A 72,089-nucleotide genomic window follows, 5' to 3' on the forward strand; every position below is an offset into this window, starting at 1 on the left:
TTCTCTTCCTCATCTTCGAACGCTCCCGGACACAATAGGCACAATTCTGTGAATCGTCTTTCATACGTGGTAATATCAAATCCTTGGGTTCGTAACCCTCTAAGTTCTGTCTTGAGCTTATTGACCTCGGTTCTGGGACGGTACTTCTCGTTCATCAAGTGCTTGAATGCTGACCACGGTAGTGCGTAAGCATCGTCTTGTCCCACTTGCTCTAGATAGGTATTCCACCATGTTAACGCAGTACCTTTTGAAGGTATGCGTAGCGTACTTCACTTTGTCCTCTTCAGTACACTTACTTATGGCAAACACCGATTCGACCTTCTCAGTCCACCGTTTCAATCCGATTGCTCCTTCGGTTCCATCAAATTCCAAAGGTTTGCAGGCAGTGAATTCTTTGTAGGTGCATCCTACATGATTTCCTGTACTGCTAGATCCAAGGTTATTGTTGGTATGTAGCGCAGCCTGTACTGCGGCTATGTTTGAAGCAAGAAAGGCACGAAATTCCTCTTTGCTCATATTCAAGGTGTGTCGAGTAGTTGGTGCCATTTCTTCAAAATAGTCAAATGAAACATGTTAATCATACAGAATATTAAGAGTAGTCAATAGTATCTCGTAGCATAATATGAACTCATTTATAAAAGCTTTTTCTTCATATTAGCGTTTTATAAATTTAAATTCGGGTAGTACCTACCCGTTAAGTTCATACTTAGTAGCTAATATACAATTCAACTACTACAATTCTATATGAAAAACTGATTATAATAATATTTCGCGTTCAAACTTTTACACAATATTTTACAAACTTACAATACCGCTTATTTTACATATAGCATGAAATATAGCACACAATAAATTTGATACAAGATGGTTGTGAAGATTATTCTAGCTAGTACACAAGTCGTTCAGCAAAGGCAATAAAGACACGTAATTCATACGTCCAGAAACAAGTCATGCATTCTGGTTTTACTAGGACTACTTCCCATCCTTGGTCTTGTGGAACATAACCGTTATGGCCGTTGATAAGACAGCGTGTTGTAAAGTCGTCAAAGGGACGAGGGTTACGTAATGTCCAACAGTCCTGTAACAATCTAAAAACCTCATTTCTTACCCCAATTACCGACTCCGACACTTGTGGGAACGTTTTGTTTAATAGTTGTAGCCCGATGTTCTTGTTCTCACTTTGGTGAGAATCGAACATTACTAACCCGTAAGCATAACATGCTTCTTTATGTTGCATGTTAGCCGCTTTTTCTAAACCACGAAGTCCTATATTCGGATATATTGAGTCAAAATAATTTCTTAACCCGTTGCGTAAAATAGCATTTGGGTTCTCCGCAATATATGCGTCAAAGTAAACACATCTTAACTTATGGATTTCTCAATGTGATATCCCCCATCTTTCGAACGAAAGCCTTTTATAAACCAACACATTCTTGGAACGTTCTTCGAATGTCTTACAAACTGATCTCACCTTAAATAGTTGTGCCGAGGAATTCTGACCGACTCTAGACAAGATTTCATCAATCATGTCTCCGGGTAGGTCTCTTAAAATATTGGGTTGTCTATCCATTTTGTGTTTTTATACTGTATAATAGACAAGAGTTAGATTCATAAAAAAAAAAATACTTATTAATACAAGCAATTTTTACATATATCATAAAGCATAAGCACACTATATTACATATATTACACCACACGAATACAACTATCTTATTCCGACTCGCTCGTTTCTTCTTCTTCTTCGGTTTTGGTTCGTTTTGCCAAGTTTCTAGGGATATATGATGTTCCCCTAATACGAGCCGTCATTTTCCACATTGGTTTAGAAAAACCTGGTGGTTTAGAGGTTCCCGGGTTATTGTCACAACTTAAGAAATACGGGTGTTGACGATACATATAAAGTTCATCGGGTTTGGAATCAAATTTCTCTATTTTTATGCCCTTTCTCTTATTGTTCTCTTTTGCCTTATTAAATTGTGTTGGGGTAATTTCTATAACATCATCGAAATCCTTGTCGGGATCCGATTCATCGGAGAATTGGTAATCCTCCCAATACTTTGCTTCCTTGGCGGAAACACCATCGACCATAATTAACTTTGGTCGGTTGGTTGAGGATTTTCTTCTACTTAACCGTTTTATTATTTTCCCCACTGGTTCTATTTCTTCTTCCGGTTCCGATTCTTCTTCCGGTTCCGACTCTTCTTCCGGTTCCTCTTCGGGAACTTGTGAATCAGTCCACGAATTATTCCAATTTACATTTGACTCTTCATTATTATTAGGTGAGTCAATGAGACTTGTTCTAGAGGTAGACATCTATCACATAATATCAAACACGTTAAGAGATTAATATATCACATAATATTCACATGTTAAAAATATATAGTTTCCAACAAAATTTGTTAAGCAATCATTTTTCAAGTAAACACGGTCGAAGTCCAGACTCACTAATGCATCCTAACAAACTCAATAAGACACACTAATGCAAAATTCTGGTTCTCTAAGACCAAGGCTCGGATACCAACTGAAATGTCCCGTTCTTATTGATTAAAAACGTTCCATATTAATTGATTTCGTTGCGAGGTTTTGACCTCTATATGAGACGTTTTTCAAAGACTGCATTCATTTTAAAACAAACCATCCCTTTATTTCATCAATAAAGGTTTAAAAAGCTTTACGTAGATTATCAAATAATGATAATCTAAAATATCCTGTTTACACGCGACCATTACATAATGGTTTACAATACAAATATGTTACAACGAAATAAGTTTCTTGAATGCAGTTTTTACACAATATCATACAAGCATGGACTCCATATCTCGTCCTTATTTAAGTATGCGACAGCGGAAGCTCTTAATAATCACCTTAGAATAAACATGCTTAAAACGTCAAAAAAAATGTTGGTGAGTTATAGGTTTAACCTATATATTATCAAATCATAATAATAGACCACAAGATTTCATATTTCAATACACATCCCATACATAGAGATAAAAATCATTCATATGGTGAACACCTGGTAACCGACATTAACAAGATGCATATTTAAGAATATCCCCATCATTCCGGGACACCCTTCGGATATGATATAAATTTCGAAGTACTAAAGCATCCGGTACTTTGGATGGGGTTTGTTAGGCCCAATAGATCTATCTTTAGGATTCGCGTCAATTAGGGTGTCTGTTCCCTAATTCTTAGATTACCAGACTTAATAAAAAGGGGCATATTCGATTTCGATAATTCAACCATAGAATGTAGTTTCACGTACTTGTGTCTATTTTGTAAATCATTTATAAAACCTGCATGTATTCTCATCCCAAAAATATTAGATTTTAAAAGTGGGACTATAACTCACTTTCACAGATTTTTACTTCGTCGGGAAGTAAGACTTGGCCACTGGTCGATTCACGAACCTATAACAAATATGTACATATATATCAAAGTATGTTCAAAATATATTTACAACACTTTTAATACATTTTGATGTTTTAAGTTCATTAAGTCAGCTGTCCTCGTTAGTAACCTACAACTAGTTGTCCACAGTTAGATGTACAGAAATAAATCGATATATATATTATCTTGAATCAATCCACGACCCAGTGTATACATATCTCAGTATTGATAAGAACTCAAACTATATATATTTTGGAATCAACCTCAACCCTGTATAGCTAACTCCAACATTTACATATAGAGTGTCTATGGTTGTTCCGAAATATATATAGATGTGTCGATATGATAGGTCGAAACATTGTATACGTGTCTATGGTATCACAAGATTACATAATATACAATACAAGTTGATTAAGTTATGGTTGGAATAGATTTGTTACCAATTTTTACGTAGCTAAAATGAGTAGTTTTTACCAATTTTGTTTTGCTCGCCATTTCCTCGTTTCTAATCTGTTTTGAGTGATTTAAGCGGCCACGGTTTCGTACTGAACTTGACTTTATGAAAATAAACAGAAAAGGTATAGGTTTGTAGTCGGAAATACAAGTTACAAGTCGTTTTTGAAAGAGGTAGTCATTTCCGTCGAAAGAACGATATCTTGATGACTGTTTTGAAAAACATACTTTCACTTTGAGTTTAACCATGATTTTTGGATATAGTTTCATGTTCATAAAAAAACTCATTTTCCCAGAAGTATAGCTTTTAAATCAAAGTTTTTCATAGTTTTTAATTATCCAAACCAAAACAGCCCCCGGTTGTAACTACGACGGCGTAAATCCAGTTTTATGGTGTTTATCGTGTTTCCGGGTTTTAAATCATTAAGTTAGCATAACATATAGATATAGATCATGTGTATAGTTAATTTTAAAAGTGTAGTTAGAAGGATTAACTTTATTTGCGAACAAGTTTAGAATTAACTAAACTATGTTCTAGTGATTACTAGTTTACCACTTCGAATATGATAGCTTTTTATGTATGAATCGAATGATGTTATGAACATCATTACTACCTTAAGTTCCTTGGATAAACCTACTGGAAAATAGAAAAATGGATCTAGCTTCAATGGATCCTTGGATGGCTCGAAGTTCTTGAAGCAGAATCATGACACGAAAACAAGTTCAAGTAAGATCATCACTTGAAATAAGATTGTTATAGTTATAGAAATTGAACCAAAGTTTGAATATGATTATTACCTTGTATTAGAATGATAACCTACTGTAAGAAACAAAGATTTCATGAGGTTGGATGATCACCTTACAAGATTGGAAGTGAGCTAGCAAACTTGAAAGTATTCTTGATTTTATGTAACTAGAACTTGTAGAATTTATGAAGAACACTTAGAACTTAAAGTTAGAACTTGAGAGAGATCAATTAGATGAAGAAAATTGAAGAATGAAAGTGTTTGTAGGTGTTTTTGGTCGTTGGTGTATGGATTAGATATAAAGGATATGTAATTTTGTTTTCATGTAAATAAGTCATGAATGATTACTCATATTTTTGTAATTTTATGAGATATTTCATGCTAGTTGCCAAATAATGGTTCCCACATGTGTTAGGCGACTCACATGGGCTGCTAAGAGCTGATCATTGGAGTGTATATACTAATAGTACATACATCTAAAAGTTGTGTATTGTACGAGTACGAATACGGGTGCATACGAGTAGAATTGTTGATGAAACTGAACGAGGATGTAATTGTAAGAATTTTTGTTAAGTAGAAGTATTTTGATAAGTGTATTGAAGTCTTTCAAAAGTGTATGAATACATATTAAAATACTACATGTATATACATTTTATCTGAGTCGTTAAGTCATCGTTAGTCGTTACATGTAAGTGTTGTTTTGAGACCTTTAGGTTAACGATCTTGTTAAATGTTGTTAACCCAAAGTTTATAATATCAAATGAGATTTTAAATTATTATATTATCATGATATTATGATATATTAATATATCTTAATATGATATATACATTTAAATGTCGTTACAACGATAATCGTTATATATATGTCTCGTTTCGAAATCCTTAAGTTAGTAGTCTTGTTTTTACTTATGTAGTTCATTGTTAATACACTTAATGATATATTTAATTATCATATTATCATGTTATATATAATATAACAATGTATTAATATGCTTCATATATATTTAGTAAGACGTGGTTATAACGATAATCGTTATATGTATCGTTTCGAGTTTTATACGTCAATAGTCTCCTTTTTAAGTATATAACTTATTGTTACTATTTTTAATGAGATACTTGATGATCATTATATCATGTTAAACATATATATTTATTCATTTATGTATCATCATGTCATATACAACTTATAGCGTTCGTGAATCATTGGTCAAACTGGGTAATCAGACGTTTACAAAATTTCCGTTTCAATTAACCAAGTCTTAACAAGTTTGATTGCTTAACATGTTGGAAATATTTAATCATGTAAATATAGTTTTCATTAAACATATAATCATAGAAAGGTTCGGAAAAGTTCGGGTCACTACACGTCTCACATATGAATGCGTCGATTTGTATTATACTTAATTTCAATATATTCATTTAGAGGAGAGAGAATGAAATCCGTAGTTTAAATGCGGAACTTGCTCGAATTAGGTGTTATGAAGACAATAATGGTAATTCGAGTTTGGAGAAAATAACAATAGTTTCTGATATTGTTGATATGGAGGAAAAGATTTTGGAATCGGAAAAGCAAATTGTGCCTCTAAAAACCAAACTCGAAAGCATGAAAGATACAAAAGGAACGATCGACATAATACGTAGAGAATTTGAAATTGATGATTTATGTTGTGTAGCGTTTCGCGTAAAGATGTGGTAACAGAAGATCACGTTCAAGAAGAAAAGTTTCTTCATACAGTAAGTTGCACAACTCGACCCATATTGGCTAAAGGTGGCATTTTGTTCCATTTACTTTTAATTGGGCGATTTTGGTTACTTTGCATCTGTAATGGGTCACATAGGTCAAATATGTCAATTTAAAAATATGTTTAGATGCTTAAAGACTATATGGGTCAAAAGTTACCCATTGCTTATATTCAGCATATTACATTGTTCCAGTAAAAGGAATAGAACCATCATTGAGTTATTACCCTTTGTGTGTATTATATTCGAACAAAAGGCGTTACTTGTCAAACTAAAACTACTCGGCCCATTTCAAGAATTACCTTTTTAGCCGAACCTATTTTCGTACTCGCCTATTTTGCCATTTTCTCTCTATGTATCACGATTAATATGACAAACAATTATTAACACATGCTTAATATTGCAGGAATCGGAGATCACATAAGAGTTGACAGATAACAAGAAGTTGAAACAACATTCATCTTTACGAGATCAAATGGCAGCCAAAGATGGCGTAGACATATGAATCCTTCTAAATTCTCTCACATTAAAAGAAATCATAAACACTGAAGAAATAAAGGAACCATCTAGATCTTGTTACAACACATGCAACACCTCATACATGGTAAAAAGTGTTTTACGTCGGTCTCTGCCTATTGTAGTTTTATACGATAAAGGTACATGGTTGCTAAAGAAGCTTTTGTTTAGACGTAGAACAAACATGAGCAGGAAAAAGCTACTTAAATGTGTTTCATCATTGTAAGTGTATTTATTGTTTCATTGTAAGTGTATATATTGTTATCCATATTTATTGTTTTCTATGTAACATATACAAGCGTTTAAAATTCATCGTTTACTTTACAACAAATCATGTTTACATCAATTCGTAACTTTATGTTGTGTAATCAATCTATGTATGAACTATAATTTATCAAAGTTTTACTAATGTGTGTTGTTTACAAAAACATATTTTACTAATTCAACCACAACAGTATTATTGACACTTTTCCTATAATAAAGTTATTTCGTATATAAGTTTAAAAATCAATAATGTTTGTGGATGAATCCTCGTGCAACGCACGAGCTCATAAATCTAGTAAAATATAAAATATAAACTTAAAACCAATAATTAATGAATACTAATAAATAATTGCATTAAAAACTTTTAACTATATACGTTAGTTTTAAGTTTGTAAAGTACTTATTTTAGCCAAGTCGACAACCAATAACTAAAGTTAAAATATATTTAGTTATATTATGTTCAAATAGAATGCTTATTTTTCGAGAAAAAATCGTTGAAATGTATCGGACAGTCATCTATCAAACTACATTGCACGTTTTAACTTTTTTGGCCCCTTCATAAAAGTCGTTCAAGATCCGCCACTGTACCCGCATATGAATTGGAGTGTCTCAGTTTAAGGTGTATTTTGTTGTTGAAAAGCTGTTATTTGAGGAGTTGTTAGTTCAAAAAGAATTATTGTATGAAATTGTTTTGGGTCCGAGTTGCAATTCAGAGATGAGGAGGAAACGGGTGTTTTAATGTCCCGAACATCATAAGCTTGGTATACAATAAACTGTTTTGAGGTAGAAAATTGTTTTGTCGTATAAACATTTTTTAGAATGTTTGTGAATAATTTCTATAGCTGAAATATTCAAAATTAATTAATTAATAATACTAATAATTAATAATAAGCTATATATAACCCGATATAACACTTAACACTGTATATCTAATAATAGACGTACGGTAAGTCGGTAATAATAACAAAGACTATTTGCACACATCATTCCATTCATTCACATTCACATATATTGATATTGATATAATTTATAAATCTCAACGTTAAACACGCGATTCAACAGGAGGACAACCTTTAAAGTCCGGACACTTGTTTGGGTCAGGGGTGTCCACAAAACCACAAGCCCTTGACATATCTTTAAAATGAGGCGTAATAAGACAATCACAGTATTTTGAATTTTTTAAGAGGTAACAATAACAAAGACTATTACTCCTGAGGCTTAGACAACAATCGGAATCGTAGGTAGGTAACGGTGCATCATCGGCAAAACACGGTTCACATGAAACTAGCGCTGCCGGATCACATGAACGTTCATCCGAATAAACTCGTACCGCCATAACAATTGTTATAACTGTTGCCAACATCAATAATCTTTGACCATTATGTGTCATCTTCATTTTAAACCAAAACAAATTGATGGTGGATGATTATGTTCAATAGAAAGTGTGTGGCGAGAAACAAGTGTTTAATCTTATGCTATTTATAGATGTAAAAATACTGACGTTACAATTGTTGTCTTTATAATTCAATATCGAACATACCTTTATATAAAGTAACCTTTATTATTATTATATACAGGAAATGAGTTTTAGAGGTTCAATTTTAAAATTGAGAATCAATTAAAATTTATTACTAAATAATTTTTAAATTAAATATATATTTTAATATTTTATTTATAGTATAATATCATAAACCATTTTACATACGAATAATATTAGACAACTCTTGAAATATATATATATATATATATATATATTTGGTAATTGGCAACGATGATCCTGGGATTTCATTGAATGATACTGCACGTGATGTTAACGATTTTGAAGAAACAGTTCCAGCGGGTGGGATCCAACAGGCAGAGGCGGAGCCACATAGTAGTTACTGGGTGCACGTGACACCACTGAAAATGGAAAATAAATTAACGATTTTATGATTCTGAAAAGTAATTAGTAGATTTCAAATGCAAGTTACAGAAAAGAAAACTTAGAATTTAAGTTTTCAATGGTTGGAAATAGTAGATCTGATTTTTGTGGGGAAGAAGACCCCGTGTCCCCATCCCCAGTAGCCAATCACAATTGCACGCCTATTATAACTTTTAACTCTTCTCCTCTTACACCCCCTATAATTTAATCTTTGAACTTTTCACCCCTTTATTTTTAAGTAAACTGTTAACATATATATATATTTGAAATATGACTATTACGGTAATCACCCCTGTTAACATCTTTCTAACACTTGTTTTATGTTTTTTAGTTTTAATGTGTTTTTAAGATGTAAAATGAAGATGTAACACTCAAATTTTGATAACACCATTTAATCATTAAAATATAAAAAGACAACTAAATTTTTATAATTTAAATTAGATTTCATTACGTACATGTACATTTACATGTACCACTATTTAATGTACAAATTCACTCTAAAAATCTTTTTAATTAACGGTGATTTTACTTTGAATATATTAAGTAAGTTTATTATTTTGTGCCACCATTGGAAAAAATTCCTGGCTCCGCCTCTGCCAACAGGGATCTAGTTCTGTTCAAGATGATGACCACCATCAAGATGATGATATAAGTGTGCACTCCGCATCGGTTACTCCTTCAGATGACGAGGAATATGTTGATTCGACTATTCCCGTTATCACAAAGAAGGATGGTCCTGTTAAAGAGGTTGATAATAACTCATTAAAGAATACTCAGGGACCTTGGAATTTTCTGCATGCTGTAGCAGGTGCTAATCCTAAACGTGTGGTTAACTTTCGTAAGATTGAAACTGAAGGTAATTTGTATGAAGGGGTTGATGTGATGATTCCAGTTGAGGCGGTTAAGGAAGCTGCTGCTCGCTACACGCATACCTTGTATGGATACTTCATTGGAAAAAGAGTGGCGTTTCCGGTGGTTCAGAACTACGTTATGAAGGTTTGGAAGAAATATGGTATTGAGAAGACTATGATGAATTCTAAAGGGTTTTTCTTCTTCAAGTTTTCTTCAGAAGAGGGGATGTTAAATGTTTTGCAAGAAGGTCCATGGATGATAAGAACTGTGCCAATTATATTGAATAAATGGAACCCGAATGTCTCGTTAACAAAAGAAGATTTAACAAAGGTGCCAGTATGGGTACGTTTATATGATGTACCTCTAGTTGGTTTCTCAGAAGTGGGTCTTAGTGTTATTGCCTCTAAATTGGGTAGGCCCATGATGTTGGACGCATTCACGAGCACCATGTGTCTTGAATCATGGGGTAAACCAAATTTCGCTCGTGCTATGGTTGAAGTTTCTGCGGATGTAGAGTTGAAAGATAAATTAATGGTTGCTACGCCTAATTTGGAGGGTACTAGTAATTCTTTGGATGAGGTTCGCATTGAATATGACTGGAAACCGCCACGTTGCTCGTGCTGCAAAGTGTTCGGGCATAAAGACTCTCAATGTCCGAAAGTGATTGTGGTTGAAACTGTTAAAGAGCAGAAGTCTAATACTGATAAAGATGGTTACATCTTGGTTACTTCCAAGAAGGCTTCAGATGGAGCTGCAAATAACAAACGTACGAGTGGTATTTCAATGGGTAATGGTAAATTTAAACAGAAATTGTATTATAGGCCTAAACAAGTTGTGGCACCTAAATCAAACACTAAGGTGTCTAAGGGACCCAACATAGGTGAGAAACCAGAAACTAGTGCAAAGAAGTCGAATGAAGTCACGTTTAATCAGTATGATGCTTTGAATAATCTAAATGATGATAATTCGCTTAAAGATGATCATGTCTCGTTTAAACTTGTGGATGAGGAAAGCGGTGTGGACGAAACTGAGGATGAAACTGGGAAGTATATAGCATCGAAACTTTCTGAGGGGGCAAGCACTCCCGGATTACACGGTTTCAATGATTAGTTTTGCGTCATGGAATATTCGGGGTATGAACCTCACCCCGAAGCAAAATGAGGTTCGTAAGGTATTATTGGATACTAAAGTGTGTGTATGCGCTATTCTCGAATCACATGTGTCCATTGATAAGTTGAATAATATTTGTAGTTATGTATTTCCGTCTTGGAATTGGTCGTCTAATAATCAGGTGTGTAAGCGTGGCACTCGTATTATTATCAGTTGGGATCCGGGCATTGTTCAGTTAATGATTCTCAATGTTACGGATCAGGTTATTCACTGTTTTGCTAAATCTGTAGACAATGAGTGGCAAATGTTTGTGTCCTTCATCTATGCTGATAATGGGTACATTAGAAGGCGGGTTTTATGGGCCGATTTACAGAAGCATTATAGTTATGTTGGTAACGAGCCATGGGTGATTATGGGAGACTTTAATGTCTCCCTTTATGTGGATGAATCGACTGCAGGTACATCCTCTAGTACTGTGGCTATACGTGACTTTCAAGAATGCATCGATCATATTTGTATGTCGGATATTAACAGATCGGGGTTCCAATTCACGTGGAATCAAAAGCCACGTGCTAATTCGGGAATCTTAAAGAAAATTGACCGGGTGATGGGGAATGACAAGTTTATGGATAAATTTAATGCCGCTTATGCTGTATTTTATCCATATCGAATCTCTGATCATTGTCCCGTTATGGTTAAAATTCCTAATATTACATCGCAGAAGCCGAAGCCATTTAAGTTCGGGAATTTTGTGACTAAACATACTGAATTTCGGGATACGATTTGCAGAGAATGGAGTCAAGTTGTTCAGGGGCCATGTTTATTTTGGTTAAAAGATTGCGGTTGTTCAAAAGACACGTGCGTCGTCTCATGTGGAGTAAAGGTGATATCTACAAACAAGTTGCAGCTTGTCGTGAGAAGCTTGATGAAGCTCAACGTTCTCTCGATGCGGATTCATTTGCTACTGATAAAAGAGAGCTTGCTGCAGTTCTTTTGAAAGAGTATAATGAGGTTACTTTGTTAGAGGAACTTGGCTTAAACAGAAATCTAAAATTGAATGGCTAAGGGTTGGTGACTCTAATTCCAGTTTTTTTCATAAAGCTGTTAAGGGAAAAATGAATCGAAGTAGGATCCAAATTGTGACGGACTCGGATAATAATCTGATTGAAGGTGGAGCAGTCCCGCAAGTTTTTGTGAATCATTACATGAAGTTTTTGGGTACCGCTGATTGTTGTGATGAGATTCGAGATCCAGGTAGTTTATTGTAACATCCCGCCTTTTTCCGTTTACTTTTCCGTTTAACTATTTAAATTCCGTTATATGATTATGACATCCCTCGTTAATACGCGTTTTAAAAATATCTCGTTTAGGTAATTCACACCCGCAACCGAACTCGAGGGACTAGTTTCGCCAAAGTGCCAAAGAGGTGACTAGCATTTGACTAGTCAACCCACCTCCTCTTTCTTTTCCATTTCATTTTCCTTTTCTTTCTATACTTTCCATTTTTCTCTCAAATCTTCAAACAAAGAATCATCATCTAAATCCAAGCTAGCGGGTGTCTTGCAAAACAAATTACATATTTGGAATCCTTGCAACTTCCTCTTCGATTCCATACCGACTTCATTATATTTGGGTAACTTTCTAAAATCACTAGATTTGGTGTTCTTGATGTTTTTAACTTATAAAGTTGTTAATTAGTGTCTATGGCTCAAGTCTAACATGAATATATGATTTATATGTTCGATTTTGTTATTTGAAGTAACTAGCATGAACATAAACTTTGGTGTGCTTGATTTGGTGATTTGGTTGATTGAATGATGTTAAATGCCATAAATGCATGTATTAAATGTGTTCCTAACATCACTAGCTTAAATTTCATGTGTAGGTTGCTTGAGAAAACTCCATAAACTTGATTAGTAATTTTGGTGAATTTGGGTTAGGGTTTGATAAGCTTGAAATGAATATTTGATGCATTAAATGCCATGAATTATTGTTAGTAAGTAGTTAGTTGTATTGTATGCTCGATTACCTACAAAACGGCATGTTGTATGTATGCATTAAATGCCCGAATCATAAATGTGCACTTATCAAATTTGAGTATTAAATGTGTGCATTAATTGTTCATTTACTTTGGAAAGCTGATTGTTACAAATAACGTTTTTGGTTGGTGAAATGTATTTAGTTGTGTTCTTTGTCAAATTACCTTTCTAACGATATAAGTACGAGTTCTAAGTATTAGCGGTTTGCGAGTTATGCTTGAAAGTGTTTTGAATTGAGACTTGGACAATTGAGACTGACCAGGTATCAGCTCCCGTGTATTGTCGCGGCGTGGCAATCCTGGGTCACGGCGCGGCCTAAGCCGTGTTCAGGTTCTGACCTACATGTCAATTATATGAAAAATGTTTGGCACCCTATGGACCTCCGATTCACATGAGACTTGTTCTAACATGTTTATATATGAATAAAAACCTCAGAAAAATAGTTCGGGACCCGACTCGAATGTGTTGACTTTTTCATTGACTTTGACCGACCAAAGTTTGACTTTTTGTCAAACTTAACCAAAAGATTATGCAACCTTCCTAACTTGTTTCTATACTTGTATCTTGCATAAAACTTGATAATTGGATTCACATGCTACATAATCGAGTCGTAACGAGCCATAGGACTAATTGAACATCTTTGACCTATCGTGTTTACCATTATTGATACGACCTATTTGTTTAGGTCAAGACTAGCACTATCTTTCGCACACGTTGCTTTGTGAAGTACTTTTCATATGTGCACTCAAGGTGAGATCATAGTCCCATCTTTCGAACAACTTTTATGCTTTAAACTATGGGATGAGAAACATATACGTATCATACTTTTACACTTTGAACACAAGTACGAAAACGAACATTCCACGTACGGGTTTGAACAAAAATCCTCAATTCAATTATCATTAGTTACACTTGCAGGGTGTAAACGTGAACTTATATTATGTGATCACATGGGCTTGACGAGCCTCATTCGGATGGTTCGCTACCGTTAGCGGATGAAATATATTTTCGGGTCTAGTGTATGTTCTAACACTACGCAAAGGGTGCAAAACAGTTAAGTTTGATAATTGGGTGCCCGCGAAACAAATAACAACTTTGGAATGCAAATGATTTAGAAAATCATATTATATTAAATCTTGTGGTTCAAATGCAACGTTTACTAAAACACCTATGATTTCACCAACGTTTTCGTTGACAGTTTTCTGTATGTTTTCTCAGGTCCTTGAAAGCTACTTGATACATGCTTCCGCACTCTTTTTGATACTTGCTTGGATGTCGAGTATACATGCATAGTTGGAGCGTCTTTTGACTACTTTAAATTGTGTCGCATAGGTTTCATTCGTACGTTAAACATTGTAATGTAACTAGTCTTTTGAACTACACTTGTAAACTTGAAACATCCTTTTTTTTATGAAATATTTTGGTCAAACGTCATGCTAAAGACTTATGACCACGCAACGGGACCTAAGTAGTCGGCGCCGTCAAACATGATTTGGTCGGGTCACTACAGATGGTATTAGAGCGTTGGTTGTAGGGATTTAGAGTCATTGGTGTCAACCCCGAGTCATAGGTGAAATGTCCCGTTCTTATTAATTAAAAACGTTCCATAATAATTGATTTCGTTGCGAGGTTTTGACCTCTATATGAGACGTTTTTCAAAGACTGCATTCATTTTTAAAACAAACCATAACCTTTATTTCATAAATAAAGGTTTAAAAAGCTTTACGTAGATTATCAAATAATGATAATCTAAAATATCCCGTTTACACACGACCATTACATAATGGTTTACAATACAAATATGTTACATCGAAATCAGTTTCTTGAATGCAGTTTTTACACAATATCATACAAACATGGACTCCAAATCTTGTCCTTATTTTAGTATGCAACAGCGGAAGCTCTTAGGATTCACCTGAGAATAAACATACTTTAAACGTCAACAAAAATGTTGGTGAGTTATAGGTTTAACCTATATATATCAAATCGTAACAATAGACCACAAGATTTCATATTTCAATACACATCCCATACATAGAGATAAAAATCATTCATATGGTGAACACCTGGTAACCGACATTAACAAGATGCATATATATAAGAATATCCCCATCATTCCGGGACACCCTTCGGATATGATATAAATTTCGAAGTACTAAAGCATCCGGTACTTTGGATGGGGTCTGTTAGGCCCAATAGGTCTATCTTTAGGATTCGCGCCAATTAGGGTGTCTGTTCCCTAATTCTTCGATTACCAGACTTAATAAAAAGGGGCATATTCGATTTCGATAATTCAACCATAGAATGTAGTTTCACGTACTTGTGTCTATTTTGTAAATCATTTATAAAACCTGCATGTATTCTCATCCCAAAAATATTAGATTTTAAAAGTGGGACTATAACTCACTTTCACAGATTTTTACTTCGTCGGGAAGTAAGACTTGCCCACTGGTTGATTCACGAACCTATAACAATATATACATATATATCAAAGTATGTTTAAAATATATTTACAACACTTTTAATATATTTTGATGTTTTAAGTTTATTATGTCAGCTGTCCTCGTTAGTAACCTACAACTAGTTGTCTACAGTTAGATGTACAGAAATAAATCGATAAATATTATCTTGAATCAATCCACGACCCAGTGTATACGTATCTCAGTATTGATCACAACTCAAACTATATATATTTTGGAATCAACCTCAACCCTGTATAGCTAACTCCAACATTCACATATAGAGTGTCTATGGTTGTTCCGAAATATATATAGATGTGTCGACATGATAAGTCGAAACATTGTATACGTGTCTATGGTATCTCAAGATTACATAATATACAATACAAGTTGATTAAGTTATGGTTGGAATAGATTTGTTACCAATTTTCACGTAGCTAAAATGAGAAAAATTATCCAATCTTGTTTTACCCATAACTTCTTCATTTTAAATCCGTTTTGAGTGAATCAAATTGCTATGGTTTCATATTGAACTCTATTTTATGAATCTAAACAGAAAAAGTATAGGTTTATAGTCGGAAAAATAAGTTGCAAGTCGTTTTTTTAAAGGTAGTCATTTCAGTTGAAAGAACGACGTCTAGATGACCATTTTAGAAAACATACTTCCACTTTGAGTTTAACCATAATTTTTGGATATAGTTTCATGTTCATAATAAAAATAATTTTCTCAGAATAACAACTTTTAAATCAAAGTTTATCCTAGTTTTTAATTAACTAACCCAAAACAGCCCGCGGTGTTACTACGACGGCGTAAATCCGGTTTTACGGTGTTTTTCGTGTTTTCAGGTTTTAAATCATTAAGTTAGCATATCATATAGATATAGAACATGTGTTTAGTTGATTTTAAAAGTCAAGTTAGAAGGATTAATTTTTGTTTGCGAACAAGTTTAGAATTAACTAAACTATGTTCTAGTGATTACAAGTTTAAACCTTCGAATAAGATAGCTTTATATGTATGAATCGAATGATGTTATGAACATAATTACTACCTTAAGTTCCTTGGATAAACCTACTGGAAAAGGGAAAAATGGATCTAGCTTCAACAGATCCTTGGATGGCTCGAAGTTCTTGAAGCAGAATCATGACACGAAAACAAGTTCAAGTAAGATCATCACTTGAAATAAGATTGTTATAGTTATAGAAATTGAACCAAAGTTTGAATATGATTATTACTTTGTATTAGAATGATAACCTACTGTAAGAAACAAAGATTTCTTGAGGTTGGATGATCACCTTACAAGATTGGAAGTGAGCTAGCAAACTTGAAAGTATTCTTGATTTTATGTAACTAGAACTTGTAGAATATATGAAGATCACTTAGAACTTGAAGATAGAACTTGAGAGAGATCAATTAGATGAAGAAAATTGAAGAATGAAAGTGTTTGTAGGTGTTTTTGGTCGTTGGTGTATGGATTAGATATAAAGGATATGTAATTTTGTTTTCATGTAAATAAGTCATGAATGATTACTCATATTTTTGTAATTTTACGAGATATTTCATGCTAGTTGCCAAATGATGGTTCCCACATGTGTTAGGTGACTCACATGGGCTGATAAGAGCTGATCATTGAAGTGTATATACCAATAGTACATACATCTAAAAGCTGTGTATTGTACGAGTACGAATACGGGTGCATACGAGTAGAATTGTTGATGAAACTGAACGAGGATGTAATTGTAAGCATTTTTGTTAAGTAGAAGTATTTTGATAAGTGTATTGAAGTCTTTCAAAAGTGTATAAATACATATTAAAACACTACATGTATATACATTTTAACTGAGTCGTTAAGTCATCGTTAGTCGTTACATGTAAGTGTTGTTTTGAAACCTTTAGGTTAACGATCTTGTTAAATGTTGTTAACCCAATGTTTATAATATCAAATGAGATTTTAAATTATTATATTATCATGATATTATCATGTATGAATATCTCTTAATATTATATATATACATTAAATGTCTTTACAACGATAATCGTTACATATATGTCTCGTTTAAAAATCATTAAGTTAGTAGTCTTGTTTTTACTTATGTAGTTCATTGTTAATACACTTAATGATATATTTAATTATCATATTATCATGTTATATATAATATAATAATGTATTAATATGCTTCATATATATTTAGTAAGACGTGGTTATAACGATAATCGTTATATGTATCGTTTCGAGTTTCATACGTCAATAGTCTCCTTTTTAAGTATATAACTTATTGTTACTATTTTTAATGAGATACTTGATGATCATTATATCATGTTAAACATATATATTTATTCATTTATGTATCATCATGTCATATACAACTTATATCGTTCGTGAATCATTGGTAAAACTGGGTAATCAGACGTTTACAAAATTTCCGTTTCAATTAACCAAGTCTTAACAAGTTTGATTGTTTAACATGTTGGAAACATTTAATCATGTAAATATAGTTTTCATTAAACATATAATCATAGAAAGGTTCGGAAAATTTCGGGTCACTACAGTACCTACCCGTTAAATAAATTTCGTCCCGAAATTTTAAGCGATTGGAGGTGTTGGCTCATCTTCTGGAAATAAGTGCGGTACTTCTTCTTCATCTGATCTTCTCGTTCCCAGGTGAACTCAGGTCCTCTACAAGCATTCCATTGAACCTTAACAATCGGTATCTTGTTTTGTTTAAGTCTCTTAACCTCACGATCCACTATTTCAACGGGTTCTTCAATGAATTGAAGTTTTTCATTGATTTGGATTTCGTCCAACGGAATAGTGAGATCTTCTTTAGCAAAACATTTCTTCAAATTCGAGACGTGGAAAGTGTTATGTACAGCCGCGAGTTGTTGAGGTAACTCAAGTCGGTAAGCTACTGGTCCGACACGATCAATAATCTTGAATGGTCCAATATACCTTGGATTTAATTTCCCTCATTTACCAAATCGAACAACACCTTTCCAAGGTGCAACCTTAAGCATGACCATCTCTCCAATTTCAAATTCTATATCTTTTCTTTTAATGTCGGCATAGCTCTTTTGTCGACCTTGGGCGGTTTTCAACCGTTGTTGAATTTGGATGATCTTCTCAGTAGTTTCTTGTATTATCTCCGGACCCGTAATCTGTCTATCCCCCACTTCACTCCAACAAATTGGAGACCTGCACTTTCTACCATAAAGTGCTTCAAATGGCGCCATCTCAATGCTTGAATGGTAGCTGTTGTTGTAGGAAAATTCTGCTAACGGTAGGTGTCGATCCCAACTATTTCCGAAATCAATAACATATGCTCGTAGCATGTCTTCAAGCGTTTTTATCGTCCTTTCACTCTACCCATTAGTTTGTGGATGATAGGCAGTACTCATATCTAGACGAGTTCCTAATGCTTGCTGTAATGTCTGCCAGAATCTTGAAATAAATCTGCCATCCCTATCAGAGATAATAGAGATTGGTATTCCGTGTCTGGTGACGACTTCCTTCAAATACAGTCGTGCTAACTTCTCCATCTTGTCATCTTCTTTTATTGGCAGGAAGTGTGCTGACTTGGTGAGACGATCAACTATTACCCAAATAGTATCATAACCACTTGCAGTCCTTGGCAATTTAGTAATGAAATCCATGGTAATGTTTTCCCATTTCCATTCCGGGATTTCAGGTTGTTGTAGTAGACCTGATGGTTTCTGATGTTCAGCTTTGACCTTAGAACACGTCAAACATTCTCCTACATATTTAGCAATATCGGCTTTCATACCTGGCCACCAAAAATGTTTCTTGAGATCCTTGTACATCTTCCCCGTTCCAGGATGTATTGAGTATCTGGTTTTATGAGCTTCTCTAAGTACCATTTCTCTCATATCTCCAAATTTTGGTACCCAAATCCTTTCAGCCCTATACCGGGTTCCGTCTTTCCGAATATTAAGATGCTTCTCCGATCCTTTGGGTATTTCATCCTTTAAATTTCCCTCTTTTAAAACTCCTTGTTGCGCCTCCTTTATTTGAGTAGTAAGGTTATTGTGAATCATTATATTCATAGATTTTACTCGAATGGGTTCTCTGTCCTTCCTGCTCAAGGCGTCGGCTACCACATTTGCCTTCCCCGGGTGGTAACGAATCTCAAAGTCGTAATCATTCAACAATTCAATCCACCTACGTTGCCTCATATTCAGTTGTTTCTGATTAAATATGTGTTGAAGACTTTTGTGGTCGGTATATATAATACTTTTGACCCCATATAAGCAGTGCCCCAAGTCTTTAATGCACAAACAACCGCGCCTAATTCCAAATCATGCGTCGTATAATTTTGTTCGTGAATCTTCAATTGTCTAGACGCATAAGCAATCACCTTCGTTCGTTGCATTAATACACAACCGAGACCTTGCTTTGATGCGTCACAATAAATCACAAAATCATCATTCCCTTCAGGCAATGACAATATAGGTGCCGTAGTTAGCTTTTTCTTCAATAACTGAAACGCTTTCTCTTGTTCATCCTTCCATTCAAATTTATTCCCTTTATGAGTTAATGCAGTCAAGGGTTTTGCTATTCTGGAAAAGTCTTGGATGAACCTTCTGTAATAACCAGCTAGTCCTAAAAATTGGCGTATGTGTTTCGGAGTTTTCGGGGTTTCCTACTTTTCAACAGTTTCTATCTTTGCCAGATCCACCTTAATACCTTCTTTGTTCACTATGTGACCAAGGAATTGAACTTCTTCCAACCAAAATGCACACTTTGAAAATTTAGCGTACAATTCTTCCTTCCTCAATACTTCTAACACCTTTCTCAAATGTTCACCGTGTTCTTGGTCATTCTATGAGTAAATAAGTATGTCATCAATGAAAACAATGACAAACTTGTCAAGGTATGATCCACACACTCGGTTCATAAGGTCCATGAACACAGCTGGTGCATTAGTTAAACCAAATGGCATGACCATAAAATCGTAATGACCGTAACGTGTTCTGAAAGCAGTCTTTGGAATATCATCTTCTTTCACCCGCATTTGATGATACCCGGAACGTAAGTCAATCTTTGAATAAACAGACGAGCCTTGTAGTTGATCAAATAAGTCATCGATTCTCGGTAGTGGGTAGCAGTTCTTGATGGTAAGTTTGTTCAACTCTCGGTAGTCGATACACAACCTGAATGTACCATCTTTCTTCTTGACAAACAAAACAGGAGCTCCCCACGGTGATGTGCTTGGTCGAATGAAACCACGCTCTAAAAGTTCTTGTAATTGGCTTTGCAGTTCTTTCATCTCGCTGGGTGCGAGTCTGTAAGGAGCACGAGCTATTGGTGCAGCTCCTGGTACAAGATCTATTTGAAATTCAACGGATCGATGTGGGGGTAATCCCGGTAATTCTTTCGGAAACATCATCGGGAAATTCTTTTGCGACGGGAACATCATTGATACTCTTTTCTTTAGTTTGTACTTTCTCGACGTGTGCTAGAACAGCATAGCAACCTTTTCTTATTAGTTTTTGTGCCTTCAAATTACTAATAAGATGTAGCTCCGTGTTGCCCTTTTCTCCATACACCATTAAGGGTTTTCCTTTTTCTCGTATAATGCGAATTGCATTTTTGTAACAAACGATCTCTGCTTTCACTTCTTTCAACCAGTCCATACCGATTATCACATCAAAACTCCCTAACTCTACTGGTATCAAGTCAATCTTAAATGTTTCGCTAACCAATTTAATTTCTCGATTCCGACATATATTATATGCTGAAATTAATTTACCATTTGCTAATTCGAGTAAAAATTTACTATCCAACGGCGTCAATGGACAACTTAATTTAGCACAAAAATCTCTACTCATATAGCTTCTATCCGCACCCGAATCAAATAAAACGTAAGCAGATTTATTGTCAATAAGAAACGTACCCGTAACAAGCTCCGGGTTTTCCTGTGCCTCTGCCGCATTAATATTGAAAACTCTTTTGCGGCCTTGTCCATTCGTGTTCTCCTGGTTCGGGCAATTTCTAATAATGTGGCCCGGTTTTCCACATTTATAACAAACTACATTGGCATAACTTGCTCCGACACTACTTGCTCCTCCATTACTCGTTCCGACACCATTTGTTCCTTTCGTTCTGTTAACCCCTGGTCCGTAGACCTTACACTTCGTCGCGCTATGACCATTTCTTTTACACTTGTTGCAAAATTTAGTGCAGAACCCCGAGTGATACTTTTCACACCTTTGGCATAGCTGCTTCTGATTGTTGTTGCGATTGTTATTTTTGTTGGGATGATTGTTGTAGTTGTTGTTGTTGTTGTTGTTGGGCCGTTTGTTGTAGTTGCGATTGATGTTGCGATTGTTGGGATAATTGTTGCGATTATCATTGTAATTGCTGTTGTTGTTGTATTGGTGATTCTTATCACTGTTTTTCTCCCACTTTCTTTTGACTTGCTTCACATTGGCCTCTTCAGCCAATTGTTCTTTAATTCTTTCCTCAATCTGGTTCACTAGTTGGTGAGCCATTCTACATGCCTGTTGTATGGAGGCGGGCTCGTGTGAACTTATATCTTCTTGGATTCTTTCCGGTAATCCTTTCACAAACGCGTCGATCTTCTCTTCCTCATCTTCGAACGCTCCCAGACACAATAGGCACAATTCTGTGAATCATCTTTCGTACGTGGTAATATCAAATCCTTGGGTTCATAACCCTCTAAGTTCTGTCTTGAGCTTATTGACCTCGGTTCTGGGACGGTACTTCTCGTTCATCAAGTGCTTGAATGTTGACCACGGTAGTGCGTACGCATCATCTTGTCCCACTTGCTCTAGGTAGGTATTCCACCATGTTAATGCAGAACCTGTGAAGGTATGCGTAGCGTACTTCACTTTGTCCTCTTCAGTGCACTTACTTATGGCAAACACCGATTCGACCTTCTCGGTCCACCGTTTCAATCCGATCGGTCCTTCGGTTCCATCAAATTCCAAAGGTTTGCAGGCAGTGAATTCTTTGTAGGTGCATCCTACACGATTTCCTATACTGCTAGATCCAAGGTTATTGTTGGTATGTAGCGCAGCCTGTACTGCGGCTATGTTTGAAGCTAGAAAAGTACGGAATTCCTCTTCATTCATATTCACGGTGTGTCGAGTAGTCGGTGCCATTTCCTTCAAAATAGTCAAATGGAACAAGTTAATCATACAGAATATTAAGAGTAGTTAATAGTATTTCGTAGCATAATATGAACTCATTTATAAAAGCTTTTTCTTAATATTAGCGTTTTATAAGTTTAAATTCGGGTAGTACCTACCCGTTAAGTTCATACTTAGTAGCTAATATACAATTCAACTACTACAATTCTATATGAAAAATTGATTATAATAATATTTCGCGTTCAAACTTTTATACAATATTTTACAAATTTACAATACCGCTTATTTTACATAAAGCATGAAATATAGCACACAATAACTTTGATACAAGATAGTTGTGAAGATAATTCTAGCTAGTACACAAGTCGTTCAGCAAAGGCAATAAAGACACGTAATTCATACGTCCAGAAACAAGTCATGCATTCTGGTTTTACTAGGACTACTTCCCATCCTTGGTCTCGTGGAACATAACCGTTATGGCCATTGATAAGACAGCGTGTTGTAACGTCGTCAAAGGGACGAGGGTTACGTAATATCCAACAGTCCCTTAACAATATAAAAACCTCATTTCTTACCCCAATTACCGACTCCGTCACTTGTGGGAACGTTTTGTTTAATAGTTGTAGCCCGATGTTCTTGTTCTCACTTTGGTGAGAAGCGAACATTACTAAGCCGTAAGCATAACATGTTTCTTTATGTTGCATGTTAGCTGTTTTTTCTAAATCACGAAGTCCTATATTCGGATATATTGAGTCAAAATAATTTCTTAACCCATTGCGTAAAATAGCATTTGGGTTCCCCGCAATATATGCGTCAAAGTAAACACATCGTAACTTATGGGTTTCCCAATGTGATATCCCCCATCTTTCAAACGAAAGTCTCTTATAAACCAAGACATTCTTAGAACGTTCTTCGAATGTCTTACAAACTGATCTCACCTTAAATAGTTGTGCCGAGGAATTCTGACCGACTCTAGACAAGATTTCATCAATCATGTCTCCTGGTAGGTCTCTTAAAATATTGGGTTGTCTATCCATTTTGTGTTTTTAAACTGTAAAATAGACAAGAGTTAGATTCATAAAAAAATACTTATTAATACAAGCAATTTTTACATATATCATAAAGCATAAGCACACTATATTACATATATTACACCACACGAATACAACTATCTTATTCCGACTCGCTCGTTTCTTCTTCTTCAGTTTTGGTTCGTTTTGCCAAGTTTCTAGGTATATATGATGTTCCCCTAATACTAGCTGTCGTTTTCCACAACGGTTTAGAAAAACCTGGTGGTTTAGAGGTTCCCGGGTCATTGTTACAACTTAAGGACTTCTGGGGTTGACGATACATATAAAGTTCATTGGGGTTGGAATTAGATTTCTCTATTTTTATGCCCTTTACCTTATTATTTTCTTTTGTTTTTTTTAAATTCAGTTGGGGTAATTTCTATAACATCATCGGAATTCTCGTCGGAATCCGATTCATCGGAGAATTGGTAATCCTCCCAATATTTTGCTTCCTTGGCGGAAACACCATTGACCATAATTAACCTTGGTCGGTTGGTTGAAGATTTTCTTTTACTTAACCATTTTATTATTTCCCCCACCGGTTCTATTTCCTCCTCCGGTTCCTCCTCTTCCGGTTCTGATTCTTCTTCCGGTTCTGATTCTTCTTTCGGTTCCTCTTCGGGAACTTGTGAATCAGTCCAATATATATTCGACTCTTCGTTATTATTAGGTGAGTCAATGGGATTTGTGCTAGAGGTAGACATCTATCACACAATATCAAACATGTTAAGAGATTAATATATCACATAATATATACATGTTAATAATATATAGTTTCCAACAAAAATTTTAAGCAATCATTTTTAAAGAAAACACGGTCGAAGTCCAGACTCACTAATGCATCCTAACAAACTCGATAAGACACACTCATGCAAATTTTCTGGTTCTCTAAGACCAACGCTCGGATACCAACTGAAATGTCCCGTTCTTATTGATTAAAAACGTTCCATATTAATTAATTTCGTTGCGAGGTTTTGACCTCTATATGAGACATTTTTCAAAGACTGCATTCATTTTTAAAACAAATCATAACCTTTATTTCATAAATAAAGGTTTAAAAAGCTTTACGTAGATTATCAAATAATGATAATCTAAAATATCCCGTTTACACACGACCATTACATAATGGTTTACAATACAAATACGTTACATCGAAATCAGTTTCTTGAATGCAATTTTTACACAATATCATACAAACATGGACTCCAAATCTTGTCCTTATTTTAGTATGCAACAGCAGAAGCTCTTAGTATTCACCTGAGAATAAACATGCTTTAAACGTCAACAAAAATGTTGGTGAGTTATAGGTTTAACCTATATATATCAAATCGTAACAATAGACCACAAGATTTCATATTTCAATACACATCCTATACATAGAGATAAAAATCATTCATATGGTGAACACCTGGTAACCGACATTAACAAGATGCATATATATAAGAATATCCCTATCATTCCGGGACACCCTTCGGATATGATATAAATTTCGAAGTACTAAAGCATCCGGTACTTTGGATGGGGTTTGTTAGGCCCAATAGATCTATCTTTAGGATTCGCGTCAATTAGGGTGTCTGTTCCCTAATTCTTCGATTACCAGACTTAATAAAAAGGGGCATATTCGATTTCGATAATTCAACCATAGAATGTAGTTTCACGTACTTGTGTCTATTTTGTAAATCATTTATAAAACCTGCATGTATTCTCATCCCAAAAATATTAGATTTTATAAGTGGGACTATAACTCACTTTCACAGATTTTTACTTCGTCGGGAAGTAAGACTTGCCCACTGGTTGATTCACGAACCTATAACAATATATACATATATATCAAAGTATGTTTAAAATATATTTACAACACTTTTAATATAGTTTGATATTTTAAGTTTATTAAGTCAGCTGTCCTCGTTAGTAACCTACAACTAGTTGTCTAAAGTTAGATGTACAGAAATAAATCGATAAATATTATCTTGAATCAATCCACGACCCAGTGTATACGTATCTCAGTATTGATCACAACTCAAACTATATATATTTTGGAATCAACCTCAACCCTGTATAGCTAACTCCAACATTCACATATAGAGAGTCTATGGTTGTTCCGAAATATATATAGATGTGTCGACATGATAAGTCGAAACATTGTATACGTGTCTATGGTATCTCAAGATTACATAATATACAATACAATGTGATTAAGTTATGGTTGGAATAGATTTGTTACCAATTTTCACGTAGCTAAAATGAGAAACATTATCCAATCTTGTTTTACCCATAACTTCTTCATTTTAAATCCGTTTTGAGTGAATCAAACTGCTATGGTTTCATATTGAACTCTATTTTATGAATCTAAACAGAAAAAGTATAGGTTTATAGTCGTAAAAATAAGTTACAAGTCATTTTTGTAAAGGTAGTCATTTCAGTCGAAAGAACGACGTCTAGATGACCATTTTAGAAAACATACTTCCACTTTGAGTTTAACCATAATTTTTGGATATAGTTTCATGTTCATAATAAAAATCATTTTCTCAGAATAAAAACTTTTAAATCAAAGTTTATCATAGTTTTTAATTAACTAACCCAAAACAGCCCGCGGTGTTACTACGACGGCGTAAATCCGGTTTTACGGTGTTTTTCGTGTTTCCAGGTTTTAAATCATTAAGTTAGCATATCATATAGATATAGAACATGTGTTTAGTTAATTTTAAAAGTCAAGTTAGAAGGATTAACTTTTGTTTGCGAACAAGTTTAGAATTAACTAAACTATGTTCTAGTGATTACAAGTTTAAACCTTCGAATAAGATAGCTTTATATGTATGAATCGAATGATGTTATGAATATCATTACTACCTTAAGTTCCTTGGATAAACCTACTGGAAAAGAGAAAAATGGATCTAGCTTCAACGAATCCTTGGATGGCTCGAAGTTCTTGAAGCAGAATCATGACACGAAAACAAGTTCAAGTAAGATCATTACTTGAAATAAGATTGTTATAGTTATAGAAATTAAACCAAAGTTTGAATATGATTATTACCTTGTATTAGAATGATAACCTACTGTAATAAACAAAGATTTCTTGAGGTTGGATGATCACCTTACAAGATTGGAAGTGAGCTAGCAAACTTGAAAGTATTCTTGATTTTATGTAACTAGAACTTGTAGAATATATGAAGAACACTTAGAACTTGAAGATAGAACTTGAGAGAGATAAATTAGATGAAGAAAATTGAAGAATGAAAGTGTTTGTAGGTGTTTTTGGTCGTTGGTGTATGGATTAGATATAAAGGATATGTAATTTTGTTTTCATGTAAATAAGTCATGAATGATTACTCATATTTTTGTAATTTTATGAGATATTTCATGCTAGTTTCCAAATGATGGTTCCCACATGTATTAGGTGACTCACATGGGCTGCTAATAGCTGATCATTGGAGTGTATATACCAATAGTACATACATCTAAAAGCTGTGTATTGTACGAGTACGAATACGGGTGCATACGAGTAGAATTGTTGATGAAACTGAACGAGGATGTAATTGTAAGAATTTTTGTTAAGTAGAAGTATTTTGATAAGTGTATTGAAGTCTTTCAAAAGTGTATAAATACATATTAAAACATTACATGTATATACATTTTAACTGAGTCGTTAAGTCATCGTTAGTCGTTACATGTAAGTGTTGTTTTGAAACCTTTAGGTTAACGATCTTGTTAAATGTTGTTAACCCAATGTTTATAATATCAAATTAGATTTTAAATTATTATATTATCATGATATTATCATGTATGAATATCTCTTAATATGATATATATACATTAAATGTCTTTACAACGATAATCGTTACATATATGTCTCGTTTAAAAATCATTAAGTTAGTAGTCTTGTTTTTACTTATGTAGTTCATTGTTAATACACTTAATGATATATTTAATTATCATATTATCATGTTATATATAATATAATAATGTATTAATATGCTTCATATATATTTAGTAAGACGTGGTTATAACGATAATCGTTATATGTATCGTTTCGAGTTTCATACGTCAATAGTCTCCTTTTTAAGTATATAACTTATTGTTACTATTTTTAATGAGATACTTGATGATCATTATATCATGTTAAACATATATATTTATTCATTTATGTATCATCATGTCATATACAACTTATATCGTTCGTGAATCATTGGTAAAACTGGGTAATCAGACGTTTACAAAATTTCCGTTTCAATTAACCAAGTCTTAACAAGTTTGATTGTTTAACATGTTGGAAACATTTAATCATGTAAATATAGTTTTCATTAAACATATAATCATAGAAAGGTTCGGAAAAGTTCGGGTCACTACAATAGGGTACTTTAGTTAGTCTAGACTACAACCGGCATATAGACTTGAAGTAGGAATTACTTGACTACTTGTGCATTATACTCGAACTCGTCTATCATATCTAATTCTTATTCAATCTTAATCTCACGTTACTTGATTTAATTGATGCGCCACCTTGACTATATGAATTAGTGTCGAATGCACATATGAATTAGGGTAATATAATTTCCGGGATTATATTACGGTGACTCATATGAACATTCCGACATTATGACATAAAGAATTTAAGGAAAATTTCTCTCTATCCTTATTCCATATCATGGTTAGTATTATTAAGAATACTTATCAACGGTATTCTTGTGTTTTGAAGGAACAATGCCTCCTCATCGTGTGCCACGCCATGAGACTCCCGAACAAGCTCTACAACGAATGATAGCCACCACCGTGGAAGAGGCCATGGCCGATCACTCCTCCAACAATCACAACAACCACAACAACAACAATCAAGGGGCCGGTAACTCAAGCGAAGGGTGCTCCTACAAAGCCTTCATGGGGTGCAAACCTCACACTTTTGATGGAACCGGGGGACCGGTTGTACTCACTCGATGGTTCGAACAAACGGAAGCCGTTTTTAGCATAAGCGGTTGTCGAGACCAAGATAAAGTCAAATATTCCACCCACACCTTTGCCGGTATCGCCCTCACGTGGTGGAACACGTATGTATAATCGGTGGGTACCGATGAAGCTCACGCCCTCTCTTGGGCCGATTTGAGGGAAAGGATGATCGTCGAATTTTTCCCTCGTGAAGAAACCCGAAAGCTCGAACAAGAGCTAAGAACTTTAAAGGGGGTCGGAAACGATCTCAAGGCCTACAATCAACGATACACCGAGCTATCCTTGATGTGTCCCAACCTCGTGAACCCTGAATCTCAAAGGGTTGAACTCTATATGGATGGTCTTCCAAAGAGCATCAAACAAGGAGTGATGTCATCCAAACTCGCTAACTTACAACAAGCTTTGAACATGGCCCGCCAATTGATCGAAACGGTTGATGAAATCGTAGTTCCGACTCCTAAGGCCGAGGATAAATCGGGCGGCAATAAAAGAAAATGGGAAGCCCCCCAATCAAGCAACAACTACAACAACAACTTCACCAAAAAGCCTTTCACCTCCAATGCCAAGAAAAGTTATGGCGGAAATAAACCCTTTTGCAACAAATGCCACAAAAACCACTATGGTGAATGTAGCAATCTATTTTGCCATCGGTGCCAAAGGGGTGGTCATGTGGCCAACGATTGTAGAAGTGCTGCCCTCGTCGCTCAAAAGGTGCCCAATGCACCAAAATCGGGTACTTGTTATGAATGTGGCCAAACGGGTCATTTTAGAAATGCATGTCCAAAGAAGAAAGCCAACCCCAACACACGCGGTCGAGCTTTCAACATCAACACGGAGGAAGCCCGAGATGACAATGAATTAGTCACGGGTACGTTTCTCCTCAACAACACTTATGTTACTGGTTTATTCGATTCGGGTGCCGATAAGAGTTTTGTATCCAAGACTTTGACTCATTCTTTTAATACTCCACCACTTTCACTAGATACCACTTATACCATTGAAGTGGCTAAAGGAAAACTATTGAGTGCCGACACATATTACCGGGGGTGTACGTTAAACATTTTGGGTAATGAGTTTGAAATTGACTTGATACCCATGGAACTAGGAAGCTTCGATGTAATAATCGGTATGAATTGGCTAGCCAAAACGAAATCTCACATCCTTTGTGATCTTAACGCAATCCGAATTCCTATCGAGAATGGTGAACCTTTGATCGTCTATGGCGATAAGAGTTGCACCAGACTCAACCTCGTTTCATGCATTAAAGTTAGAAAACTACTCCGTAAGGGTTGTTTTGCGATCCTTGCTTAAGTTAAGAAAGTCGAGTCCGATGAGAAGCACATCGATGATGTGCCAATTGTTAGTGACTATTCCGATGTATTTCCCAATGAATTGCCGGGTCTTCCACCTCATCGACCGGTTGAATTCCAAATCGATCTTATTTCGGGAGCCGCGCCCGTAACACGTGCACCATATAGACTCGCTCCATCTGAAATGCAAGAATTGCAAAGTCAAATCCAAGAACTACTTGATCGTGGTTTTATCCAACCTAGCCACTCACCTTGGGGCGCTCCGATTTTGTTTGTTAAAAAGAAAGACGGATCCCTACGAATGTGTATTGATTATCGTGAACTAAATAAATTGACGGTTAAGAACCGATATCCTCTTCCTCGCATCGATGACCTCTTTGATCAACTATAAGGGTCTTGTGTATATTCAAAAATCGATCTCCGCTCGGGTTATCATCAATTAAGGGTTAAGGGGGAAGATGTCTCCAAAACCGCTTTCCGAACTCGTTATGGTAGCTATGAATTTCTTGTAATGCCATTTGGTCTCACTAATGCACCGGCGGTGTTCATGGATCTTATGAACCACGTGTGCAAACTGTATCTTGACAAATTCGTTATCGTGTTCATTGATGATATTTTGGTCTATTCAAAAAGTGAAGAAGAACACGAGGAACACCTCCGACTTGTGCTTGAACTTTTAAGACAAGAACGACTATATGCCAAATTCTCCAAGTGTGAATTTTGGTTAAAGGAAGTTCAATTTCTTGGTCATGTTGTAAGTGACCAAGGTATTAAAGTCGATCCAACGAAAATCGAAGCCATTAGTAAATGGGAGACTCCTACTACTCCTACTCACATTCGTCAATTCTTGGGTCTCGCCGGATACTACCGTAGATTCATCAAAGATTTCTTTTTGGTTGCTCGTCCTCTAACCGCTTTAACTCACAAGGGAAAGAAATTCAATTAGGCGACCGAATAAGAATCCGCATTTCAAATCTTGAAAACAAAGCTAACCACCGCTCCTATCTTGTCACTTCCCGAAGGCAATGATGATTTTGTTGTGTATTGCGACGCCTCGAAACATGGTTTTGGGTGTGTGTTGATGCAACAAACGAAAGTCATTTCTTATGCTTCTCGACAACTCAAAATTCATGAACGAAACTACACGACACATGATCTCGAACTCGGAGCCGTTGTCTTTGCACTTAAAATGTGGAGACACTATCTTTATGGAACCAAGAGTACTATCTTTACCGATCACAAAAGTCTCCAACACATCTTCGACCAAAAGCAACTAAACATGAGACAACGAAGGTGGATTGAAACCTTAAACGATTACGATTGCGAGCTTCGTTACCATCCCGGGAAGGCAAATGTAGTAGCCGATGCCTTAAGTCGAAAAGAAAGAGCGGTGCCTCTTCGTGTCCGAGCCTTAAACATCACCATCCACACCAACCTTAATAGCCAAATTCGGGTAGCCCAAGATGAGGCTCTCAAGGATGAAAACGTTTCACACGAGCTCTTGAACATTCTCGTCTCTCGATTCGAAACTAAGGAAACCGGACTCCGATATTTCGCCGGAAGGATTTGGATGCCTAGTTATGGGGACCTACGAAGTCTTATTTTAGATGAAGCCCATAAGTCATGATAATAGATTCACCCCGGTGCCAATAAGATGTACCACGACCTTAAACAACAATATTGGTGGCCGAACATCAAAAGGGATGTAGCTACTTATGTTTCCAAGTGTTTGACATGTTCCAAAGTTAAAGCCGAACACCAAAGACCGTCCGGACTACTTCAACAACCCGAGATCCCGCAATGGAAGTGGGAAAGGATAACGATGGATTTTATCACCAAACTACCAAAAACGACGGGCGGTTATGATACCATTTGGGTTATTGTTGACCGTCTCACCAAATCCGCACACTTTCTCGCTATGAAAGAAACCGAGAAAATGGAGAAACTTGCACAACTTTACATAAAGGAGATCGTAGCTCGACACGGTATACCTTTATCGATTATCTTCAACCGAGATGGCCGTTTTGTTTCTAGATTTTGGCGTACCTTGCAAGAAGCATTGGGAACGCGTTTAGACATGAGCACCGCATATCATCCCCAAACCGATGGGCAAAGAGAACGCACAATTCAAACCTTGGAGGACATGTTACGAGCTTGCGTGGTTGATTTTGGAAAAGCTTGGGACAAGCACTTACCTCTCGCCGAGTTCTCCTACAACAATAGTTATCACGCGAGTATTAAAGCCGCACCTTTTGAAGCGCTATATGGCCGAAAATGTCGTTCACCTCTTTTTTGGGCCGAGATAGGCGACGTGCAAATCACCGGACCCGAACTCATTCACGAAACCACCGAGAAGATCGTTCAAATCCGAGATAGGCTTCGGATGGCCCGGAGTCGTCAAAAGTGCTATACCGACAAAAGACGCAACGACCTTGAATTTCAAGTCGGTGATCGCGTCATGTTAAAAGTCGCACCTTGGAAGGGTGTAATCCGTTTTGGGAAACACGGGAAGCTAAATCCGCGGTATATTGGTCCTTTCGAAATCTTGGAGCGTATTGGAACCGTTGCTTATCGTTTAGATCTTCCGCCCCAATTGAGCTCCGTTCATCCTACCTTCCATGTATCTAACTTGAAAAAGTGTCTTGCCAAACCCGATATCATCATCCCTCTCGAGGAACTTACTATTGATGACAAACTTCATTTTGTGGAAGAACCGGTTGAAATTGTGGACACCTCCATCAAGACATTGAAACAAAGCCGAATCCCGATTGTCAAGGTTCGTTGGAATGCTAAAAGAGGACCCGAGTTTACTTGGGAAAGGCAAGATCAAATGCAAAAGAAATACCCTCACTTGTTCCCGGCTCCGGAAACGCAAGATCCCGAGGAAGAAACAACGACTACTGCGTCTACTTAAATTTCGGGACGAAATTTCTTTTAAGGAGTAGGTAATGTAACATCCCGCCTTTTTCCGTTTACTTTTCCGTTTAACTATTTAAATTCCGTTATATGATTATGACATCCCTCGTTAATACGCGTTTTAAAAATATCTCGTTTAGGTAATTCACGCACCCGCAACCGAACTCGAGGGACTAGTTTCGCCAAAGTGCTAAAGAGGTGACTAGCATTTGACTAGTTAACCCACCTCCTCTTTCTTTTCCATTTCATTTTCCTTTTCTTTCTATACTTTCGATTTTTCTCTCAAATCTTCAAACAAAGAATCATCATCTAAATCCAAGCTAGCGGGTGTCTTGCAAAACAAATTACATATTTGGAATCCTTGCAACTTCCTCTTCGATTCCATACCGACTTCATTACATTTGGGTAACTTTCTAAAATCACTAGATTTGGTGTTCTTGATGTTTTTAACTTATAAAGTTGTTAATTAGTGTCTATGGCTCAAGTCTAACATGAATATATGATTTATATGTTCGATTTTGTTATTTGAAGTACCTAGCATGAACATAAACTTTGGTGTGCTTGATTTGGTGATTTAGTTGATTGAATGATGTTAAATGCCATAAATGCATGTATTAAATGTGTTCCTAACATCACTAGCTTCAATTTCATGTGTAGGTTGCTTGAGAAAACTCCATAAACTTGATTATTGATTTTGGTGAATTTGGGTTAGGGTTTGATAAGCTTAAAATGAATATTTGATGCATTGAATGCCATGAATTATTGTTAGTAAGTAGTTAGTTGTGTTGTATGCTCGATTACCTACAAAACGGCATGTTGTATGTATGCATTAAATGCCCGAATCATAAATGTGCACTTATCAAATTTGAGTATTAAATGTGTGCATTAATTGATCATTTACTTTGGAAAGCTGATTGTTACAAATAACGTTTTTGGTTGGTAAAATGTATTTAGTTGTGTTCTTTGTCAAATTACCTTTCTAACGATATAAGATACGAGTTCTAAGTATTAGCGGTTTGCGAGTTATGCTTGAAAGTGTTTTGAATTGAGACTTGGACAATTGAGACTGACCAGGTACCAGCTCCCGTGTATTGTCGCGGTGCGGCAATCCTGGGTCGCGGCGCGGCCTAAGCCGTGTTCAGGGTCTGACCTACATGTCAATTATATGAAAAATGTTTGGCACCCTATGGACCTCCGATTCACATGAGACTTGTTCTAACATGTTTATATATGAATAAAAACCTCAGAAAAATAGTTCAGGACCCGACCCGAACGTGTTGACTTTTTCATTGACTTTGACCGACCAAAGTTTGACTTTTTGTCAAACTTAACCAAAAGATTATGCAACCTTCCTAACTTGTTTCTATACTTGTATCTTGCATGAAACTTGACAATTGGATTCACATGCTACATAATCGAGTCGTAACGAGCCATGTGACTAATTGAACATCTTTGACCTATCGTGTTTACCATTATTGATACGACCTATTTGTTTAGGTCAAGACTAGCACTATCTTTCGCACACGTTGCTTTGTGAAGTACTTTTCATATGTGCACTCAAGGTGAGATCATAGTCCCATCTTTCGAACAACTTTTATGCTTTAAACTATGGGATGAGAAACATATACGTATCATACTTTTACACTTTGAACACAAGTACGAAAACGAACATTCCACGTACGGGTTTGAACGAAAATCCTCAATTCAATTATCATTAGTTACACTTGCAGGGTGTAAACATGAACTTATATTATGTGATCACATGGGCTTGACGAGCCTCATTCGGACGGTTCGCTACCGTTAGCGGATGAAATATAATTTCGGGTCTAGTGTATGTTCTAATACTACACAAAGGGTGCAAAACAGTTATGTTTGATAATTGGGTGCCCGCGAAACAAATAACAACTTTGGAATGCAAATGATTTAGAAAATCATATTATATTAAATCTTGTGGTTCAAATGCAACGTTTACTAAAACACCTATGATTTCACCAACATTTTCGTTGACAGTTTTCTGTATGTTTTCTCAGGTCCTTGAAAGCTACTTGATACATGCTTCCACACTCTTTTTGATACTTGCTTGGATGTCAAGTATACATGCATAGTTGGAGCATCTTTTGACTACTTTAAATTGTGTCGCATAGGTTTCATTCGTACGTTAAACATTGTAATGTAACTAGTCTTTTGAACTACACTTGTAAACTTGAAACATCCTTTTTCTTATGAAATGAATGCGACATATTTTGGTCAAACGTCATGATAAAGACTTATGACCATGCAACGGGACCTAAGTAGTCGGCGCCGTCAAACATGATTTGGTCAGGTCGCTACATTTATTTACTAAACGCATATCTGATGTTCAGGCGCAACACATGGTTCGAAAAGTTACTGATAAAGAAATCAAGGATGCGATTTTTGATATTGGTGAGAGTAAATCTCCTGGGCCAGATGGGTATTCATCGGTTTTCTTTAAAGAGGCATGGGATGTTATTGGTGTTGATGTTATCCGAGCGGTTAAAGAGTTTTTCTGTACAGGGCAGATGTTGAGAGACATAAATAATACTACTATTGCTCTATTGCCAAAGGTCTAAACTCCAAGTAAAGTAACCGATTATAGACCAATTTCATGTTGTAATGTTGTGTATAAATGCATAAGTAAAATTATTACAGCTCGTATTAAGGCAAGCTTGGATGAAGTGGTTAGTATCAACCCGTCGGCCTTTATTCCCGGGAGACGTATCTCGGAAAATATATTGTTAACTCAAGAGCTTATGAAAAATTATCATTTGGATCGTGGTCCGTCTCGATGCGCGTTTAAAGTTGACATTCAGAAGGCCTATGATACCCTTGATTGGTATTTTTTAGAAGCTACTCTTATATGTTTTTGTTTTTTGAGGAAAATGGTCAAATGGATTATGGCGTGTGTTACTACCACTCCTTTCTCGATTAATATTAATGGTAATTTACATGGCTTTTTTTGAGGTAAGCGTGGTTTACGTCAGGGGGACCCGATGTCTTCCTATTTATTTACGTTAGTTATGGAAGTCCTTACCTTGATGATAAAACGTAATATTAGTGAATCAGGCAGTTTTCGTTTCCATCCGAAATGCGATCAGTTGAGAATTGTCAATCTTTGTTTCGCCGATGACCTCTTTATTTTTGCTTATGCATGTACTTCTTCTATATTGGTGATTCGGGACTCGTTGGAAGAGTTTAAGAGATGTTCGGGGTTGGTGCCTAGTTTGCCCAAAAGTACGGCGTTTTTTTGTAATGTCTCTACGGGTATGAAAAATCAAATTTTAATGCTTATGACTTTTGAAGAAGGAAAACTGCCAGTAAAATATCTGGGTGTTCCGCTTGTGTCTTCACGTCTGATGTATAGAGATTGTAAAGTCCTCGTGGACAGAGTAAAGTCTAAGGTGAATCATTGGATGAATAAATTTTTATCGTTTGCGGGTAGAGTTCAACTTATTACTTCGGTTCTTACATTAATGCAAATTTATTGGTGTTCGGTTTTTATTCTCCCTGATCAAGTCATTAAAGATATCGAGAAGTTAATTCGAGGTTTTTTGTGGTGTCAAGGTCCTATGATAAGAGGAAAAGCTAAAGTTAAGTGGGATGATGTTTGTTTGCCTAAGGAGGAGGGTGGTTTAGGTATTAAACGGTTGAAAAATTGGGACACAGCTCTTATGGCGACTCACATTTGGCATCCTTTGACCTTGAAACCTACTTAGTGGGTGAATTGGACGCATGAGTATAAGCTTAAGGCGCGTCATTTATGGGATGTTGTGCTTAAATCTGATGCCGCATGGAGTTGGCGAAAGATCCTGAACATTTGGCCCTTATTACGTAACTACATTGTATGTCAAGTTGGTGATGGGAAGCTTGTATCAGTGTGGTTTGATGCATGGGACCCTATTGGTCCTCTGGCCAATATTATTTCTACTCGGGACATTTGTCGCGCTGGGTGGAACTCAAAAACTGTCATTTGCGACATCATTAGCGGGTCTGGGTTCGCTTGGCCTTCCGATTGGCTTGACAAATATCCATTGATTAGTACTATTAATGTTCCTATTCTTAGCACTATTCCAGATACGTATGGTTGGAAAAGGGACAATGATGTCGTCTTTGGTTTTTCGGTTAAAAATGCATGGGAGTCTTTTCGTCCAAGAAGTGCAAAGGTTCCTTAGTATGATGTGGTTTGGTTTTCTCATAGTATCCCCATGCATGCATTCTTGTTGTGGTTAGTCATGGGGGAGAGATTAAAGACTCAGGACAAACTTAAAGCATGGGAGATTAGAGATGGGAATAGTATGGTGTGTGCCTTCTGCAAAGTGGGCCTGGATTCTCATGTTCATTTATTTTTCTCATGTCCTTTTTCTATGTCCGTGTGGAAGATGATGCAACCGATGATGATTATGGATCTCAATGTTTTCGATTGGCATGTTGTGGTGGACAGAATTTTGCCTGTGGCTGCTCGCAAGCTAGCACGTGTTATGGTTTCTAAGTTGTGTCTCGCGGCTACAATTTATGGTCTATTGTGGGAACGTAACTCAAGGATTTTTAAGAAGGTATTTCGGACTGAAAAACAGGTGTTTGATGCTATTGTTTCCAACGTCCGATTGAAACTAATGACAATTAGTTTTAAGAACTCTTCTAATGTGTCTCGAATTAGAGATATTTGGAGGTTGGATAACGTTAATGTCTAGCGGCTAGTTTGTAGGTCGTTAGGTGTTTTGGTTTTTGTGGCTTTTTTTGCCTTTGGTTGTCGTTGAGGGCTTCAGGGCGTGCCTGTTGCCATTGTGCTTTCGTTGTAACTATTCTTTTATTATTTTTTAATAATATTCGCCGGGTAACCCTTTACCCAAAAATGATCTAAACTGAAAACCATCACACGTTCTGACTGTGTAGTATAAATTCAAAGATCCCAAGATATATATATATATATATATATATATATATATATATATATATATATATATATATATATATAAACCTTTTTTTAAATATAACTATTTAAGAAGGTTCAGTAAGGTTAAATATATTATGTTTCAAAAACTAATTTTTATTTTAAATATTAAAAATTAAAAATCATTTATTTCAAATAATATATTTATATTTATTTATTTCTATAACTTTATTACATATTACATATGAAAATTATTTTAAACAAGATCACTCGTGTGTAAACACGGGTTTAAGAGCTAGTAATAGTAAAGTAATACGATACAATATTCAATTATTGAATATATATATATATATATATATATATATATATATATATATATATATATATATATATATATATATATATATATATATAATATTGCTATTATATTTATTTATATAATAATAATCATTTAATAATAAAACTAGTGAAATGACCCGTGAAAACACGATTTTGTTTAAACGAAACAGTTTAATTATATGTTTTAGGTATTAATTGAATGTAATGTTAAAGTCATTTAGTTTATTGCCATGTAGAATCGCGGATTCCAACTAAGAAACTTGTTGTTGATTTTACAAACATAAAGTTCGATCAAAGTTAAATATTTATATTTATATTTTTAATAATAATATTAATTGTTAATAATAACAAATGCCTTTTAAATATTTTAGAAAAATAAAATTACAATTTAGGATTGATTAACATTTCCTTTCATAAAATATTTCGTATTATTTTTTAATTAAATTAATATATAATTATGACATCATTATTATGAAAAGTAAAGGGTAATTAGCTTAATGATAACATCATCATTTTAGAGCTTTATATATATTACTAGTGAAATGAACCGTGGAACCACGGATTTGGTTAAACGAAACAGTTTAATGATATGTTTTAGGAATTAGGTGAATGTCAATGCTAAAGTCGTTTAGTTTAATGACCCGTAAAATCATGAATTCTGACTAAGAAACTTGTCGTTGTTTTTACAAACATATAGAGACATGTATTTTCGCATACATATGTAACGTAATTAATCCCGTAAAGAGAATTCATATTTAAATATTAATATTGTAATAATAATTATTATAATTATAATAATAATCATTAATGATAATAATAACAAAGTTTCCTTAAAAATTGAGTATTTATATTTTTAATAATAATTATTACTAATAACAAATGCCTTTTAATTTTTTTTTAAAAATTGTAAAGATTAAATTATATCTTAATCATAATAATTAAATTATAGTTAATTGTAAAGATTAAATTTTAATTGTAAATTAAATTGATTTATGATGTCATCCAAGTGGGTTAGATTTTTTTCTATTTTCTTTTTGATTTTTTTAATAAAGGAAAATAATTATTTATGATATCATCATTATAGCATTTTAATATTAACTATAAAATAGATATGATTTAAATATAATAATGTACGACGATTTTAAAAAATGGAGGTGATCCTCACACACCACTTTTTGATCCATGTACACTTTTGTCTCATAAACTTACAGTTATGCCCCCACATTAATGTAGGAAGTTGTATTATTGTAAGTATAATTAGGGGTAAAATAAGTAATTAGATGTACATGGATTAAAAAGTGGTGTGTGAGAATCACTTCCTATAAAAAATACAGTGTGATAACGTGTGGATCGATTACAATAAGATATTACCAATCAATACATAAAAAATTGTATAAATGTGATTATTATTATTATTATTATTATTATTATTATTATTATTATTATTATTATTATTATTATTATTATTATTATTATTATTATTATTATTATTATTATTATTATTATTATTATTATTATTATTATCATTATTATATAAGAAACTTTTATTACGTAATCAAAGTGAATCTAAACTAGTAAATAGTTTCCATATTAAATTATCACTATACTTTAAATTTTAAATACCTGATTAGCTAATATTTGTAGACAAATATCTTATACGGAGTAATAGTTAAAGTTCCCCTAAATAACTTAAGTAAATAATTTGTTAAATTCAAAAATCAAATTTCTTTTGGGTGATTTTCTAATTTCTTTTAACTTGATTTTGTAAATAACAAATTAAAAGCTATTTTTACATATTATAATTTACTTTTTTTTTTTTTTTTACTTTGACTATATAATACTCCTGATAAATGTAAAATTAAATTCCCAAAATACAAGTAGAATTATTCCAAGTATTTCGGGTGACACATGAGAAGAGAAAAGATGCATTCGTCATCGCAAGAAGGCCAACCGAACAAAGCATCTTTGGCACATTTATTATATTTGTTTATATAGTGTTAGTTCCATAACGAATTTAAAGCGCCTATATTACACCATTGAATCCCCAATCCTTTGGTGCCCAGAGCTAGCCTGAAAGAAAGTTCAGTGGCACATACCAGGGGGTAGCGATTGTTTATTAAAAACACGTGACTCTACTAAGTGGTAACGTGATGTGTCGGGAAATCACTTATTTATAACATTAGATACAAATATTTTCTACATCATTTAGACTTATTCTAAAAGCTTTTACGTCTAATCCCGCGAATTCGAAAGTTATAATCTAATATACTACTATATAAAATACGTAATATGAGGTAATAAAAAACGTACAATAAGATATCATACGATATAATAAAATACAATATGTTATAGCGAGTAATATATATATATATATATATATATATATATATATATATATATATATATATATATATATATATATATATATATATATATATAATACGTGTATTAGTATTACAATATACAATATACGGAGTATAATATATAATATATAATATATACGGAGTAATATATAATATACAATTCAATATTAATATTAATATTAATATTAAAAGTATAATATAATAGAATAAAATATGCTAATAGCAATCCAAGTGTTTTCATTAATGCTTACTTCATTCGGAGAAAAGAAATGTCAAAGTATTTCTTGAAGAGTCTTAAATGTTGATGTTCTTTTTCAAGAAATAAATTTATAATTTTGAATGGATTAAATCTCAAAATCAAAAAGGTTAACATGGAGCGGAATAGAAGGTTGAATGACTGATAACATCGAAATTATACATCTATTTATACCCTTTTTACAGTGCTATATTCCTCAAATTCGCACAAATATATCATATTCCTTATTGGAAAAAATGGGTCAATGCTACTAACCATGTGAAAAGGTTGTTTGTGATCATTACATGTACAATTATGGAGAAAACAAATGCAATAAAATGATGAAGCCAGAGAATACCTAAGAAACTGCTAGGACGGCGACCTTATCTCCCAGGTTGGCGGCCTCACTAAAGTCAGATGATAGTCAAAATAAATTTGAAAGAATTAAAGAATAGTTCCCGTGCAAAGCTCAATACGGGGACCTGGATCACCAGTGCGACATCCAAATTAAATAAGGAAAATATTCGGCTTTAATGAAGAAAGTTCCAGAAGAAGCTTAGGACGTCGGCCAAGAAGTTAAAGCCGTCGGGGTTATTTAAGGAAAAGATTAACGCGTCTCAGTTAAAAAGAAAGAATCTCTTAGGATGATGGCCTTAATGGTCAAGCAGTCGGGTGAGCGTGCCAGTTAAGATACAGAAGACACTTCATAACTGAAGACGGCGGCCATCAAGCTCAAGATTGCTGCCTCAACTCCACCACCATACCAGGACGTCAGCCTACAAAGCTTGGCCGACGGATGGTTTGCCTATAAATTGAGAGCTTCAGTCCCAGTTTCATATAGCACTTTTTATACTTTGTAATTAGGTTTTATTTCTTTTCAAATTAGTTTCAGTTTTTATATTTAATTTACATTATCAAAGTTACTTTCTAGCGCTATTATTTTAAGACTCAAGTTATTTTATGATACAAAACCGATTATTGTACTTTTCATCCAAGATTATTGAAGTTATTTTCCAGCTTATCTCTTTTGTTCATCATGTGTTCAAGGTATAATTCCCGTTTAATTATTATTGTTCTCAGTGAATAGTATGCCTATTTGCTTTATTTATGGTTTTTATTTAATTATGAGTAGTTAAACAGCCTTAGGGTGTTGGTTTGGGTAAAAGAGGATAAACTGTAAACCAAATTTGACACTTAGACGAGTAGGGCCGGTGACCTAAGTGGCGAGGTCGGCGGCCCATGGCATTTAAAATCAGAAAACTGTTTCAAACACTTTCTATGGTAATTATAACTGGTTTCAGTCTATTAATTTTCCAAGCTAATGGATGTATATGGCTATCCGGCGGCGGAGCTAAAGAACAATAGGTTACAAAAGTCTGGTAAAAGCCTGGTATACCCGGTGGTTATCTATATCCAGTTGGCGACCTCTCTTGTTCAACATAATAGCTGGCTGGATAACAACAGCTGGCGCCCTGGTGTAACATCCCATTTTTAGTTATACGCATTCGAATTACAAGGCATGTAAGCGTATATTTGGATCCCAAATAAAGTTTGAGTTAGTGTTCTAAAACCTTACCATTGGATAGTAAATCTTATTACGTTTCCAACGATATTTGATTCATCGAAAACGGAGTTACGGTTTGAAAGTTACGACCAAAACAAAATGCCGTTTCAGTACTAGTGCATTTGGACGCCGTCCAGCCTTTTTGGACGCCGTCCAAATGGCGCCAGCTGTGAAATTTTAAATTTTTTAAAAGAGGGTATTTGAGTCTTTTCACTTGGGGGTCGGTTGAGCCATTAAAACTGATCCAATTTCATTTTTATCCCCATTTTCACCTTCTCAAACACTCTCATCCAATCCTAGAGAGAGAGGAACCCATTTTAGAGAGAGAGCTTGGTTTGAGGAAGAAGATGAGTGAATCGGGTCAAGTCGCGAGAGTTAATGTTGTTCACCTCGTTCACTGCTACGTTATGGTAGTGTTGGTAAGTTCTAAATCCGAATTTCATTGTTAAAATTATTGTTTGAGTTTGGCTTTGTGCTAGTTAGAGTTATAACCCACTTATTGTGAAATTTGGGGGTTTTGGGTAAGATTCATGTAAGTAAACCCAAATTGGTGACTTAGGGTTGTGATTAATGAAATTGTAAGTTTGGATCTTGCATGTGTTGGTTAAACTTTAGAACACTTGTGTACTAGTGATCTTAGTGTGTGTTGACTTGATTTTGGGTGTAAACCCTAATTTGGGTCAAAATGGGTCAAGTGTTCTTGATTTTTGGTGTCAAATGATGATTTCGAGACACAATCACTAGTTGTTAGTGATCGTAGGTACTTTGGGTGTAATTTGACAAGTCAAAGTGAGTTAAACCTAATTTGGTCAATGGAAGTCAAACTTTGTGTTAAATGTTAAATTGGTGATTTTATGACATAATCACTAGTAATGGTGCTTATGGGTCGAACATGACTTATTTTAGTGGTTAAATTCAATTTGGGTCGAGTTGCACTTATGGGTTGGTTTTGTATGATCAAGTGCATTAAGTGTTAGTGAGTACTTATTTGTATGGGTCGAAATTACCACCCGTAGTGGTAATTGGTTTGTGTCCATTAGGTGTTAAATGGGCGGGTTTTGGCAAGCAAGGTGTGATCCCTCAGCTAAGGGATAATTGTGTCGGATTCTCTTTTAAAGAATGTATATTTATGTGTATATTGTGCCTATGTGCGATATAGGTAACTATTTGTCAAATATGAGGACGGAGATCTTAATACACTACTCGTGCGGACGTTTCCAATGTGAGTGGAATAATTATATGCGTATGTATATAATATATTTATTTGTATGCTATGGTATGAACCAAAGAGCCGGTAGTACCATAGTATGTGCGTGTGTGCTATGATGTGAACCAAAGAGCCGGTAGCATCATAGTACGTGTGTTGTAGTGTGAACCAAAGAGCCGGTAGCACTATAGCATGAGTTGTTAGGGTGTGAACTAAAGAGCCGGTAGCACCTTAGCGTGAGTATGACTCAGTGTTATGATGTGAACCAAAGAGCCGGTAGCATCATGACAAATGCGTAGTGGCGTGAACCAAAGAGCCGGTAGCGCCATAGCATGTGACGTATGGTGTGAACCAAAGAGCAGGTAGCACCATAGCGTGAGTATGGTTAACCATATGTATTGTATATGCGTTGTAGTGTAGCATATTGTATTGTTCGATTATATGCTATTGATTATACTAGTTACGGTATTAGAGGTTATTAGCTTCGTACTTGAGATGGTAGGCTGATTATATTGCTAGCGTGCATGCGGTATGTGAGTAAGTGTTTGCAAGTAGGTATATTATATATGTATGTGTATAATTATTGCATTCACTAAGCATTTTGCTTACCCTCTCGTTGTTTACCTTTTTGTAGGTATCATTGATGCGGAGTTACCTAGTTGCTAGACTAGGGTCGATAGACATTGCTTAAGCTTGGAGGATTGGCTTTTGGATATTTGAACGCGGGCTGGGGATTTGGTAGTCCCCGGGATCATGCTCTTGGTATTGGGTTGGGTTATTGAGTCTTTGTAACGACCCGACCTTTTTGACTTATATTTTTGTGCTCTATACTTTCATGAATCTGCGTTTATGTGCGTACTGAGCTAGTTTATGCTCTGGGATCTTTATTCATGATTAATTACTTTTGTTGATACCTTACAATGTGCTATTAAGTGTTTAATCACTTAACTTGATCCTCAAATGTTTTTACGACCGTTAGTGTCACTTGACGTTTAGAACGAGCTATGTTTTGGTACACATTTAACTTTTGTCATAATTGGAATATTACGACTACGTAATACTAATTGTTATTTCCTAATAATAATTACTTGGGTTTTTGGTTGCTTAATTATGCTTAGTAATTTACTTATGCTCAATAGTTTGTCTTGTTGGACCTTCTACCTTGTTGGACTTTAGCCCACCCTACTCTAGCTAATGAACTATTTAATTAGCCTAATTTTAATGAGTTTATGACCCATATAAATGTAAGACAAAAACCCATTTATAAGAGGGAATATACTAGCATTTTTGTTAACCATAATCACCAATGTTGCATGGGATCCTAACAACTAGCACCACCTTTAGATCACCACTAACCAAAAAGCAAAAGTTGTCCCCCTTGTGTCCCCCCGTGACCGATGGCCAAGAGGCCTCCCAACCACCCTCATCTCCTATAAATACCAAGCTATTTCCTCACATTTCACACTTGATCTCATTCACAATTTACACACACTTGCTCTCTTATTTTCTCTCTAGTCTTTCTCACTCTAAAATAGTAAGTTTTAAGTTTTATTGCTCTTCTTCTCCTTCTTTCATACATGACATCATCATCATCATACTTGGATCAAGCTTTTTAGCTTTTTGATCTTGTTATATCTTGTAGATTCAAACTTGGGTTTGAATCCTTCAAGAACATGGAAGATTTAAGCTTTCTAGCTTTGAATCTTCACTTATTTTGTTAGATCTAAATCATTTAGTTTATAATATCTTTAATTTATTGTAAAGATCAAAACTTGTGTTTATGGTCTTCATGAAACTTGAAGATCTAGCTTTATGCTTTCAAGATCTTCAAGAACATAAAAGATTCAAGCTTTCTAGCTTTGTAATCTCATAACTTTTGTGAAAAGGATCCAAGCTCTCTAGCATAGGGTTCCATTACTTTGTTTGATCAAAAATTATGTCTTGTTTGTTTGATTGAATGAAAGTTTGTAGATTTTGTTGTAGATAGAATTTGTGTTTGTGTTAAGACTAAGAATATGATGTAACCTTGGTTCATCATCCTTCTAAAACTCTTAAGTGAGTTGAATTCTTACTTAGTCTTGACATTTTGTGTGTTGATGGTTGAATCTTGGTCAAAGTGATGCTAACACATCAATGAGTTGTACACTTGAAGCTACAAGAATCAAGGATGAGAACCGTGATGAGCATCAAGCACCAAGAATCCCACCGGAGCACTTGTTTACTGTTTTTTGGGGTCTGATCATACTCTTTGGGCTTCTGGAAAATTGATTTTCAGATAGTTCGTTTCGATTAGATGACTTTTCGTTTAAGACTCACCTAAATCCGATACACGGTTTGGGATTTATAGCCTTCCGAAAAGTACTATGCCTTTATAACGTTGTGCTGAAATTTCTAACCTACTCGCACTTAAACCGTCGCCACGGTCAAATGAAGACGCGTTAGGTTATGAAAATTGGTCAGCACTTAAAGGACTCAGATACGGAGCCTTAGCCACTGACTACGCGTCTTTTCGATTTGTATAGAGGTCGTAACAGCTGTCCAAAATCAGCCTATTGTTTCGATCTCTATTCTTGTGAAACTTACTTTAGCTTTTATGAATGATGAATGATGATGATGATGATGATGATACTTAAACTTAATTTATTCACTTTTAAACCTTTGGGGACAATTCACTGACCTAGTAACCTTTGACTTAGGTTGAGGACCTTTTGGATCGACCAACTTACTTGTTCGGACCGACTTACTACCTGCATACTTTTCGTATCGAATTTTACTGCTTATTCACTGTGAGTTATAGCTTCCCTTTTTAATTTACTATTTTTGGGACTGAGAATACATGCGCTTTTTATGTTTTACATACTAGACACGAGTACTTAAACTTTATATATGTGTGGGTTATATAACGACACAAATATTCCCCTTAGCTCGGTAACGTTTAATCATTGGTTTCTGAACTAGTGAACGCGAATATTAGATATGGATCCATAGGGTTTGACATCCCCACTCGGGCTAGTCGTGCTAGCATTTAACGGGTGTTTGATACTTCGAGAACATACGCACTCACCAAGTGTACTTTTAGGGGGTGATACTATTATTACGTTAAGTTAGTTACCGAGTGCCCACGGGTAAGCATATACTTTATCATACTGATTTGAAATACTAATGAAACGCTGGTTGAAGCACTGAAATCTCGTAGTTTACATTACATTATTAATTACAAACAAACTATAGCTCACCAACATTCGTGTTGACTTTTTAAGCATGTATTTCTCAGGTGCTTAGACGTTGTTGCTTCCGCTGTTAGACTTGCTATTATAGTCTTGGTGTTATAGACTTGCTGTTACAGACTCACTGTGTTAGACTTCCGCTGCATTACTTAGAGATGTCTCAATCATGGAACTTTTACTTTGCATTCGCAACTTATGTTACATTTGAACACTAGTTTTGTAATGACCTTTGTGTCACATACTTATGTTAATGCTTTCTATTCGTAGAAGCATGTTATCTTTGTAAAACATTTGACGTTGGTAAAGACGTCACCTTTTCATGAATGCAAAACTTGTTTTAAAACAGTATGTAGTATTGTACCGTGTAATGGACCTGTGGTTGATGATCCATACACATTGATTTTGTACGGGGCGTCACATTTGGTATCAGAGTCGAGTAGGATTCACTAATAGGACTAATCTACAACTTGCTCGTTTACTTGTTTCTGCGAATCTGCTACATGCTACTGCTTACTTTTACTACCATATGAACTTGCTGCATGCTACTGCTTACTTTTACTGCTATGTAAACTTGCTGTATGCTATTGCTTATTCTCGTTACTACATGCTACTATCTGCTTTTGATTGCATGTTACTTCTGCTTAATACCATTATTATTGCCATGCTATGTACTGCTGTAGACAATCTAGGCTGCTGTAGTTATTATGCCTGATTACGTGCTTGCTTCATGTCTGCTATTCGCTGTACCGACTTGGAAAAATTATCCTTCCTCGTTCAGATGTTTTTCTGAACCCTTTCCCCGCTCATCTAACCCTGAGGACCAGTATTGTAATCCACCTGTTACTACCGTTCCAACGTTCCAGAGATCGAAACATTACTTCACGCAATCCAGGAAGAGTACCCCTCGGATTACACGCCCACTAAAGTTGATCCTCGAAGGAGGAAATATGTGAAGACTTGTCGGAGTAACCGCACCTCGCTCCACCCCCTGAGCTCACCCTAGTTAGCTACGTACAACGTATGAACATTAGAAGGTTTTTCAGTTTCCGCAAGTTGACTCGTATCCCGTACACTTTCATGACTGTCACTTATCTCTTTCATCCTTCACCACTGCTCGACGATCTAACGACACTTCTGGACTTAGGTCCCTAACACTCTTAGGCATTGGAGAAGTCGGGAAGGCATCTCCTTTCACAAGGTCATAATGTCTTCTACTGATGCTCAGCCATACCCAAAGACTTGGGAGTCGCCTCAAAACATATCGTATTACTAATTGCTACACGTATAACTCGACACAAGACCCAGATTGAATTTCTAGAAAGGAACCTAACGATATTACCTAAACCCGAACATTTTGAAGAAATTTCGGGACATTTAGGCATTCTACGGAACCTACGCACCCGCACCGAGAAGCCGTGAGATTAATTATGTAGATTTTGCTTTGAGATAGCATAGATAAAGCACCGTTAGATGAAATTGAGTAGAACTTGAAGTGATCACATTACATTGACCATATGGAGTGATAATGGAATGAACGTACGATTTAGTACGATATAATTACGCCAGGCCAGCGTGATTATATTGAAGTAAATCATGCAGAAGTTCCAATGTTACTATATAAGGAATATGAAGTGATTCAAAGGAAATTTTGGTAGGAACCACTTGAGTATACGCATTATGGTCTGTTAGAGGTTGGGAAAGAATAACCACGTAGCCCAGATACTGTACAAGAAGAGCCTTGATTGCAGAATTGATAACCCAAAAATTTGTTATAGATATAGACACCCTGGATAAGGAAAAAGTTGTCAAATAGGAAAAACTTTGGACTTACTTGCGGTAGAGCAATCGTTATCTCAGCTATGGAGACTCACATAGATCCTGATTTTAGTTAGGGTACGTTTCGTCACAACGTTTTATTGTCTCGGAGTTGTTTATTACTAGAATGATAGAAACCTTATATCTAAGAACCTTAGTGTTATGACTAATAAGCCATTAACAACCATGAGAGTTAAGAATTCTATAGGACAAGCTAATGGTAAGCTGGCAGAGATAGAGGAATAATTTAAGATAGTACCTTAAAATTAACAGGTGGGTCATTTGGAGATGACCTCATGACTTAGAAGTTTTAAAGTAGTACTTGGAAAGGATTAGTTACCTACGCACAAGCAGATGTTAATTGAGAAGATTGGTAGAATTTTTCACGGTAGTATAATAAGATTTGGTTGGAATGAACCTTAAGATTAACCTAACACACATCAACTTGGGGAGCTTGATGTAATAGTTGGAATGGACTTTAGGATTAACCTAATACTCATCAAGTTAGGAAGCTTTGATGAAATAGTTGGAACGGACTGGCTTTCAAGGAAGAAAGCGAAGGTTATTTATAGTAAGAAGATTTTTTGTGAGAATGGTGAGCCATTAATAGTTATGGGGAGAGAAGTAGCCCGAAGCTGAACCTTATTAGTTGCATAACAACAACCCGAAATCCCACAATGGAAATGGGAGAATAACAATGGATTTCATCACGAAGCTACCGAAAACGGTAGGCAGTTATGACACTATCTGGTTTACTGTTGACCATCTCAACAAAACTGCTCACTTTCTAACCATGAAAGAAACTGATGCAATGGATAAACTTGCACTACGATACATAATGAAAATTGTATCCCGTCACTTCAGCAATTCAGATTCTATATTAAAGACTACCCAAGAATCTTATTTGATACTCATTCTTACGCGATTCTGAATCCTAACTTATTCTGAGAGATTTCTTAATCGATGATAATCACACCATCATCCTTCTTACTTCGATATTAGTCATACCAGTTCGAAATTTTCCAAAAATCAATGGGTGGTTAATTCCCATCCTCATACTATCCCTACATAACTCTAATTTACTAAGAACTTCGTTTCTTTTCTTACATTGTCACCTTAAACGATTTCTATAAAATTTTCATTGCTTATTCGTATCCAAGTCATCATGAAGACTTTACAACTGTCGAAACCAAGAGATTCATGTGTGTGTGTGTGTGATAAAGGCACTTACTGCCACGTCATGCAGAGCCTTTAGGCTTCCACTAACACTTAAACCATTCAAAATTATTGCGTTACCCCAGGGATCTTATCTGCCACACCTGTTGGAGCGATACTCTTTCTTACATAACTCTAAGTCCTGACTTATTCCAAGGGATTCTCATTTAGTGATATTAACACCATCAGTATTCCGACTTTAATATTAGTCATAACCTGTTTGGAATTTTTCAAAGTCAAGAAGCGATTAACTTCTCATCCTCATGCTCTATCCTTCATACCTCACTTTTTAGCAACGGCTTCACACATGAACATTTTTGGCCCAAAGACTTATGTCCTGATAATTATCAAACTACATTTAATTCATTAGTTTTCATTACCTAGTAACATGTCACTCAAAAATTCAAGGATTTTTCACTCAAACTTTTTCAACTCGTAACCTCTAAAATACGAAAAACTATGTTTATCAAAATTTTTACATGTTATTTATTTGTACGGTCCTCACAAGATTTATGGACAAATGAAAGTAATAAAATTTTTCTGTCACTTATGCGATTTATAAAATCATATATGTATGTATATAGTTAAGCTAATAAATTTACCTTTACTTATTTTGGTTAGTACGTACTAAGTTATACCTTCAAATTATTTAAAAATCGCTCCTTTATTGAGTTGTTTAACTTAAGACAAATAGTTTTGTGCAAAATGGTACACGTGAACATACTTCAAAATTTACTAAGAACTTCGTTGGCACATCAAACGTTTAAAGGTTTTTCAAAACTTTCTTGGTTGATTTTATTACACCATGTATGGACCACACTTCTTCTCGCCCTCCGTTAGGGATGAAACTTACCATTAATATCTTTGCTAAAAACTCTTGAGCCACTTTGGATGACAGTTTTATAAAATTTGTTAGGAAGTATTTGCGCTCATAAAATGTTCCTTTTAAGGTTAGACATGACAAAAACGCGGGCCGGTAAATCAGTTTTCTAAGGTACACTCAGTAGTCACCCCATGGTAGGAAAGGCACTAGGTGGGTTTCACGGCTAATCGCAACACCCTCGTAAACGTCATCTCTAGGATTCAGTATTTTGAGGTACAAGAAATCATTTTTGGGGATTCTTTCACTTGGGGTAAACCATTCTTTATGACCAAGGGTTCACGTATCTTCTCATCCGCGCATCCCCTTAAGTGTAAGGATAAATTCAGAACAAACCGCTCGAAGAGTTCACTCTCGTTCAAAGATCACATCTTTCGTGCGATTTTCTTTCGGAAATGTAATATAAAATACCTTAAGAATCTATGAATCTTGTTATCCTCTTGGAAGGGACTGCTTAAAACATCTATAACACCGATGTGGTTACTCTATATATTTTTTCTTTCGTTAGTTGCAACTATATGTTGTTCTAGTCGATGTTACCCCTGACTTAAACATGTAACTGAAAGGATATAGTTACATTATGGAACTGTGCTTTCATTCCATCCAAGGATAAGTTCACACGCAGTATGTTGTGATCACCATGTTTTTCATTCTATCTGTCAGCTTTGTATTGCGACATAAGAGCTCAATGTTTTAGATGATTTTAGTAACATTCATGATGTATTTCATGTATCCAGCTTACTGAAGATGCCTGTAAGGCTAAAATCATCATCTTTCCTTTTGTGAGTATATATTCGGATGACATATTCATGTTAGCAAGAAACGAAATCAATTTGTTGATCTCTTAGGACAAGAGACTTAATTAATGGCATATACCTATTCTTACTTTTATATGCCCAAGTACCTTTCAAGGTAAATAGCTCACTTCTGAGCCCACGAGTCTCTCGGGACTTTGATACGCTCCTTTTTCGTCAAATTAGGTACCGTTGTTAGTCACTCCTCAAAATTTCGGGACGAAATTTTCTTTAACAGGTGGGTAATGTAACGACCCGACCTTTTCGACTTATATTTTTGTGCTCTATACTTTCATGAATCTGCGTTTATGTGCGTACTGAGCTAGTTTATGCTCTGGGATCTTTATTCATGATTAATTACTTTCGTTGATACCTTACAACGTGCTATTAAGTGTTTAATCACTTAACTTGATCCTCAAATGCTTTTACGACCGTTAGTGTCACTTGACGTTTAGAACGAGCTATATTTTGGTACACGTTTAACTTTTGTCGTAATTAGAATATTACGACTACGTAATACTAATTGTTATTTCCTAATAACAATTACCTGGGTTTTTAGTTGCTTAATTATGATTAGTAATTTACTTATGCTCACTAGTTAGTCTTGTTGGACTTTCTACCTTGTTGGACTTTAGCCCATCCTACTCTAGCTAATGGACTATTTAATTAGCCCAATTTTAAGAAGTTTATGACCTATATAAATGTAAGACAAAAACTTATTTATAAGAGGGAACATACTAGCATTTTTGTTAACCATAATCACAAATGTTGCATGGGATCCTAACAACTAACACCACCTTTAGACCACTACTAACCAAAAAGCAAAAGTTATCCCCCTTGTGTCCCCCCATAACCGACGGCCAAGAGGCCTCCCCACCACCCTCATCTCCTATAAATACCAAGCTATTTCCTTACATTTCACACTTGATCTCATTTACAATTTACACACACTTGCTCTCTTATTTTCTCTCTAGTCTTTCTCACTCTAAAAATTGTAAGTTTTAAGTTTTATTTCTCTTTTTTCTCCTTCTTTCATACACGACATCATCATCATCATACTTGGATCAAGCTTTTTTAGCTTTTTGATCTTGTTATATCTTGTAGATTCAAACTTGGGTTTGAATCCTTCAAGAACATGAAAGATTCAAGCTTTCTAGCTTTGAATCTTCACTTATTTTTTTAGATCAAAATCATTTAGTTTATAATCTCTTTATTTTGTTATAAAGATCAAAACTTGTATTTATGGTCTTCATGAAACTTGAAGATCTAGCGTTCTGCTTTCATGATCTTCAAGAACATAAAAGATTCAAGCTTTCTAGCTTTGTAATCTCATAACTTTTGTAAAAAGGATCCAAGTTCTCTAGCTTAGGGTTCCATTACTTTGTTTGATCAAAAATTATGTCTTGTTTGTTTGATTGAATGAAAGTTTGTAGATTTTGTTGTAGATAGAATTTGTGTTTGTGTTAAGACTAAGAATATGATGTAACCTTGGTTCATCATCCTTCTAAAACTCTTAAGTGAGTTGAATTCTTACTTAATCTTGACATTTTGTGTGTTGATGGTTGAATCTTGGTCAAAGTGATGCTAACACATCAATGAGTTGTACACTTGAAGCTACAAGCATTAAGGATGAGAACCGTGATGAGCATCAAGCACCAAGAATTCCACCAGAGCACTTGTTTACTGTTTTTCGGGGTCTGATCAGACTCTTTGGGCTTCTGGAAAATTTATTTTAAGATAGTTCGTTTCTATTAGATGACTTTTCGTTTAAGACTCACCTAAATCCGATACACGGTTTGGGATTTATAGCCTTCCGAAAAGTACTACGCCTTTGTAACGTTGTGCTAAAATTTCTGACCTACTCATACTTAAACCGTCGCCACGGTCAAACGAAGACGAGTTAGGTTCTGAAAATTGGTCAGCGGTTAGAGGACTCAGATACGGAGCCTTAGCCACTGACTAAGCATCTTTTCGATTTGTATAGAGGTCGTAACAGCTGTCCAAAGTCAGCCTATTGTTTCGATCTCTATTCTTGTGAAACTTACTTTAGCTTTTATGAATGATGAATGATAATGATGATGATGATGATGATGATGATGATGATGTTGATGATACTTAAACTTAATTTATTCACTTTTAAACCTTTGGGGACAATTCACTGACCTAGTAACCTTTGACTTAGGTTGAGGACCTTTTGGATCGACCAACTTACTTATTCGGACCGACTTACTACCTGCATACTTTTCGTATCAACTTTTACTGCTTATTCACTGTGAGTTATAGCTTCCCTTTTTTACTTTACTATTTTTGGGACTGAGAATACATGCACTTTTTATGTTTTACATACTAGACACGAGTACTTAAACTTTATATATGTGTGGGTTATATAACGACACAAATATTCCCCTTAGCTCGGTAACGTTTAATCATTGGTTTTTGAACTAGTGAACGTGAATATTAGATATGGATCCATAGGGTTTGACATCCCCACTCGGGCTAGTCACGCTAGCATTTAACGGGTGTTTGATACTTTGAGAACATACGCACTCGCCAAGTGTACTTTTAGGGGTGATACTATTATTACGTTAAGTTAGTTACCGGGTGCCACGGATAAGCATATACTTTATCATACTGATTTGAAATACTGATGAAACACTAGTTGAAGCACTGAAATCTCGTGGTCTACATTACATTACTGATTTCAAACAAACTATAGCTCACCAACATTCGTGTTGACTTTTTAAGCATGTATTTCTCAGGTGCTTAGACGTTGTTGCTTTCGCTGTTAGACTTGCTGTTATAGTCTTGGTGTTATAGACTTGCTGTTACAGACTCACTGTGTTAGACTTCCGCTGCATTACTTAGAGATGTCTCAATCATGGAAATTTTACTTTGCATTCACAACATATGTTACATTTGAACAATGGCTTTGTAATGACCTTTGTGTCACGTACTTATGTTAATGCTTTCTATTCGTAGAAGCATATTATCTTTGTAAAACATTTGAAGTTGGTAAAGACGTCACCTTTTCATGAATGCAAAACTTGTTTTAAAACAGCAAGTAGTATTGTACCATGTAATGGACCTGTGGTTGATGATCCGTACACGTTGATTTTATACAGGGCGTTACAGTCTTAATCCATATTTTGTGGTGTAAACACTTATGTATAATGTTTTGTTGATGTAAAACTTAATTGGGTTGTTACAAATCGTTTTGGTACTGTTTTGGAGTGTTAAATGAAATTTTATAAGTTTTGGGACTGATCAGGTATCCTGGACGCCGTCTAGATTGATTGGACGCTGTCCAGTATAACGTGTGTTGGGGGTATTCTGTCACAGAACATTTTAGAGTTACTGGACGCCGTCCTGATTGTTGGACGCCGTCCTATCTGTGATAGCCCTTCCTAATCCACCTGGACTAACGTATCAACATTTGGTCCAATTGCGAGGTACTGATCTAAATATGCCATGAGTGACTCCAAGTAATATCTTTAAAATGAGCAAATGCATAGCGGAAGATTTCTTTAACAACTGAGAATAAACATGCTTAAAAGTATCAACCAAAAGGTTGGTGAGTTCATAGGTTGTAGCGGCCCGACAAAATCGTCATTGACGGCGCCGCTAACTTAGGTCCCGTTACGTGGTCGTAGTCCCTATATAAGACTCGTTTGACCAAAATTATGTCGCGTTCTTTTGAAACGTATCATGCTTGCAAAGTTTAGTTTACAAAATCGTTCGACAACAATTTTAAGTTTGCAAAAGTATAAATTATGAATGAGATAACTTGCGATATAATTAGTTTAAATCACGGTTGCTATAAATAGCGTAATTATGTAAACGATATGTTTGAATCCAAAGGTGCTATCACTAGCGTATGTATGTATGTATGTATGCTTGACCCCAAGCAAGAAATCAGAGTGTATGCATGTATGCTTGACTCCAAGCAAGTATGAGTGTACGCGGAAGCATGTATCAAATAGCCAAGTATGAACCTGAGAAACATATAGAAAACTGTCAACGAAAAAAGTTGGTGAAATCATAGGTGTTTTAGTAAACGTTGTATTTGAATCACAAGATTTAGTATAAGATGATTATCAAAATCATTTGCATTCCAAAGTTGTTGCTTGTATCCCGGGCACCCAATTATCAAACTTAACTGTTTTGCACCCTTTGCGTAGTGTTAGAACATACACTAGACCCGAAAATATATTTCATCCGCTAACGGTAGCGAACCGTCCGAATGAGGCTCGTCAAGCCCATGTGATCACATAATATAAGTTCACGTTTAGACCCTGCAAGTGTAACTAATGATAATTGAATTAAGGCTTTTTGTTCAACCCCGTACGTGGAATGTTCGTTTTCGTACTTGTGTTCAAGTGTAAAAGTATGATACGTATATGTTTCTCATCCCATAGTTTAAAGCATAAAAGTTGTTGAAAGATGGGACTATGATCTCACCTCGAGTGCACGAGTATAAAAGTACTTGACAAAGTAAACGTGTGCATGAAAGTTGCTTAGCCTTGACCTAAACAAGTAAGTTGTATCAATACCGGGTAAGACACAAACAAGGTCGGTCAAAATGTGTTCAATTAGTCCTATGGCGCGTTACGACTCGATTAAATATAGCATGTGAATCACGTTGTCAAGTTTCATGCAAGAATTAAGTATAAAATAATATTTGAACGATTGCGTAAGTGTTTGGTTAAGTTTGACTAAAAGTCAAACTCGGTCAAGTCAAAGTCAACGAAAAAGTCAACACGTTCGGGTCGGGTCCCGAACTATTTTTCTGAGGTTTTTAATCATATATAAGCATGTTAGAACAAGTTACATGTGAATCAGAGGTGCGTAGCGTAGCAAACATTTTCTAAATTTTGACCATGTAGGTTAGAACCCAAACACTGCAAATGCCGGGCCGCGACAGAGGATGGCCGCGCCGCGATATTAGGCGTGGCCTGGCACCTGGGCTGTTTCAATTGTTCAAGTCTTGATCCAAAATTCAATTTAGCACAAAACACAAACCGTAAACACTTAGAATACGTATCTTATATCGTTGGAAAGCTCTTTTGACAAGGAATACAACTAACTACCTTTCACCAAGCAAAAACATCAATTACAATAACCGAAATCTCATCAAGTGATCAATAAAGGTTTATTTTCAAAGTTTCAAGTTCATCAAATGCATTTTAAGTTTCGGGAATCCAATTCACACATATGATATGCCGTTTTGAAGGTAATGAAACATACATTACAACTAAACACTTACTAATAACATTTCATGGCATTCGAAACATCAAAAGCTCGTTTTAAGTCTATCAAACCCTAACCAAAATCCACAAAAATCAATATTCATGTTTTTGAAGTTTTCTTAATCAACCTACGCATCAAAACGAAGCTAGTGATACTAGTAACACAATTAAAACATGAACTTTAATAAATTAACAACATTAACTCATCCAAAATGCAAGATTAAGCAAACCCATTTCAAATGTTCAAACTAGTTACTCAAAACAACAAATCGAGCAAACAAATCATATATATATTCATGTTATACACGAGCCATAGACACTAACTAACACCATTTCAAGTATATAAAACGAATTTAGAGAAATTTAGTGTTTTAGAAATGTTACCCAACTTGATGAAATTGGTACCAAAATGTAGAGGATGAAGAGAGGATCACGAATATGTAATTTGTTTTGATGTTTTCTTTTTGATTCGGTTTTGGATGATGAATCTTTGTTGAGAGGATTTGAGAGAAATGGTGAAAGTGTTAAGGAAAAGAAAAAGAAAAATGGTAGATAATGAGTGGTGGTGAGGATACCTTGACTAGTTGACCTAGTCAAGAGTTTAGTCTCTTGGCAAGTTTAGTCCCTCAAGTTTGTAGTCGGGTGCGGGAATTAACCGAACGAATATTTTAAAAACGCTCGAGTAACCGAGTGATGTTATAATTAAATTGCGGGAATATTATGAACGTTAGTCAACGAAAACTACGAATTTAAATAACGAAAGATATTTATATAAAAAAAAAGACAGTGTTAAAATAAATTTAACGGAAAAACGCGGGATGTTACATTACCTACACCTTAAAAGAAATTTCGTCCCGAAATTTAGTTGGAAGTAGTAGTTGTTGTTTCTTCTTCGAAACCTTGCGTTGCAAATTCTACGAATAAGTGAGGGTACTTCCTTGGGCATTTCAACGAACTTTGACAGTCGGGATTTTTACATTGGTTTAAAGTTTGGTTTCACGATTTACAGTTTCAACCGGTCCTCCTAGGAAGTGAAGTTTATCGTTGGTAGTAAGTTCATCGAAGAGGATAACAAGTTCTTGTTTCGCAAGACACGCCCTTAAGTTTGATACACAGAATGTAGGATGAACGGAATTTGTTTGAGTCGGAAGTTTGAAGCGGTAAGCAACGGTCACAACACGCCCCAAGATTTAAAAAGGACTAAAAATATCGCGGATTTAGCTTTCTACATTTCCGAAATGGACTACACCTTTTCAAGGTGCGACTCTTAACGTTACGCGGTTTCCCACATGGAATTCTAAAGGTTTACGTCTAACATTGGCATAGCTCCTTTGGCGACTACGGGCCGTCTCGAGCCTTTCTCGAATTGGAACGATTTTAACGGTTACACCATGAATGAGTCCAGGTTCGATGATTTGATTATCATTTACTTGGTTCAACAAAAGGCGAATGATGTTTCCGGTCATATAAGATTTCAAAAGGTGTGACGTTAAGACTTGAATGATAACCATCGTTGTAAGAGAATTTGGTTAAAGGCAAAAAATTTTCTCAAGTAAATTTGAAGTTGATAATGCAAACTCGTATTATGGTTTCCAAGGTTTGAATCATGTATTTGCTTGGTCCATCAGTTTATGGATGATACGCGGTACTCATGTTTAAACGTGGTCCCGAGGATTTTTGTAAGGCACTCCGAAATCTAGAATTGAAATGAGAATCTCGATCCGAAACGAGGTACATTTCTTTAAGGTATATTTGAAAAAGTTTGTTAGGACTTGAAAACGTTTGTTCGAACAAGTTTCTATTTCTCAAGAATTTTTCACCGCGGAAGATTTATCGGTTTCTAAAAACGTTCGTTAGGACTATTCACCCTCGAGGCGAATACTTAGTATAACGTGAGGAGTCTCTCCCTCCATTGAGAATTTAGAATAAAGATTTCCTTACACGAAAGTGCGAGTGTAAGGCGAGAGAGGTTTCCGCCTCGATGTGAGCATACCAAGCATTTTGTAGTTCGTCGATAAAATTGTGCGAAAACGAGATAGTATACATGTATAGCATATGGTTGAAGTCGAAGGAATTTGTCATTCATTCGGAAGCATAAGTATGGTTCGATAATAATCGACGATGTATCCCGGGTATGGTTGTTATCAGTATTCTCGGAGTTGTCGGATGTTCAAACAAGAAAAATGAAGTCATGTACATGGCACATGGTGGTGATTAGGTTGATCAAGTCCAATCACCATCACGAGTCATTAGAACTTTGGTATGACTTACCATAATATAACCACGTTGATCGAGTGTAGTTATATTACGCTAACTCATACCTCTATCCCCACATCACTCCATAGATTCAGGTTCGTGTAATCGTGAAGTTTTAAAATGAACAAAGCATAGCGACATCACCAACGTGACTCGTATTTAATCGCAAGAATTAGTGCAACTCTAAAGAAGCGTTCCCCGAGGGAAGTGTATAAATGATTGTTCACGTCAATGCGGTTCAAGTCAAACAATAATGTCTTTAGGCACGAAAAGAGTAACGAATCATGATAACTAGTAGTACGCAACCGTAGTGATAAGTAGTGACGACGATACTCACCTAGAGTAGTGATGGCAGTAACAAGAAGTGGTAGATAGTAAGGTACACCGGTGTGACACCGATAGTAAGTTGAAACGGTGGCGAATAACAATCTGGGAGACAGAGTTCCCGAATAAGTGTGACTAATGAAGTCGTCATCATCCTTACGTATATGAATCCTGAATTTACGCGTGTTACGAGAAAGTTGCAGAATACGAGTTCGTATGATGAAAACTTGGTACCATTAAGAAGTTTGCCTAAGAATGATTCAAGTATAATGCACAAGTAGTCAAGTAAGTGCTATCTATAGCAAATGTATGTCAGAATGCAATGGCTAACTATCCGGTTGTAGTCTAGATTCACTAATGCGTCCTAACGACTCTGTCAGACACACTAATGCACATCCTAGTTCCCTACAACCAACGCTCTGATACCATCTGTAGCGACCCGACAAAATCGTCATTGACGGCACTGCTAACTTAGGTCCCGTTACGTGGTCGTAGTCCCTATATGAGACTCGTTTGACCAAAATTATGTCGCGTTCTTTTGAAACGTATCATGCTTGCAAAGTTTAGTTTACAAAACCGTTCGACAATAATTTTAAGTTTGCAAAACTATAAATTATGAATGAGATAACTTGCGACATAATTAGTTTAAATCACGGTTGCTATAAATAGCGTAAGTATGTAAATGATATGTTTGAATCCAAAGGTGTTATCACTAGCGTATGTATGTATGTATGCATGCTTGACCCCAAGCAAGAAATCAGAGTGTATGCATGTATGCTTGACTCCAAGCAAGTATGAGTGTACGCGGAAGTATGTATCAAATAGCCAAGTATGAACCTGAGAAACATATAGAAAACTGTCAACGAAAAACGTTGGTGAAATCATAGGTGTTTTAGTAAACATTGTATTTGAACCACAAGATTTAGTATAAGAGGATTATCAAAATCATTTGCATTCCAAAGTTGTTGTTTGTATCCCGGGTACCCAATTATCAAACTTAACTGTTTTGCACCCTTTGCGTAGTGTTAGAACATACACTAGACCCAAAAATATATTTCATCCGCTAACAGTAGCGAACCGTCCGAATGAGGCTCGTCAAGCCCATGTGATCACATAATATAAGTTCACGTTTACACCCTGCAAGTGTAACTAATGATAATTGAATTGAGGCTTTTTGTTCAAACTCGTACGTGGAATGTTCATTTTCGTACTTGTGTTCAAGTGTAAAAGTATGATACGTATATGTTTCTCATCCCATAGTTTAAAGCATAAAAGTTGTTGAAAGATGGGACTATGATCTCACCTCGAGTGTACGAGTATAAAAGTACTTCACAAAGTAAACGTGTGCATGAAAGTTGCTTAGCCTTGACCTAAACAAGTAAGTTGTATCAATACCGGGTAAGACACAAACAAGGTCGGTCGAAATGTGTTCAATTAGTCCTATGGCTCGTTACGACTCGATTAAATATAGCATATGAATCACGTTGTCAAGTTTCATGCAAGAATCAAGTATAAAATAAGATTTGAACGATTGCATAAGTGTTTGGTTAAGTTTGACTAAAAGTCAAACTCGGTCAAGTCAAAGTCAACGAAAAAGTCAACACGTTCGGGTCGGGTCCCGAACTATTTTTCTGAGGTTTTTAATCATATATAAGCATGTTAGAACAAGTTACATGTGAATCGAAGGTGCGTAGCATAGCAAACATTTTCTAAATTTTGACCATGTAGGTCAGAACCCAAACACGGCAAATGCCGCGCCGCGACAGAGGATGGCCGCACCGCGACATTAGGCGTGGCCTGGCACCTGGGCTGTTTCAATTGTTCAAGTCTTGATTCAAAATTCAATTTAGCACAAAACACAAACCGTAAACACTTAGAATACGTATCTTATATCGTTGGAAAGCTCTTTTGACAAGGAATACAACTAACTACCTTTCACCAAGCAAAAACATCAATTACAATAACTGAAATCTCGTCAAGTGATCAATAAAGGTTTATTTTCAGAGTTTCAAGTTCATCAAATGCATTTTAAGTTTTGGGAATCCAATTCACACATATGATATGCTGTTTTGAAGGTAATGAAACATACATTACAACTAAACACTTACTAATAACATTTCATGGAATTCGAAACATCAAAAGCTCGTTTTAAGTCTATCAAACCCTAACCAAAATCCACAAAAATCAATATTCATGTTTTTGAAGTTTTCTTAATCAACCAATGCATCAAAACGAAGCTAGTGATACTAGTAACACAATTAAGACATGAACTTTAACAAATTAACAACATTAACTCATCCAAAATGCAAGATTAAGCAAACCCATTTCAAATGTTCAAACTAGTTACTCCAAACAACAAATCGAGCAAACAAATCATATATTCATGTTATACACGAGCCATAGACACTAACTAACACCATTTCAAGTATATAAAATGAATTTAGAGAAATTTAGTGTTTTAGAAATGTTATCCAAACTTGATGAAATTTGTACCAAAATGTAGAGGATGAAGAGAGGATCACGAATATGTAATTTGTTTTGATGTTTGCTTCTTGATTCGGTTTTGGATGATGAATCTTTGTTGAGAGGATTTGAGAGAAATGGTGAAAGTGTTAAGGAAAAGAAAAAGAAAAATGGTGGATAATGAGTGGTAGTGAGGATAGCTTGACTAGTTGACCTAGTCAAGAGTTTAGTCTCTTGGCAAGTTTAGTCCCTCAAGTTTGTAGTCGGGTGCGGGAATTAACCGAACGAATATTTTAAAAACGCTCGAGTAACCGAGTGATGTTATAATTAAATAGCGGGAATATTATGAACGTTAGTCAACGAAAACTACTAATTTAAATAACGAAAGATATTTATATATAAAAAAAAGACAGTGTTAAAATAAATTTAACGAAAAAATGCGGGATGTTACATAGGTTTATCATAAACAAGCATTTTCATAATTTTAATAGACCACAAGATTTCATTTTTCCATAAACATCCATCTCATATCAGGCATTTCGCAAAAACTGCATAGAGATAAAAATCATTCATATGGTGAATACCTGGTAACCGACATTAACAAAATGCATCTAGAATATCCCCATCATTCCGGGACTCTCATCGAACATGATAAAATCGAAGTACTAAAGCATCCGTAACCCGGATGAGGTTTGTTAGGCTCAATAGATCTATCTTTAGGATTCGCGTCAATTAGGGTTTCTGTTCCCTAATTCTTAGATTACCAGACTAAAAAGGGTGATATTCGGTAATAATAATTCAACCATAGAATGTAGTTTCAATTATTTGTGTTTATTTCGTCAAACATTTATAAAAACAGCGCATGAATTCTCAGTCCCAAAAATATATATTGCAAAAGTATTTAAAAAGGGAGCATATGAAACTCACGATACAATATTTTGTAGTAAAAATATGCGTACGATAGAACTGAACAATGCAGGGTTGGCCTCGGATTCACGAACCTATATCATTTATATATGTATTAACACGCATAATTGTAATCGAACAAATTTATATATATATATAAATTTATTAGTTATATCATTTTTATATTACTAACTTATATGTTTCATATATTCATTTTATATATTTTAAATAAATAAAAATATTAATTTTTGTTATGTTATATGTAACAATTTTATTTTATATAAATAATATTTGATGTAATGATAATAATAATGCTAGTAGTAATATTAGTAATACAAATAATGGTAGTAATAATAATGTCAAAAATAAGAATTTTATGTTAAAATAATAATGATAATGATAATAATTATAATATTCATACAATTAATAATAATAGTAATTTTTATAAAAATAATAGTAATATTCATAAAAATAATAATAATGATAAAAATAATAAAAATAAAGATAATTCTAATAATAATACTAACGCTAGTTTTAAAAAAATGTCAATTTTAATAGTCATGATAATAATACTTATATTCATAATGTTAATAGTAATAATAGTACTTATCTTAATAATAATAATGATATGATAATAATAATATCGATAATAATAATAATAATAATAATAATAATAATAATAATAATAATGATAATATAAATTATATTAAAGATAGTAATATTAATCTTGATATTAATATTAGTAATAATAATAATTAACATAACAATAATTAATAATAATAATAATAATAATAATAATAATAATAATAATAATAATAATAATAATAATAAAAATAATAATAATAATAATGTTAATACTAATATCTTTATTAAAATCATCTAATTACTTAAATCATCTTAATATACTTGTATTGTTATAATAATAATATAATATAATATGTTATTAAATCATAATCATCAATATCAAAGTGTTAGAGTAAAAGTTCGGATCAAAGTTATACCCTCGGTGTACATAATAAAGACAACGATTAGCACAACAACGAAGACTCAAGTAGTTATGATAATCTTAAACTAATTATCATCATCCACGATCATAATAATCATGTTATCATGATCATTACGTTTCATCATCATCAAAACGTGTAACCTCATCGTCCCTCATTGTCTATACCATCACAGTCGCCATAAAACTCGTTTACTTATGATAATTGTCATTAGTCCAGCCCCAATAGAAACACAAGTACACGGCCTAACTATTCCCAAGCCCATTAGTAGTCCAAATAACATGTTTTAAATAATCTGCTCGATAGATTTTTATGGTTGTGGGGTTCGTTTGAAAGCAGAAACAACACACATATCGTTTTCTTCTTTACAACTCATCATTCTCACAATGAAATATTCATTAATAATATCATCATGTCCTCGTTACTTTTTCATATTCACAGCATCAACTTTATCATTCTCACAATCAACCATCAAACTTCATCTTTTTAGTGTTTTAAATCAAACAGAAACAGGCAGTAAACGTAGCAGGAGTGTTCAAATTGAAACAGATAAATAGATGGTTGATTGTGTTTTCTTCGAACAGATTAGAAAGAAACAACGAAGTTGCAGCAGTAGCGAGTAACCGTCGACTATCTTATACATCGTTGATTTGTAACGGAAAACAGGAACTTTGCAGCATTCTGGAACTGTTTTGTAAGGTTGATCATGGTTGGTTTTCAAGGTGGTTGTTCTCGTTAATTGAAACAGAAAAACATTTTGGCTAAATAGTCTAAGGTGTCGGTTTACATGAGTTTAAAATGGGTGGAGGATGTGGTGGTAATATGGTGGTTGGCGACTGTTCGTGACTGAAATAGAAACAAGAGGGCTGTAGCAGCAGCTACAGTGAATGGTTTGTGATGTTTTCATTAGATGACTGTAACAACAAAATAAGTGGGTTTATGGATTTCACTACGATTGGTGTCGAGTAATAAAGAAAAAAATAATGGTGATTGACAAGCCGGTTGTAGTGGCTTCAAATAACCGCAACAATCGGTGGTCTTGGTTGAGATGGAAATCAAGGGGTGACGGTTAAATAACAAGGTTGATGGGTTTAGGGTGATGCTTTTGTCTTCTGACCGCTGCAACACCCAAGTGAGCTTCGTACAAAAGGTGTGTTCGGGTTTGAGATGTTTGGAATAGAAAACGCGAATGGAAGTAGCAACTGCCATGGTTGTTCGTGTGGTGGTTTAGTTATGGTTTGAGATTGGTGTAGAGTAGTGAGGTGTTGTTCGAACAAGAGCAGAAAACGAAAATAATTAATGCTAGATGGTGGTGTTATCATAGGTGGTTTAAGGTGAAGTTAGGGTGATCTTGGGTGGTGAAGGGTGTTTGCGGGTGTCGATGATGGTGTCGTTTATCACAAAATAGAAGAGGTGATCACAAAAATATATTTAAGATGAAATAATAAGTTGATAGTGGTGATATGTGAATGTACATCATATAACTATCTACATATATAAACATTATTTAGATTGTGATATAAAGGAAAACAGTAACCTTATAATTCATTCACGGGTGTAAGTAAATAAATCTCTACCGACACTTTCACACGGGTAGTATATTGTGGTCCATTGCTAAACAGTTAAAATATAAAAGTGTTCCTAAAAATTCAAAATTTTTATATTAAATTTATTTAATTATTTCAGTCATTATGGTCTAAAATTCGATCATTAACTATTAAATAAAAATTAACTCACTGTCCACGCTCGATCTCAGGTAAAATATAAAAAAAAATAAAACTTAACAAATAGTTCCTAAATACATATTTAATAAGCCTATAAATTATATAACTCAATTTCGGATCACCGTTTATTTTAAAATCATATAAGTTCCTTTTTAACTTGATTAATAACTATCAAGATGACAAACGAGTGCTACGAGCGTTTATTAAATAAATTCTAAATCACACATATATATATATATATATATATATATATATATATATATATATATATATATATATATATATATATATATATATAGATTTATAGTAATATCATATATTATTTTATTTACATAAATGAATTAAATCATATAAGTTTCTATTTCAAATTGATATATATTTAAATATATATGTATTTATTTACAGATAGTGGTTCGTGAATCGTCGGGAATAGTCGAAGTTAAATGAATGCAAGAAAACAGTTCAAAAATTTTGAGACTCAACATTACAGACTTTGCTTATCGCATCAAAAATATTAAATCGTATCGAGAGTTTGATTTAAAATTAGTCAAAATTTCCCGGGTCTTCACAGTACCTACCCGTTAAAGAAATTTCGTCCCGAAATTTGATCGAGGTCGTCATGACTGAAAAATAAGAATGTTTTCATGACGAATATGAGTTGATAAATAGAGTTTTATTACTATAGAGTGATATGGATAAAACAATTCGATTGCTCGAAGAGTACGAGTGAGGCTGTCACAAAAGAGTGAACTGAGAAAATAAAGGTTCGTCTTAACTTTTGACGTAGTCACGATTGAATTTCGGAATTCAAGGAATAGAAAATCTTCATAATCCAAATAAGATTTGATTCTTCGGGAATAGGGAAATTAGGATCTCTTTAATTAAATGCGGTAATCTGCCTCGATTACTACGTCTGATATTTTACTATAAATTCATCTCTTTCGATCCATTATTTTCACCACTCCTATACTTTCTTTCTCAATTCATACTTCCACAAGATCCGTCACTATGCTTAATCCTGTATTGATCATTGTTATTATTAACCATATTTACCGTCATTCTTCTTTTCTATCTTCCACCAGAAGAATATTTTTACTTCTACAACGCTCTTGGGTTGGTGGTTTTCATAATCCTACCCCGCCTCTGTCTTTCCATAATTATTGACATCCACGGTTTATGATCTTTCATGTTTGCGGTTATTGCTACTTCTATTTATGTTTTGAAGCTCCATGCTTCTGTTTTATCTTCTCGACCTTAATTAAAGCGATTAAGACGTTTTTGGTTTTGTAGGTATAAAGTTCAGATGAACATGAATAAGATTCTAAGCAGAAATGAAAGGTACTAGCACGATTTTATTTGTCAAATTATCAGAATTCACGGAACAGATAGAACTATCAAGAAAATATGTTCTTGATATGTTTAGAGGTTAAATAGAATGAAAGAGTTATTTAACATGGTACATGATGAGGGTATGATCTATGAACCATCATCACATTCCATTAGAAATTTCAGCATGACTTACTGTAATATAATCACGTTGGCCGGGTGTCATTATATTATACTAACTCATGCTCTAATTCTCAACACTTCTCCAGAAATCATTCATAATTTAAAACTTGAACTTTTACAGATAAGAGAAACTAAAACAGTTTCCTTTATTATGTAATATGGATAGCACGAAGAGATAATTAATTTTGGACAAGAAGAGTTGCGAAAATATCCTCAGAAATATCGAAGATATTTATGATGATATTTTCAGAATTTCTAAGATCGAAGGTTGATGAAGAAAGATTTTCCACAAGATTTAACATGAGTACGGAGCAAGATATTCTCTAAAGATTTCATCGGATACATAATTATCTGGATTCTTTGAATATAGGGTTTGGTCCTTGTATTTGTCCTCGGTCTCTTTCATGGTCTGCTCAATCCGTTTTTAAGTTCCATATCTGAGCCTTTTCAACACACCATTCTTTAGTATCAAGCTTTTGGCCATTAAGACCATCAACAGTTTTGCTGCTTCATCAGCATTCAAAGTTATCATAGCTGAATCATTGGTTATCAGTCCGAGGTGTTTCAAGAATTTTGAAGGATTTGAACGCATATTGCAATCGTCAAGATACAAAAGATTGTTTAAGATGGAATCAAGTGGAAAACTTGAAGAAATGTTTAGTTTCATATGTTATAATCAATATTTTAATTCATTTTAATTATCCAATGTTAGTAGTCCACAGTTAGTAGTTCAATAATTCATATAGAGTTTAATATATTATATTCGAATTAATTAATACGTGTCGTGACCCATTGTATACATGTCTCAGACTCGATCACAACTCAAAGTATATATATTATTTTAGAATCCACCTCGACCCTTTATATGCTAACTCAAGCATTACCGCAATATAGAGTGACTTACGGTTATTCCAAATAATATATATAGATGACGTCGATATGATATGTCAAAACATTGTATATGTGTCCCGATTTATCTGACGATATTTAAAATGCGTAAAATAAATAATAGAAATTAAATGACGATAAATAAATTTGCGAGAATTAAAATTGCGATAAATAAATGTAATAAGGAATTAACAGTTAGCTAGGAACAGTTAGCTTGGATTTTGTTAGCGTGGATTCTTAACAGAATTTCTCAAAGTTAATTTGTTTGTTTCTAACAAATTTTATTTTGTCCAATGTTTTCTTCATTATGCCACTTGTTGGATTCTGATAGGTCAAAATCCAAATATGAAATTGAATGAAAATGGTTTTTCTGCGGTGAACGGATACGTATATCTGTACATGGATGTAAGTAGGATAGTAAATGACTGTTGAATCAGATTAAAAGAATGTACAGTGTAACTTATTAATGTGAAATCTAAATATTTCTCGGGTATTACCTACCCGTTAAAATATTCTCATCATTAACAGTTTGTACAAAAGAATTTTCAATTACAATCTTTATGAAAATATATATACATATATATTTTCTTCAGATGTAATCATGGAATTAATGAGTTAATATGATATTAATCTCATTTGGTTTTCGGTTGGAACTAGAATGAATAATCTCTAAAACTTTAGAGATTACATAATCGCCGCCTAATATTTCTTCAATGAAGTTATAAATCAATACTTCATCGTTGATTTTTATTAGTACTCCTTGGTATCTATGGTGCGTACAACGTTGATGCTCATGGAACAGATTGTGAAGTTGAGGTTTGCGGTGCGGATGTGTTGTTGTAGATGGTGATACTGATTATGCTGCTGGTGCTGCTGATGCGGGTAAGTTTTGCACCATATTCTCCAAAGCCACTACTCGAGCGTGAAGCTCGTTGACTTCTTCTATTACTCCGGGATGATTGGCGGTTTGTACAAGCAGATGAATAAGGTTTAGAATCTAAGTTATGATATAGTTATAGCGAGATACTCTAGAAATGAGAGAGAAAATGGTGTTTCGGATTAGTTCGCCGGTAAGTGCTTTAGGTTCTTTGCCAAGAGTGCAGGTTGGTGGGTGGAAAGGATCACCTTCTTCTAATCTCCGTTGATTAATTCGACTACGAAACCATCCCAAAATCATCCAGAATTGATGATGGCTAATAGGTTTCGGTTACACTGCTTTCGGAGCTCGAGTGGAAATCCATATCGGAATAGGTGTCGGAATCCAAGGGACTTGAACTTGTTGCGGGATCCATATTACACGATTAGATAAAGGATTTTCGATAGGAAATAGATTATAGGATTTAGTTTGGTATTCTTCAATACATAACTTACGTATGTATATATAATACCAAAATCCCATAAGTTACGGAGGAGTCTTCGGAAGCTGTCAGACAAAGTTTATAGTAACAGATATGCTAACATATGTTCTGTCTATACAATATCTATGCAATAAATGCAGTATGACGTGTCTAGACTTAGGAATGATAAGCATGAAGTTTTCTACTAGGAATGATAAGCAAAACTTATAATATGCAACTAAGGTCGAAGTCCAGACTTGCTAATGCATTCTAACGACTATCAATTAGACTCACTAATGCAAGACCTGGTTCGCTAAGACCACCACTCTGATACCAACTGCGATAGCCCATCCTAATCCACCTGGATGAACGCATCAACATTTGGTCCCATTGCGAGGTACTGATCTAAATATGCCATGAGTGACTCCAAGTAATATCTTTAAAATGAGCAAATGCATAGCGGAAGATTTCTTTAACACTTGAGAATAAAGATGCTTAAAAGTATCAACCAAAAGGTTGGTGAGTTCATAGGTTTATCATAAACAATCATTTTCATAATTTTAATAGACCACAAGATTTCATTTTTCCATAAACATCCATCTCATATCAGGCATTTTGCAAAAACTGCATAGAGATAAAAATCATTCATATGGTGAACACCTGGTAATCGACATTAACAAAATGCATCTAGAATATCCCCATCATTCCGGGACTCTCATCGGACATGATAAAATCGAAGTACTAAAGAATCCATAACCCGGATGGGGTTTGTTAGGCCCAATAGATATATCTTTAGGATTCGCGTCAATTAGTGTTTCTGTTCCCTAATTCTTAGATTACCAGACTAAAAAGGGTGATATTCGGTAATAATAATTCAACCATAGAATGTAGTTTTAATTACTTGAAGGATTTTCTTGTGCCCGAGAGACATATTAAATTAATGTGGCTAATGTGTTATGATCCAAGTTGGGTCATACCCAATAACAAGCTTACCGACACCTTAAACGTATTTAAGCTTAACGATTGGATCATTAAGTAAATACGCGACACTTGGATTTTAGAAAATCGGTTTTCTGAAATATTATCACTTGAGATAAATTATTTGGATAATTTAAATGATAAGGATTTAATTATTTATAGGTTTTAAATAATTAAGTTGTGTTATATTTTATAAAAAGGTTTATAAAATAAAAGTAACTTAACAAAATAACAAGCTTTATAAAAAAATTACAATTTTATATAAACCACCCATGGGTGGCGGTTTTGGGAAGTCCAAGGGGGACACACACATGCTTGTTTTTGTTACTTTTGATATCACATTACTTAAGGGCATGCTTGTATCTCTTTTATCAAGTAATTGACTCACAAATTCAAGTGATAAACTTAAAAAAAAAACTCTCTTCTTCTTCTCCTACACCTGCTGGCCGAATCTTTGGAGTGAGAAGAGAGGGTCTTTAGCTTGCTAATTAAGTTCATAAGTGTAAAAAAAAACTAAAACTAACCAAATTATTGGTGGTGTTGGTCATTAAAGGCTTGGGGTATTATTTGCTTGAGGCTTCAAGTTAGAAGCTTTCATTCTATCATCTTCATCATCATCTTGCAACCTTGATAACAACCCTCAACTAGCTTGAGGAGGTAATCTCTACTCTCCTTGTTAATATTTGTAAGCATATATATTCATGACTTGATATTTACATGGAATTTAACTAAATGGATAAACTTATTAACATGTATTTAACATTATGCTTCCGCTTGTTTCAACTCTAATTCAAATTGGTTTTGTAATTATGTAAACCACATGAACATGTTATTATGGACTTGTTAAATTCCATCAATGGTATCTAGAGCCGAAGTCTATGGATTATGCTTCTTATATTGTCTTTAAACCCACTATATTTGCATTCCAAGTACATGCATGAAAATGGAATACAAAAATTGTCGGGTTTGGGTGGGTATCTCATTTTGGCCGAAAATTTGGAGACCCAAAATGGGTTTTGGGTGCTTCCATTTTTTTTCATATTTTGTTGTATGTTAATGTTCACAATTAATGCCTAGACCTTGTGTTTGTTTGGTTGCATGTTTGATGATCATTTATTATTCATTTGATTTGTAATAATATTTATTCAATTGGTTTGTAATAATTTTATTTTGGTTATGTAATTTATTTTATATATTTGGTATGTAAAATAGATTAGGTTGTAATTTCATTTTTTAGACAAAATGTATTAGGATATATTTTGTAAAATGATGAAGATAATGAAGACTTGAAGAACACAAGAAGAAGCATTTGGATGCAAGATTAAGTGGGAGATTTAAAATCTCCTACTTTGTGTTATAACCCCTTAACCGGTGGCATTTGTTTTCGGCTAAACAAATGTCTACCATATTGGCTTGATTGTGAACATATTTGTTTTGCATGCATGGTTGTTTATTGTGTTTGTATGTTTGGTTGCTACAAGTAAATCACAAGTTAACAACAAGCAAAATGACTATTTAATTGGTTAAATTAAACATTGTTAACGACATGCAAAATGACAATTTAATTGGTTAAATTAAAAATGGCTAAAAGGACATTAATAAATGGTTATTAAAGACATGATAAGGATCATATATATAAAATGGTTTATATCAAGTAATTGGCTTAATTACATGACATGATAATGGTTTTTCATATGTACCATACACTAAATGCATGTTGGTGTAGGGCATAAAAGTTTTCTTAAACTAGAAATAATGAAAACTTAAAAATCCCTTTTAACAAGGCAAACAAGTTAAATGCCATCCTTTTGTGTGACACTTAAAAATATTTAGGGAACTCATAATGGGATAAAGGTCACCTAACCGTTATGAGCAAACTAATATGATTAAGGTAAATTTCGCACACTTGTGGGATAAAGGTCACCTAACCACTTGTATGTTAAATTTACACGTTTACACAAGTAGGATGACTTGATTTGGAAATCATGAACTTAGGGTCACCGAAGCATGAGGAACAAATAGGAATTGATGGGATAAATATGCCATGCAA

General features: G+C 34.8%; 2 protein-coding genes across 2 annotated transcripts; both read left to right on the forward strand.

The window, feature by feature from the left end:
• Positions 1-11,039: 11,039 nt before the first annotated feature.
• LOC139868499 (uncharacterized) lies at positions 11,040-37,046 on the forward strand. Its single transcript, XM_071856835.1, has 6 exons — positions 11,040-11,044; positions 11,134-11,686; positions 11,782-12,003; positions 35,220-35,441; positions 35,859-36,548; positions 36,591-37,046. Exons 1-6 carry the CDS (start codon positions 11,040-11,042, stop codon positions 37,044-37,046), a joined length of 2,148 nt encoding a protein of 715 aa, XP_071712936.1.
• Positions 37,047-37,106: 60 nt separating this feature from the next.
• On the forward strand, positions 37,107-37,565 carry LOC139868500 (uncharacterized). Its single transcript, XM_071856837.1, has one exon. It carries the CDS (start codon positions 37,107-37,109, stop codon positions 37,563-37,565), a length of 459 nt encoding a protein of 152 aa, XP_071712938.1.
• Positions 37,566-72,089: the final 34,524 nt, after the last annotated feature.

The sequence above is a fragment of the Rutidosis leptorrhynchoides genome, chromosome 9 (genome assembly GCF_046630445.1).
Source record: "Rutidosis leptorrhynchoides isolate AG116_Rl617_1_P2 chromosome 9, CSIRO_AGI_Rlap_v1, whole genome shotgun sequence".
Classification (NCBI taxonomy): domain Eukaryota; kingdom Viridiplantae; phylum Streptophyta; class Magnoliopsida; order Asterales; family Asteraceae; genus Rutidosis; species Rutidosis leptorrhynchoides.

Coding starts and splice junctions, on each gene's coding strand:
- LOC139868499 (XM_071856835.1), top strand. Junction 12,004..35,219: donor TTTTGAAAGAGTATAATGAG/GTTACTTTGTTA, acceptor TCTGATGTTCAG/GCGCAACACATGGTTCGAAA. Junction 36,549..36,590: donor ATTGGGACACAGCTCTTATG/GCGACTCACATT, acceptor AAACCTACTTAG/TGGGTGAATTGGACGCATGA.
- LOC139868500 (XM_071856837.1), top strand. CDS start 37,107: ATGGGGGAGAGATTAAAGACTCAGGACAAACTTAAAGCATGGGAGATT.